Below are 72,089 nucleotides of genomic sequence, written 5' to 3'. Positions count from 1 at the left end.
ATCATCAGTGAGAGTGTGACTATGATCAAATCGTATGTCTTCATATCCACTCTGCTCACTGTTTACCAGCACTAACACCTGTACTGGATTCTCACACTGGACTGACTGACTGACTGACTGACTGACTGACTGACTGACTGAGTTTGTTGTGGTTTAAAATGAACTGGATTGGAGTTTGGATTTGCTTGCATTCACCAAATTAACTGAAAATAATTTACCATGATTTGCCTTTTTTCTTTGAGAAACCTAAAAGACAAAAAAAAGTTGGATATTTTTTTTTTCTATTGACTTTAGGACTGTGGTAATTGTTTTGCGAAGGTATTTAAATATGTGAATATGTTTTTGTAAACGTCTTTAAATAGGATATAGGATTATTTTGATTCAGATTGTTGTGCTTGTATGGTTCTTATTGGATTGGATGTGGTCATTCAGTGTGTAGAGTGTGCATTTTAACAGATGCATTATTTTGTAGGGTTTGATTTAAACATTTAAAATAAAACAACTATAAACAAAACAAACTGATCAATCTTACATGCCAAGAGAGAAACCTGACTGTCATCACAACCAAATAAGTAAAATAAAAGAGAACAGTTTAATGTTTTAAAACTCTCAAATAAATACATAAATAAAATAGCCGATCTACAAGCCCACAACGGGTCACGATGTGTCGTATTGTGAACTTGTAGATCAGCTATTTTTGCCGTGTTTGAAAATCAGGCTTAGGTTTTTCAGAAGCATGTTGTGACAGAAGTTAGTGTAATTGTCAAAATGAAATATTTACATTCAATGGGAATTATTATTATTATTATTAGAAATATTTAACAAAGATTTAGTAGGTACATGTACAAATATCTTTCATATTTATGATATAACAAAAAAATATTTTTCATCATCGTGAGTTGATCAAATTTAATTTGTAATATTCCTGGATTGTGTGGTTTTGTATATTATGTTTTTACATGTGGTATGTTTGTACAGTGGAGACTATTACGTTTTTTTTATTTGTTATCAGGCTTGGATTACATTAGTTTTTTACATTTACGACATCTTTGTGATTGAATAGACCACTTTGACAAAATAACTAAAATGAAATAAAGCCTGGCACACAAGGATAATATTATAGACGTCATTGATTCTCTGAATTGTTTCCACACAGTTCTATGTAACACCAGGCATATCAGTAGGTGGACATCTGTGATCATCTCTATGGTGAGGCTAATGACTTTATGGAGAATAACCACTTGAACTCTCAATTCTTAGTAAAACAAACCTGAGTTGCAACTGTACTTGGACCAACGCCAAATCTCTTCGCCCCAAAATAGCAGATCTGCAAGCTTCCAACGTGTTGGGAGCTTGTAGATCTGCTATTTTTGTCAAATACTCCAAGAATAGGCATGCTGGGTTTCGAGTCAGCATATTTATGTTTACGGTGGACTGGTACATCATTTGAACATATATTATGTACAGCTGAACATCTCTAGTGAGTCATCACTGCATCAAGTTTATAGAGTTTCAATACGGAATTAGATCCATACAACAATGATTTAATTATAATAGATCTGAGAGACAGTGCTGTTGCACACTGAGGTCCAGTGGTGGAAGTATCAATACCACAATGCAGAAATACTTTTACTTATGTTAAGTAAAAGTGAGGTATTTCGAATGTATTTCAAATGTATAAAAATCTTTTAAAAATGGCAGATCTATAAGCTCACAACGGGGCACATTGTGCGCGTTGTGAGCTTGTAGATCGGTTATTTTCAAATAGCCATAGTACGGGGCTGAAGTGGTTAATGCATTTTTTGTAATAATCAAAATATACAAGGTAGCTATAGTAACTAAAGTTTTCAAATTATTGTAGAGGAGTAAAAAGTACAATATTTGCTTCTGAAATGTAGTGGAAGTAAAAGTATTGAAAATAATAATATGTGTGATAATATGGTCGTATCTATCGTTTTATTTGTAAGGTTGTGCTGAGAAGAGTGAACTCTGATTGTGTACAGTATTGCACAAAGATGTGTTTGATTGTTACATTATTAAAGAATGGAATAAAGTTCAGTGGCCTTAATAAATCCAAACACACAACAATCACAGTGACTGTAACTCAATCAAAAGTCAGTGAAAATACCAATTAAGGATCTTTTTGTTGTCCACAAAGAAAGATGATCGTTTGATTCCTTTCTGTTGTTGGGTGGGAGATTACAGATACCAACATTGATAGCAGTACATTTACAGACCACAAGGAGGAGAAATGGCTCATGTGAATAAAGGAGTAAAGGCTGGTTCACACTCCCTGTAGGTTCTATAGAACTCTGTAGCTGCAAGTGATGAGGTCACACTGATAAGGTCACATCAACACTCACTGGAAACATGGAAAAGAACAGTAAGAGAAATATAAACATGCAACATGCACCACATGTAAGATATAGCCTGGAAACCAGACAGTCTGGCCATGCCAGGCTATGTAGATACACTATCAACTGTAATACAAACTCAACACCATGAAAAAGTACACACAAAGTAAATATACACATGATTCATATCCTCATCCAGGGAACAACCATTTTGCCTTAGCCTACCAGCCATTGTTGCTGGTATCTAAAAAAAAAAAAAAAAAAAAAGCTTTTTAGTATATTGTGATATGTTAATATTAGTATATAATACTCTCTATGTAATTTCCAATGATTATAATAAACAAGATAAGGAATTTCAGCAGAATTTTCCACTCTTCACACCACATGATGAATGTTCTGTAAGCATGCAGTGTTAGAAAAGTTACTCAAAACCAGTAATATGTTACTTACTACTATAGTTACTTGTTTGTGATGTGTCCGTGTTTGCACACTCTCATCAGGATCCTAGCAGTGCTGTTCTGGATATACTGGAGCTTTTGAAGGCTTTTGCTAGGGATCCCGAAGTTTTTCGGAATCTGCTAGTGTGGGGCGGAGTTTTGAAATGTTTCTGAGGTGTGTGTGTGCGTGTGTGTGTGTGTGTGTGTGTGTGTGTGTGTGTGTGTGTGTGTGTGTGTGTGTGTGTGTGTGTGTGTGTGTGTGTGTGTGTGTGTGTGTGTGTGTGTGTGTGTGAGAGAGAGAGGGAGAGCGGGGGAATTGGGAATACTGCAGCTCAGAGTGGGGGAGTCTGCAGAAGTAGGCCTACCACACCGTAGAGTGCAGTAGAATCTGTCCAGTGATCACCAGAGTATCGTGGAATACTCACTCTGTCTCTCTAGATCCTGCTGGGTTAGCTCGCCATCAATTGGAAAGGTCAACTGGAAAAAGTCCAATCCAACCAAAAAACCTGACCTGTCATCAGACAGGGTCAGAGAAATCCAATCAGTATCATAGTATCTAATGTCTGTTCTCTATTACGTTTTTTACCATGAAATATGCATTACATGAACCTTTTTTAATGAAAACAATAAATTAAATACTGTGTGCATATTTTTTTACAAACATGATGTATTTTACACATATTCACATGAATTCAACTCTTGTAAAGTGCAATGCCAAAATGGATTACATCTATTTAGTAATCAATACATGAAAACATAAACGCCATTTTAACTATTACACTAAGATTGACTCAAAGTGCAAAATGAAACAAAACAACATCCCTTAATTGAAAAGAATGAACAGTTACTGATTCTGTGTGAAACAAGCTGGGCACAAACAATGGCTTCTGCCCCAGACAATCCACAATATTGGTTTCTAGAAATCAAACAACACCACACATCAAAACCAACGCAATTTCCACTCATGTGTTACTCTTAAATGAAATGATAACAATGGGTGAGTTACTTTGCTTCTCTGTGGGTTGTACTCATAAGACAGACAGACAGACAGTGTGTGAGGACAGACAGAGATAACTAGTAAATGAACAAGTGAAAACAGCAGATCTACTACAAGCTCACAACGGGTTGTGAGCTTGTAGATCTGATGTTTTCACTAGGACAGACAGACAGGGAATGAGGAAGGACAGACGGAGAGTGTGTGAGGACAGACAGACAGACATACAGATCTAGTGAAAGAACGAGTGAAAACAGCAGATCTACAAGCGAGGCGTTGTGAGCTTGTAACAATCTGCCTTTATAACTGAAAGGATAATCACTACCAAAAAGGAAAAACAACGAGATCGGTGGGTGTTTTAACTGATAAGATTTTTTATATAATAGCCAGGAATTAATTGACAGGTCAAACGTATTTAAGTTAAATAATAACACTTCAAAATGACTTCTGTCCCTGTTGCTCTCCCTGATAAATAAAATAAACAAGCAAACAAACAAATAAATAAAAAACAAACAATAATCACTTTAACTGCCCCTCCCACCCAAACAAATCCCACTGTCCCTTGTAACCCGGCGGGTCACAATGTAAATACAAACAATAAACAAATGCACACGGCGTTTAAGAGTCTGTCATGCACGCACGCTGCTTAAATAAATAAATAAATAGTCCCGCCGGGACCGCTCTCTTCGATCGCGCTCCCGCGACGCAACAGTTCCTTTTAATCCTTTTACTCCAAATGAAAAGAAAGGTCTTCTCCGCCCGATGCGGCCCAAATAATAACTAGATAACGGGGTACCCTCTAATCTGTATTCCAAAACGAGCAGAACGCTCGGGTTGATCTCACCGGTTTCGGCTGTCGGCTCCAATCCCGACCGGCGTCACACCACCACGGCGCTCGGATCCCACGGCCCGACAGAAACGGCAGGTTCCTATCCGCTGGGCTCGAACGTCTTTTAACCTTGCCTGCAGCTTAATGTCACGTTACACTTAGTATCTTAACGGTATAAACTGGCGCTTCAAGGTCTGCTTTCCCCTCTGTTCAACCTGGCACAAACGGTTTGGTTCAACCTGGCTCCACGGTTTGGTTCAACCCCTCTGTTGTGCACCACACCCTGTATTAATAACCTCGGGTGGCACTAATGATTCAATTATCCCCCCCAATCAGACCCATTACAGCTCACGTGAATAGGACAAGTTCATATTTTCTCATGGCTTCAAACATGTTACATATAGTATATTTTACAAATATAATAACATGCACAGGTCGAGTGGAATACTAATAATAATAATGTGCAATTGTCACAGTCCCCCCCCCCAAGCTGGAAGCTAATTTTCAAGTCCTACCAAAGTAGGGTTTGAGGTTGACCACATTAAGCGTATCCACTTTGTCACTATCTTTCCATTTCACTCTGTAATTTATGGGGCCTGTCTGACTCGTCACTATAGCTGGACCTGACCATTTTGGCGCAAGCTTCGACGAGTATGCATCAGATGCTTTGGAGAGTGGATGTGTTCTCACCCAGACCAAATCGCTCGGCTGGAACTGTACATGTTTCCGCCGGGCATTATAATACTTGGCTTGTCTGGCTTGAGCGACACCCACCCTTCGTTTGACCTCTTTGACCATGGCCTGCTGTCTTTCTAGGAGATTGTAAGAGGGTTGTGAGGGCATTGGTGGAGATGCTAACATACGCTCCAAGGGTCCGTACAACCCACGGCCAATGGACATTTCAGCAGGTGTATGGCCAGTGGTCTCATGCATTGCAGTGTTGATGGCGTATCGGAACTCGGGCAACCATTGATCCCACTTGTTGTGCTGGTCTCCCACGAATGATGCGATCATAGTCTTGATGGTCCGGTTTGCCCTCTCCGTGAGGTTGGCCTGGGGGTGGTAGCTGGTGGTGAACTTGTGTACCACACCCCAGGTCTTGCAGAGATCGTCAAAGACATTTCCGGTTAGTTGTGGTCCGCGATCCGAGATCAGGTACTTAGGGACCCCCCATCGAGTGAATATTTCATCTTTAAGGATCGCACTAAGCCTCGGGGCTTTACCATCTCTCAGCGGAAACATTTCCACCCATTTGGTGTAGTAGTCGATGGTGACCAACAACATGGTGTTTCCCTTTTTGCTCCTCGGGAACGGCCCCATCAGGTCGATCCCGAGGGCCTCTCCTGGCTGGCTTATCTGGGTGGACTGCAACATACCGGATGGTTTTTGATTCTCTGGCTTGTACTGCTGGCAAACTTGACACTTCTTAACATAGTCCCACACCTCTCGGCGGACCGTCGGCCACCAGGCCACCTCGAGAACTCGAAGTAGGGTCTTTAGTCTTCCTAGATGCCCACTCATGGGGCGGTCATGGAAGTACTCCAGGAAACATTGGACAAGGCTCTCGGGCACCACCACCTGATACTTCAGTCCGATGTCCCTGGTTGGTTGCCTCCGATACAATATTCCCTGAATCTCCTCGAAGCCTATCCGATCGGTCCGCTGGTCCGACAGGTTGAGATTCTCCAGAAGATCTCTGACCTTAGGATCCGCGCTCTGTGCTTTGGCTAGATCATCTAGCGTTGTGGGTAGTTCCGAGTTGCCAGACACTGCCACTACTGCACACACTGCCTGCTGTTCAGTAGGAGTCACCGCCCGAGATAAGGCGTCGGGGACGATGTTCAGGTGACCCTTCCTGTAGTATATGTTGAATTGGAACTCTTGAAGGCGTATTGTCCAGCGAGTGAGTCTAGACGAGGACTTAGGGTTCTTGAATGCCCAAGTGAGGGCAGCATGGTCGGTGTACACGTCGAACTCCACTCCTTCAAGGAAGTGTTTCCACTTTTCCACCGCCCACACGACCGCAAGACACTCTCTCTCGGATGTAGAGTAGTTGCATTCGGCTCCTCTGAGTCCCCGAGAGGCATAAGCAATCACCTTCTCTAAGCCGCCCACCTGCTGGGTCAGTACGGCTCCCAACCCGACACTACTGGCGTCAGTATGCACCTGGAACGGTAGTGACAGATCGGGCTGGACCAACACAGGTGCCTCCATTAGAGTCTGCTTCAACTTTTCAAAGTTTGTCTGGCATTCCTCCGTCCAATTCCACTTCACTCCCTTCCGCTTCAAGTGATTTAACGGTGCGGCCAGGTCTGCGAAGTGAGGAATGAATTTGAAATACCAGCCCGCCATTCCGAGAAATCTCTGCAGTGACTTCAAGTCATGGGGAGCTGGATAGTTCATAACGGCAACGGTTTTATCTGGGTCCGTCTCAACCCCCTGGGCAGAGACGATATGTCCCAGAAACTTCAGCTGCTCTCGGTAGAAGTGACATTTCTCAAGATTCAGGGTGAGGTTAGCGACATGAAGCTTGGCGAACACGGCATCAAGATCTTTCATATGCTGCTCGGGACTTGGAGAGAAGACGATAATGTCGTCGATGTAGACGAAACAGCACCTTGCCTTGAGATCACCGAGCACTCTCTCCATCAATCTCTGGAAAGTAGCACCGGCATTTTTCAGTCCAAAGGGCATGGTTCTGAATTGATACAGTCCGATGGGTGTTATGACTGCGGTCTTGTGTTTGCTCTCCTTATCCATTGCAACCTGCCAGTATCCTGCCTTCAGATCCAGGGTGCTAAAATGGCATGCTCCATGCATTGATTCCAAGATGTCGTGTATCAGAGGCATGGGGTAGGCATCCAGATTAGTTTTGGAGTTGAGTCCTTTATAGTTCACACAGAACCGGTTACTCCCGTCCGGCTTCTTGACCAACACCACCGGTGCGGCCCAGGAAGAGTCAGAGGGTTCCAAGATCCCCTTGGTGAGCATCCCCTGTACCTCATCCACGATGATTTGGCGTTTGTACGGTGAGACTCGGTAGGCTCTACATCGCACCGGCATTTCATCCGTGGTGTGCACCTTATGGGTGGCAACATTGGTCTTACCTAGTTGTCCCGAGCACACCGACGGCCATCTCCGGAAGAGACATTCCACCTCGGGTGGAACGTTTCGGACACAGTGTAATGGCGGGACACCAACACTGCCCATCAATGGCGACACCGGCACAGCGAGATAGAGTTTTGCCGAGGACAGGGCGGGTGAGGCCTGTGAGGCAAAGGGATAGTGTGTGTAGCCCTCAGGACCCCACACTCCGTAAGTCTTTTCGCCAAAGTTGAGGACAGTTTTGGTCTTCAGGCAGAAGTCGAGGCCCAGCATCAAAGGGAAGGTGAGATTGTGGTCGTCTAGGACGAATGTTTCCACAGACCACATATGACCATGCCAGTCGTAGATCAAACCCACCTTCCCCACCGCTTGGTGCTCCTTTCCATCCGCCAGGATGAACTTCCGGTCATCACACTTCCTCAGATGTTCCCCGTACGGGCCACCACATGTAACAATCTGCCTTTATAACTGAAAGGATAATCACTACCAAAAAGGAAAAACAACGAGATCGGTGGGTGTTTTAACTGATAAGATTTTTTATATAATAGCCAGGAATTAATTGACAGGTCAAACGGTATTTAAGTTAAATAATAACACTTCAAAATGACTTCTGTCCCTGATAAATAAAATAAACAAGCAAACAAACAAATAAATCAAAAACAAACAATAATCACTTTAACTGCCCCTCCCACCCAAACAAATCCCACTGTCCCTTGTAACCCGGCGGGTCACAATGTAAATACAAACAATAAACAAATGCACACGGCGTTTAAGAGTCTGTCATGCACGCACGCTGCTTAAATAAATAAATAAATAGTCCCGCCGGGACCGCTCTCTTCGATCGCGCTCCCGCGACGCAACAGTTCCTTTTAATCCTTTTACTCCAAATGAAAAGAAAGGTCTTCTCCGCCCGATGCGGCCCAAATAATAACTAGATAACGGGGTACCCCTCTAATCTGTATTCCAAAACGAGCAGAACGCTCGGGTTGATCTCACCGGTTTCGGCTGTCGGCTCCAATCCCGACCGGCGTCACACCACCACGGCACTCGGATCCCACGGCCCGACAGAAACGGCAGGTTCCTATCCGCTGGGCTCGAACGTCTTTTAACCTTGGCTGCAGCTTAATGTCACGTTACACTTAGTATCTTAACGGTATAAACTGGCGCTTCAAGGTCTGCTTTCCCCTCTGTTCAACCTGGCACAAACGGTTTGGTTCAACCTGGCTCCACGGTTTGGTTCAACCCCTCTGTTGTGCACCACACCCTGTATTAATAACCTCGGGTGGCACTAATGATTCAATTATCCCCCCCAATCAGACCCATTACAGCTCACGTGAATAGGACAAGTTCATATTTTCTCATGGCTTCAAACATGTTACATATAGTATATTTTACAAATATAATAACATGCACAGGTCGAGTGGAATACTAATAATAATAATGTGCAATTGTCACAAGCTTGTAGATCCTGCAGTTTTCTCTTTCTAAAAGTCTAGTAGTTAAACGCATTGCATTGACTGCATAGCATTGATCAGATCTGTAGCGCACGCTCATGAAGATGAGGGAAAAGCAGCACTAATCGAGGTGCAGGCTCCATTCTCGGCCTCCGGCCCCAGTGAGCTTGTAGATCTCATAGCTGCACTGCCTCAAGGTGACGCAACCACCTTCACTTGGCAAGCTTTGTTCTCTGCAGTACTCTACAAACAGCTCACGCACGCACGCACGCACACACGCACGCACGCACGCACGCATGCGCGCACACACACACACACACACACACACACACACACACACACACACACACACACACACACACACACACACACACACACACACACACACACACACACTTAGCATTCCACAAGTTTAACAAATACGTACAGTACATTCAATTCTCATTTGAAAAGATTGACACAGTGAGGCTTGGAAAGGGAAAGCTACTGATTATTATGAAGTGATTCAGAGGTCTGAGAGTGTTTTTAATGAATAGTTCCTTGTTTTCCTTCCAGAATACAGTAGCCTATGCTTGCATAGTGCCTGTTGCTTTACTGTCAGAGAACATAGAGGTGTTGACCGTTCTGTTGTTGAACAGAGAGTTACCATGATTCCATTTCCTCCTTTAATGCTGACCTTTTCTTAATCATTAATGAATTTGAAATTAAAATACACTAGAAGGCAACAGACTGTACAATGAAAGATTATGGGCCTTTAAATTGGTCTTTACACCTAGGAAAGTAACTGCACGTTACAAAATACGTAGCCGATCTACAGTGACACTACTATATAATAAAAAATGCCTTATAAGATTAGTCATAAGACATAAGACTCCATGCAAAATAGGTACTATGTTTGATAAAGTTAGTGATACAGACAGTACAGCTGTAAACAAAAACAAAAACAAAAACATGAACAATAAAATAGTTGAATTTGACAATGCTGCTGGCATTTCTCTCACTTAATCTGTAGGAACTTAATTTTGTTTCCTGAAATAACACACAATGAATAATTCCATCAACACTTCAGGTGCAACTCCAGCTGTGAGCTACTTTATTACTGTCTATGGTTGTGAGAGGACAAGGAAACAATGCAGATGACAAGCAATAAGGCATCACTGAATTGGCCACCAGATGTCAACCTTGTATCATTTTCAGGTTTCCCCTTTATTATGATCAAGTTCACCTGTCTTGCCATGACATTTGTAATCCTAGAGAGTATTAGAGTGTTTCACTCTAATATATGAGCTCACTGGAGTCTGGAGGAAGTGGAGAGAATGTGGAACTAGTGAGAAAGTCGAGATATTATTTGACTAAGATACAAATTTTCTGCCATACTCTACCCCAAATAAATACCCCAGAATATCGTGCAACCTCGTGTCACCACCACCAGGCTTATCCACACAGAGGGTGTAGTGTGAGAGTCCAGCTGTACAACGTTCAACCACAAGCTGAACCTGTTTTTGCTACACAGTCACTGTCTCTTTAAAACCACTGCCTCCTGCAAACATACAGGAAGTCCCACCCTTTTCCTCTCCCACTTTTCTTCAGAAGAAACGAAACTCTGAGCTGTTGAGTCTTTTCTCTCCCAGTTTCTCTCTTCAGAGTATACTAAAGTGCTGTGTGTTTTCTCTCAGAGTGAGTGTAGTTGTCAGTCAAATGGCAGAACAGCAGCAACAACGGGGATGTGATCTGGACCAGGATCAGTTCTGCTATCCTGTCTGTCTGGACCTTCTAAAGGAACCAGTGGGTCTACAGTGTGGACACAGTTACTGTAGAAGCTGTATTGAGGGTTACTGGGACCAGTATGAGGAGACTGGAGTCTACAGCTGTCCCCAGTGCAGAGAGAGCTTCAGTCCCAGACCTGTTCTGAGGAAGAACACCTTGCTGGCTGAGGTGAGATGACCTTACAAGTTACAACCATACAACCACTATTTAGATAGCATGTTAGACCAGTGGTTCTCAAAGTGAGGTCTGGGGACCCCTACCCACAAAATATGTTAATAGAGCATCACAGTCTGTTTAACCACTGTAACCCTATACATCAGCTACTTGACAATTGCAGATCTACAAGCTCACAATGCATCACAACACAATTTTAACAACATCAATCTTGTATGGGAGTAGGCCTACATATTAATTACAGGTCCTTGACATGAAAAGGTTTGAGAACCACTGGTTCAAACAGATGCTTGATGTTTACCTGGTATCGCAGTTTATTTGCAGTCTACTTACCTTATGCTGTCATTTTGTTGACTAGGGTCATTTACTCTGATCTTTGACTGTGTTAGTCAATGGTTAACCATTAAACTCTAGCGTCACTATTCTTGCCATGTCATTCACTGTAGGCAAACATAATAGCAGATACATAGGGTTCTAGTGGTTAAGAGTGTCTGCTCAATGCTTGCATTGTACATTTTTAACAACATAAAGCAATCAGCTTTATTCAATGCAAAGTTCAGAACCACAGTGTTCAGATAATGTTACAATGATCTTACTAGATGAACTTACCTGTAATTTCTCACTGTGTTTATCACCATGAACCTCACAATGACTGTGTTGTATTTGTCATCAGTGAGTGACCTCCCCTCCTCTTCTCTTTACTTCCAGGTTGTGATGAAGCTGAGCAGTACAGGAGGTCATCAGTCTTCTGTCTCTGCTGCTCTGCTGTACGCCAGTCCAGCAGACGTGGCCTGTGATTTCTGCACTGGAGCCAGACGTTGCAAAGCTCTCATGTCTTGTCTGGTGTGTCTGGCCTTTTACTGTGAGACTCACCTCCAGCCTCACTACAATGTTCCTGTGTTGCAGAAGCACAAACTGATCCCAGCCACCAACAAACTGCAGGAGAAGATGTGCTCCAGTCATGACAAGCTGATGGAGGTGTTCTGTCGCACATACCGGCAGTGTATCTGCTATCAGTGCCTCATGGATGAACATAAGGGCCATGACACGGTGTCAGCTGTTGCAGAGAAGGCAGTGAAACAAGTAGGACCACGATCACTTGAAGACAAATCATAAGATAGATCATGTTTTAAAGATAGAAGCAGAACTAAATTACCATGTCAGAGACATTAAAAGCCCAAACCAGGGTGTTGTACAATAAAAAATATTAAACGATGAAGTACACTCATTTTGGACCCAATGAAAAACAGGCTATTGATAACTTTTCATGAATCATATTTCATGTTCATTAATCTTGCCCCTGTATTTTGGAGAAGTTACATCGTTCGTTTAACTAAACTGTCTCAAATCTCACTTGTTTTTGTCCTGCATTCTGTATGAGTTCTCTCTCTCCTGATTGAATAGAATTGGTATCCCAACCTAAATGTGCTTTGTTTACAAGCCAAACTGTCTCTTCCTGTTTCTTGTAGAAACAGCTCGTGACAATACAGCAGAAAGTCCAGCAGAAGATCCAGGAGAAAAAGAAGGAGCTGAAAGACCTGCGACAGGTCATGGAGGCCCTGAACGTGAGCTGATATTATGATACAGTAATAGTTCTTGTGTTTACTGTGATGCTATATGGATGAGACAGTGCCTTGTGTCATCAGAAGCACTAAAGCAGTGGTTCTAAAACCTTTTCAAGGACCCCCCAATTAATAGTATTTGGCTGCAGAACCACATTTGAAAGTATTTGTGTGCCAGCAACCCACATATAAGATTTGTGTTTTGCAAAATGTCTGTTCTCTCAAGATTTTTTTAAATGAGCAGATCTACAATCTCACAACATGTTGCGACGTGTTCGATGTGTTGTGAACTTGTAGAACAGCTATTTTCAAATAGCTGATGTATATAGGATAGGGTTGTAAGGTTGGTGAAACTGAATTTTATGCTATATTAACTAATTTAGCTGGGGACCCCTGGAACCCCCTGAAGGACCCTTGGGGAACCACTGCACTAAAGTACCCAGAATGACAGTAAAGAACAGTGACAGTAAAGAATCCATCATATCAAGGTTCCGGTTTGGCTGTTGACGAGAACGGTCATGCACATGTGAGCTCCGACGGTTTGCCTCACAGTTACTTCAAAATGTTATCATTTGTTTAAAAAACCTCAACTAACAGAACAATAGTTGGATTATTTCGTCGGTCGGTGCATGGAAACTTACAACCTCAGAAGCAAAAAGGCTACTTTGTCGGAGGATTCTAACGACGCCACATCGTGCCAAACAATGGCGGTCGGAGGTGGACCCCTAACGTTAGAGACGGTGTTGAAAGCGATACGTGAGTGCAAAGATGATTTGTCTAAACAGATTGATGCCAAAACATCCAACATTCAATCGGCTCTCAAGGCGATTGAGAACTCTCTATCAACTTTATCAGACCAAGTTGGAGCAATGGAAGTACGCGTGTCTGCTAATGAAGACAACATGGCGGACGTTCTTCTCCGACTCGAAAAGGCTGAGAAGCAGTTGGGAGACGCGGAAGGCAAATTGAATGATTATGAGGACAGGAGTAGACGAAATAACGTGGTTTTGTTTAATATACCAGAAAATGCTGAAGGTCGGGATGCTACTGCATTCCTAGAACGCATTATACCACAGGTCCTCAACCCTATCGTCTTTGAAACCCCGTTTATCGTTGAACGCTGCCATCGCCTCGGTAAACCCATTGAGAACAAGACCAGGCCACTGATAGCAAGAATCCTCAACTTCAAGCACAGAGAAAAGATGCTCCACCGATCCAGAGAGATGAAAGAAGTCTTCCTCGACAAAAGAAGAATATATCTCCACCCTGACTGCAGCGCCGAGACGCGACGCAAAAAGAATGCCTACAAAGCGGTAAAACAGCTGCTGTTGGATAAAAACATCACTGACTATCGCCTACATCATCCAGCAAAATTGCGTGTCGCCCACGGTGGAGCTGTGAAATGGTTCAACACACCAGAAGAAGTGGAGGACTTCTTGAAGACCTTGGATTAAAACTTTTTTTTTATTAGGATCATTTTTCAACAGGTTAAACCTAGCGGACATTATGGCAGGACAGCCACGGAACTATTCTTCCTGAAAAAGGAGTGGGTGTAAGTCATATAACTACCTTTACAATGTCTTTTCCCTGATATAGATATGTTTGACTTTTTTTAGTTGACTTACATTACACGTAGAGGGGGATCTCCCTTGTTACAATTGGATTTTACAAGGACTATTTTTTGTTTATATTTCGGATCACCACTTCTGCATTCTCTCCTTTTTTTTTTTTTTTTCATCTTTATATACTGGCTCTGCCTGATTTATTGTTTATTTTTTATTATTGCTCCACCGCTAGGTTATTTGTTTTGCCTTTTTTTTCTGTTACAAAAGCTCCCTAACATGGTGAATTTGATGTTTCTTTTATTGAACTCTGGCTCGAATTTAACTTTTCAAATATCAGATGTCTTCAAATGTTGATCTGTAGTTTTTGTTTTGTTGGGGAGGGGGGGAATAATTTTGACCGATGTTGTGATTTACTACGAATGACGTTATTAGTGATGATGCCTCCATCTACATCAAACCTGACATCCTTATAGGCACTCCAGTTATTGAATTAACATAGTAGAAACCCATTTGGACTACTTTTTCTTATAGTATAATATTTGATTTTAGAATTGATAAGTTTTTTAAAAAAATAACTGGGGTGTCTAGACTTATTATTTTGTTTAAATATGCTTGGCCTACCATCTTGCCCATACTCCTCACTCCTTTAATTTATATAATTGTATTTTGCTGTTGCACATAACGGTTAGGCTATAAAGTATATGCATACTTCTACATATTTTTTATTTTTGCTAAGTTAAATTATTTTGGGGACTATTTTGACTTCTGATTTGCTTTGTATAGATTTAGCAGGGAGCAGAGAGAGGGGGCGGGATTGGAATGCTAAGAATGTCTACAGGCTACACGGGGATGTTGCTAGACTGCAGTGTCAGAATTGACCTGTTTTTTTTTTTGTGGTTAATTGGCGCCATCGTCAGGCGAGGTGTGGATATGACTTTTTCAAAAAAAAACAAAATAATGGGATTTCTTTTCTTCTCTCAGAGCTGCAGGATGGAGGCTTCAATTCACTACTTTATTTCACTACTTTATTTCAAATCTTTTTATTTTTGTTCTGTATTGAGGTTGGTATTTAGAGAGATGAATAGTAACTGTGAGGGCAACCTTACACTAGGTAAGAGTAGCCCATCTAATGTTTGTTTTTCTGTTTTTCTGTTTTCTTGGGGATATTTCATGGGCTCCTGGGGATTTGAATGGTCACTACTTGGGCTCTCTATTGTATTTTAATAGCTACAGCTCCTTATTCATGACACAATACCTGACTCATAGCTCACTTTACATTATTGGAATCCTGTTGCGCTGTGCTCCTGGCTGGGAATTTATTATCATAATATGCTCCATACTAATTTAAATGACTAGTGAACTAAATTTTGTCTCCTGGAATGTAAAGGGAATTAACTCTCCAATCAAGAGGAAGAAAATAATTACTTATTTAAAGAAATTATCCACAGGTGTTGCCTTCATTCAGGAAACTCACCTTACTGATCTGGAGCATATGAAGCTAAGAAGGGACTGGATCGGCCACGTCTTTTTTTCCTCCTATACTACTAGTGCACGTGGAGTTGCCATACTGGTAAACAAAAACATAATGTTCAAATTGAACTCAGTAAAAAAGGATAGGAATGGCAGATTCTTGCTCTTAGATTGTGTTTTGAACTCAAACAGGGTAACATTAGTAAACATATATGGTCCCAATCATGATGATCCATCATTTTTTAGTGACCTTCTCTTGAAACTAGCAGCAGTCGAGGGCCAGTGCCTTGTCGGAGGTGACTTCAACCTGGTTTTATCCCCGACAGCTGACCGTTCTCAACCAAAGACACTTACACCATCCAGAGCAGCCTCGGTGTTGAACCATGGTATGAAGGACTTAGGACTGTGTGACATTTGGCGTACACTTAACCCCAATGGTAAGGACTTCAGCTTTTATTCCAATACACATAAATCCTATAGCAGAATTGACATGTTTTTAGCTCCACAAAATATAATTACAAGGGTAACGAGCTGTGCTTATTTACCAGCTGCACTATCTGATCATAACCCAGTAAAGCTGATTTGGAAAATGGAGTCTGTACGGCCCTCCTCGTTTCGATGGAGATTTAAATCATTCATGTTAAAAGATCCGGATTTTATCTCCTCTATGAACACTCAAATTGATCACTTTCTTGAGGCTAATTTGAACTCGGCTTCTCATGCCAATGTATGGGAATCGTTGAAGGCTTATATGAGGGGTTGTATTCTGTCTTACAGTGCTCATAAATCAAGGGAAAAGAGAGAAACCTTATTAAAATTGGACGTAGAAATTAAAATGCTGGAACAGCAACATTCTCAAACTAATAGAGTGGACGTTTTTAATACTTTGACCTCAAAGCGGATTCAATACAATAATTTGTGCACTAATAAGGCGGAGGCTGCTTTGGCTAGGACCAACTATCACTATTATGAATATGGAAATAAAACAAGTAAACTTCTAGCATGGCAAATTAAAAAGGAGGATGCAGACAGGATTATTCACTCCATTGTTAACGAAGAGGGCAGTGTTCTGACTGGTTCAACAGAGATTAATGCTGAATTTAAACTCTTTTACGAAACATTATATAAATCTGATCATGGCACCATTAATGCTGCTGCAGAGCGTTTCCTGGAGGGCGTACCTCTTCCTCAGATCAATCCTGAGGATAAAGAATGGCTAGATGCTGATGTAACTGAGGAGGAGGTTCTCCTGGCCATTAACTCTCTGCAAAATAATAAAGCCCCTGGACCAGACGGTTTTCCAATTGAATATTTTAAATCATTTTCAGATAAATTATTACCCCCATTGACAAATATGATTAAGGAAGCACTGGACAGTCAAGCCCTCCCACCAACTCTGGAATTGGCAACTATAACATTATTACCCAAACCTGACAAAGATAGACAAAAATGTGGCTCCTACAGACCCCTAAGTCTTTTAAATGCAGACTACAAGATAATCTCTAAAATGGTCGCAACCAGATTGGAACTGGTCTTGCCAAAAATAATCCATCCTGACCAAACAGGATTTGTCAAGGGGAGGCAAGGGTCAGATAATGTTCGCCGCTTGTTCCATATAATAGATGCTGCTCAAAGGACAAAGGAGCCCACATTAATAATATCAATGGATGCGGAAAAATGTTTTGATAGAATTGAACCTAGCTTCCTGTTTCAGACTCTTGAGGGAATGAACTTTGGAGAAAAAATGATAAAGTATATTAAGACCTTTTTCAATGCGCCAAGGGCTCAAATTCTTACCAATGGGCATCTGTCGGACCCCTTCTTGCTCTCTAGAGGAGTTAGACAGGGTTGCTGCGTCTCTCCCATGTTGTTTACGATCGCCATTGAACCGTTTGCCCTTGCAATTAGAGCCAATGAAGCTATTTCTGGTGTTAAATTTGGTACAACTGAACATAAACTGTCCATGTATGCTGATGATGTATTGATTTACTTGACTGATTTGGCCGATTCAGTCCCTCCATTGTTCCAGTGTTTACAGGAGTATAGCGCAGCTTCGGGTTATAAAATAAATCTAACTAAGAGTGAGGTTCTTCCTTTAAATGCACAGGATACAAATGTCAGAGAACTTATTGATCCACTTAAAACGTGTCCTAGTGGTTTCAAGTATCTGGGTATAAATATTAGAAAAGAGCGTGATAAGGTTTTTAAAGACAATTATTTAAGACTATTGGAGAGAGTTAAGATCGATGTTCAAAGATGGACTGATTTGCCTTTGTCCCTAATTGGTCGAGTGAATACGATTAAGATGAATGTGTTGCCAAAATTTATCTATCTGTTTCAGTGCATCCCATTGTCTGTTTCCAAAGGATTTTTTAGTGATCTCAACAAACCCATTTCCTCCTTTTTGTGGCAGAACAAAACTCCACGTGTCAAATTAAGCACACTCCAAGCCCCCTATAATAAGGGAGGCCTAAATCTCCCTAATTTTAGATGTTACTATTTGGCTTCGCAGTTCCGCCCTTTATGGACATGGTTACACCCTGAGGTTGGTGAGGTCAGGTGGCTGCATATAGAACAGGTAGAGCTTGGTCTAACCCCTCTGAAGATCGTTCCCTTTTTGGGCTCAAAGAAAACCCTCTCCAAAATTACAAAGAATCCTATAATATTGAGCGCTTTTGAAGCATGGCAGGAGTCCCATAAATTATTAGGAAAAGATACATCTCTGATGAGATTGACACCTTTATGGGAAAACCCTAATATTCCATACCCCATAGCTGATGGTACATTGAAGAGATGGGTCAATAATGGAATCAGAACTGTGGGGGATCTATACAAAAACGATATATTGTCAAACTTTCAACAATTGTCGTCCAAATTTAACCTGCCCAGACATGACCTATTTAAATATCTCCAAATTAGACATTGGATTCGAGAAAAATCTACAGACTTTCCAAATATCCCTAATAAATCTCCTTTGGAGGATCACATGGCTAGTACACTTGTTACCTCCACCAAAGGTCTAACATCCTCCATTTATAGTATTCTAAACAAAAATCTGCCAATTTATAATGCAATGACTTTTAAACATAAATGGGAGACAGACTTGGGATGCACTTATGATGATGTGGATTGGCAAAACATTTTAGAGAGGTCCCAGAGAGTGTTGATTTCAACAAAACATAGACAGATGCAATTTAACATTTTTCATAGAACTTACTTTACCCCACTCAGATTGCACAAGATGGATGGGAATATTTCCCCTCTGTGCCAAAGATGTAAAGTATCAGAAGGTAATTTGGTTCATATGTTGTGGAGCTGCCCACACTTAGATGATTATTGGAAGTTCATCTTGTCCAGTGTCTCGGAGATCGTGGAATCTGACATTCCACATGACCCAAGAATATGGTTACTGGGGGACGTCAATCCGCTCAATATAAATTTTAATAAAAAATATTTCGTGTCGCTCGCCAGTACAGCCGCGAAGAAAGTCATCCTAGTGAATTGGAAATCCGAAAATTCACCTTCACAGAGACACTGGTTAAATGAACTCTCATCCTATTGCACACCAGAAAAGATATTGTATAATGTAAGAAGAAAACCTGCAATATATCAGAAAATCTGGGGTAATTTCTTTGAAGTTCTTCCATCACTATCTCCTAACAGCTGATTTTTCTATCTCCTCTGGTTTTTATTATTATTTTTTGTTTGCTTTATGATATTTGATACTGTCTGAAAGGTGTTGTGAAAAGGAAAAAAAAAAGGAAAATAAGAGAATGTTGAGTGTTGAGTAGTGTACCATTCTGGGAAAGGGGTGGGGGGAGGGCATGGGAGGACTGTTTTTGTATTTTTGTCTTATTTCTGTTTTGTTTTTGTGTATTGTGTCTTTTTCTTTATTTTTTGTATTTTTTATTATGTCTTGTTTACAAAAAAAAAAAAAGAAGAAGAAATGTGATAATGATGTGTACGTTGTACATTGTCAATAAATAAATCATTATAAAAAAAAAAGAGAATCCATCATATCTGGAACTTCTGGAATGGCCAACAATACTTCTGTTGTGACTGAATTTATTCACAGCAAAGTTATACAGAAACAATGCAACGAATAACCAAGAGTTTCTTCCTGTGTGTGTGTGTGTGTGTGTGTGTGTGTGTGTGTGTGTGTGTGTGTGTGTGTGTGTGTGTGTGTGTGTGTGTGTGTGTGTGTGTGTGTGTGTGTGTGTGTGTGTGTGTGTGTGTGTGTGTGTGTGTGTGTGTGTGTGCATGCATGCGTTAAGTAACTGGTTGAACAACAGGGACATAAGCTCAACTCCACAATTGTGATCAATGTACTAATCTATTGATGTCTTCTTGCTACAGTATAATGTTCTTCCATCCCTGTCTATACTGGTTTACTTGTCTCTCTCCAGAGTTTCCAGTCTCTCTCCAGTTCCAGTGGATCTCCAGTAGGCCTGACCTCGACTAAGTCGACTAGTCGACTGGTTATTTATTTATTTATTTATTTATTTTTTAATGGCCAAAAATGTTTTAAATTGTTTTTTGGCCAAGTCTACACCTGCAACCACACGTAACTTCCACTTTATTCTTCTTATTCCTCGTCTTTGTATTGGTAATGTTTGTGTTGGAGCGCCTCAGTGCGGCTGCAGAGTTCATGTGCAACCTCTTCCAGAGAGAGATAGAGAGTCCTTGACATGAAAAGGTTTGAGAACCACTGGTTCAAACAGATGCTTGATGTTTACCTGGTATCGCAGTTTATTTGCAGTCTACTTACCTTATGCTGTCATTTTGTTGACTAGGGTCATTTACTCTGATCTTTGACTGTGTTAGTCAATGGTTAACCATTAAACTCTAGCGTCACTATTCTTGCCATGTCATTCACTGTAGGCAAACATAATAGCAGATACATAGGGTTCTAGTGGTTAAGAGTGTCTGCTCAATGCTTGCATTGTACATTTTTAACAACATAAAGCAATCAGCTTTATTCAATGCAAAGTTCAGAACCACAGTGTTCAGATAATGTTACAATGATCTTACTAGATGAACTTACCTGTAATTTCTCACTGTGTTTATCACCATGAACCTCACAATGACTGTGTTGTATTTGTCATCAGTGAGTGACCTCCCCTCCTCTTCTCTTTACTTCCAGGTTGTGATGAAGCTGAGCAGTACAGGAGGTCATCAGTCTTCTGTCTCTGCTGCTCTGCTGTACGCCAGTCCAGCAGACGTGGCCTGTGATTTCTGCACTGGAGCCAGACGTTGCAAAGCTCTCATGTCTTGTCTGGTGTGTCTGGCCTTTTACTGTGAGACTCACCTCCAGCCTCACTACAATGTTCCTGTGTTGCAGAAGCACAAACTGATCCCAGCCACCAACAAACTGCAGGAGAAGATGTGCTCCAGTCATGACAAGCTGATGGAGGTGTTCTGTCGCACATACCGGCAGTGTATCTGCTATCAGTGCCTCATGGATGAACATAAGGGCCATGACACGGTGTCAGCTGTTGCAGAGAAGGCAGTGAAACAAGTAGGACCACGATCACTTGAAGACAAATCATAAGATAGATCATGTTTTAAAGATAGAAGCAGAACTAAATTACCATGTCAGAGACATTAAAAGCCCAAACCAGGGTGTTGTACAATAAAAAATATTAAACGATGAAGTACACTCATTTTGGACCCAATGAAAAACAGGCTATTGATAACTTTTCATGAATCATATTTCATGTTCATTAATCTTGCCCCTGTATTTTGGAGAAGTTACATCGTTCGTTTAACTAAACTGTCTCAAATCTCACTTGTTTTTGTCCTGCATTCTGTATGAGTTCTCTCTCTCCTGATTGAATAGAATTGGTATCCCAACCTAAATGTGCTTTGTTTACAAGCCAAACTGTCTCTTCCTGTTTCTTGTAGAAACAGCTCGTGACAATACAGCAGAAAGTCCAGCAGAAGATCCAGGAGAAAAAGAAGGAGCTGAAAGACCTGCGACAGGTCATGGAGGCCCTGAACGTGAGCTGATATTATGATACAGTAATAGTTCTTGTGTTTACTGTGATGCTATATGGATGAGACAGTGCCTTGTGTCATCAGAAGCACTAAAGCAGTGGTTCTAAAACCTTTTCAAGGACCCCCCAATTAATAGTATTTGGCTGCAGAACCACATTTGAAAGTATTTGTGTGCCAGCAACCCACATATAAGATTTGTGTTTTGCAAAATGTCTGTTCTCTCAAGATTTTTTTAAATGAGCAGATCTACAATCTCACAACATGTTGCGACGTGTTCGATGTGTTGTGAACTTGTAGAACAGCTATTTTCAAATAGCTGATGTATATAGGATAGGGTTGTAAGGTTGGTGAAACTGAATTTTATGCTATATTAACTAATTTAGCTGGGGACCCCTGGAACCCCCTGAAGGACCCTTGGGGAACCACTGCACTAAAGTACCCAGAATGACAGTAAAGAACAGTGACAGTAAAGAATCCATCATATCTGGAACTTCTGGAATGGCCAACAATACTTCTGTTGTGACTGAATTTATTCACAGCAAAGTTATACAGAAACAATGCAACGAATAACCAAGAGTTTCTTCCTCTGTGTGTGTGTGTGTGTGTGTGTGTGTGTGTGTGTGTGTGTGTGTGTGTGTGTGTGTGTGTGTGTGTGTGTGTGTGTGTGTGTGTGTGTGTGTGTGTGTGTGTGCATGCATGCGTTAAGTAACTGGTTGAACAACAGGGACATAAGCTCAACTCCACAATTGTGATCAATGTACTAATCTATTGATGTCTTCTTGCTACAGTATAATGTTCTTCCATCCCTGTCTATACTGGTTTACTTGTCTCTCCAGAGTTTCCAGTCTCTCTCCAGTTCCAGTGGATCTCCAGTAGGCCTGACCTCGACTAAGTCGACTAGTCGACTGGTTATTTTATTTTTATTTTTTTATTTTTTTAATGGCCAAAAATGTTTTAAATAGTTTTTTGGCCAAGTCTACACCTGCAACCACACGTAACTTCCACTTTATTCTTCTTATTCCTCGTCTTTGTATTGGTATTGTTTGTGTTGGAGCGCCTCAGTGCGGCTGCAGAGTTCATGTGCAACCTCTTCCAGAGAGAGATAGAGACACTAGAAACTCTGCTGGAGACACAAAACAAACTGTGTAGACTTGGCCCTTTGAAATAAAATGTATTTTGGCCCTAAAAATATAAAAAATAAAACTTAAAAAAAAAATAAAAATGTATTATTAGTCGACTGCCAGTCGACTAATGGCAATTAGTCGCCAATTAGATTCGACTAAACAAATCCTTAGTCGGGGACAGGCCTAATCTCCAGTCTCACCCAGTGAGGTCATTTGTCCTCTGAGGTCCTTCACAGATGTGATTGATGCCGTGCCTGGTCTGAGAGACCAACTAGACAACATCCTGAAGACAACTTGGCCAGAGATATCAAAGAGAGGTGAGATTTAAATGTGTTTCTTGTTTTTTTGATGAAGTCAGAAGGCAGAAAGCAGACTGATGGTACACAGGTTGGCTGTCTGTCAGATTGGATGGTAAAATGTAAGAATTTAAGCAAGAATATTCCTAAGTGTTGAAACAGTTTGTACAGGTGGAAGTATGTCTGGGAAGTGGGAAGGCTACTCAAGCCTGTAGTATGGGGGCAGTAAATTAGTGTGACCTGTGTTTCATGTCACCCGCTACAGTATATAAATGCACCAGAGCTGGAGAGACGGGGAGACAGCTGTTACAAACACTATATAATAGCAATGATTACTACCAAGCTATAAAAGCTTGAACTTTTTGACAAAACCCTTGGAACTTCAGTTTAATCCATTCTTCAGTATGATGTCTGTTAAGAGAGCTACGTTACGACACTGCCGTAAAGGTCTGTTGTTGTCTTTTACGTCATTCGTATGTTGTGACCTCCTGTCGGCTCACGCTGTATGTTTTACATGCCCGAAGTCAGCAGTAAAGTCTATTGGATTTTACCTTTGTGTGGACACTGGACATTGAAATCCTTTACAATGTCATGATGTCTTTCCAGTTGATGTTTTACATCCAGTGGAGCCTCAGACCAGAAAGGACTTTTTACAATGTGAGTTCATGTTGTTGCAGGTTCTGAACGTTGAAGTTTCAATCTGATATGTTGTTATTTAAAGCTCTAATGAGTTTGATCCGAGAGACTAACTCTAAACACAATAAGGTTCATGAGGTTTGATTTTTCTGTTGTTGTTTGTTCTCACAGATTCCTCTCCTCTGTCTCTGGACATGAACACAATAAACAACAATCTATCCCTGTCAAAGAAGAAGAGGAAGGTGACTTTAACACAACAACAACAACAACCTTACCCTGATCATGCAGAGAGATTTACTCAGTATAACTATCAGGTGTTGTGTACTGAAGGGTCTGTCTGAACGTTGTTACTGGGAAGTAGAGTGGAGTGGAGGGGTTTATATTTCAGTCTGTTATAAAGACATCAACAGACAAACGTTATTTGGAAACCATGATAAATCCTGGTGTTTACAGTGCTATGGTAAAGACTACTGGTTCAAACACAACAATGTTGACACTAAAGTGTCAGGGCCTCTCTCCTCCAGAGTGGGGGTGTACCTGGATCACAAGGCAGGTACTCTGTCCTTCTACTGTGTTTCTGACCCAATGGCCCTCCTACACACAGTTCAAGCCACGTTCACACAACTTCTCTATCCAGGGATAAGGCTTTGGAGGAACTATGGAGATACAGCAGACATGGTAGACATGTTAAGAATACTGATGATGATATTCAGTTGATAATAGATTTTCCCTTCTAGATAAAGCATGTGTAAGAATGATGTGTACAGTATACTACACCATCATGATCAATCAATCCATTGTGTTCCGCTCATTGCATTTCTTTAATAAGCCTGCTGCAGACGATCATTATACAGTATGCCCTGTTATCTTGCTGATATTACTACAGAGCCCTCTGTCAGTCTGTGTAGATTGGTTATACTGTATTTAGTGGTTCTCAAACTGTGGGTCTGGACCCCCAGGGGGTCCCCAAATGATGATATTTTGCTTAATGTTTAACATTGTTCTCTGTTTCCTCACTCAACAGTAAACAAACCAACATACAGTATGTTTAGTATATACAGGGTATCTGCACATTTCTAAAGTGACAATTTAAGGACTTTTAAGACCTGTTGAATACCTCTAAAACAAAAAATAAAACATGGCATTACTGTGTCAAAAGTAATCAACAAACTATACTATAAAAAATGGTCAAACATTGGTAAAATATTACCTTACAAAGAGACAGAACATGTGAAAATACCAGATTTACAAGCTCACAACGCGTTGCAACGCGAGGCGTTGTGAGCTTGTGGATCTGCTATTTTCACAATATTAGTGAAGTCAAACTAAATGTAATGCCTCAACTCCTGCAATTCCAAGTGCATGTCAGGGTGGGTGGTCCCCAGTTTAAATATGAATAGTTTTAGTGGGTCCCCAGTTCAAATATGATTCTTTTTAGGGGGTCCCCAGTTCAAATATTATTTTGGGGGGTCCCCAGTTCAAATATGATTATTTCGGGGGGTCGCGGCCTGAAAAGTTTGAGAACCACTGGTCCTCAATGTGTCAATAGCGTATTGGGTGTCAACAGTTAATCGATTTAATCGCTTATGAAAATATATTTTAATGTGACGAACATTTTTTTTTTCCGTTTACACCCCCTTTTTTTTATCTCCCATTTTGTATATCTCTGCTGTTCGGCCGGAACCAGCTAAATCCAAAATGGTAATTGTTCAGGAAATGAAAAACAAAATATCAATTTTTCAGAAAATGAAGAAAACCTTATATTTTTAAAACAAAGCAATACTGCCTCATCATACTTGGTATTGTGACTTTATATATTATCAGATACTTGCATGTGTCATTATATTATCACCACTTTACCCAAATCCAGTGCAAGTGGAGTTAGGAGGTTTTGTCCATCATTGATAAGAACAGCTGGCAATGGATCTCAAAGCTCACAACACATCACAACGCATTGTGAACTTGGAGATCAGCTATTTATGGTGAGCGCCATCCTCATATACTATATATCAAGCTGAATTCTGTACTTAAACAACTTTTATTTTAGCATGCATTGTAAACAACAAGGATCTAACTGTTACCACTGTTGTTCTTCTACAGTTGAGTGCAACAAACAATTCCGCCTCAATACTCAATCATGTATTTAACAAAAGCGATCATGGCACACCAACAATAAATAAATGGCATATAAATACAAAATACATTCATGAAAAATAGAATCTTTAGCCTATCAAATCTGTAGCCTACTGCACTAACAATAACAACCACAGTTGAATTTACCTATCATATACCTATCAACATTTTATTATCACACTGTTGTGTGTTGCGTGTGTGTGGTGGGTGTTTCTTAGTGCTTTAGATTGTCATAAAAGCTGTGAAAGTCTTTTGGCATGATCTCCTTGAGCTCTTGGAGATGTTTGAAACAAACTCCTGCACACACTCATTCTCTGTCCATTAACATTTAAAAAGAAAACACGAGCAGATGACCTTTGTGAAGACACCCTTCTCCTCTTTACTGGGGTGACATCTATCAAACCTTGCACATACATTCTCTTCTCTTCCCAGTTTATGTTCTCCCAAAAGCATTGAAAAATCTTCTCCCTGTCTGCCTCATACAGAGCAGAGCTTCTCGAGAGCCTGAGAGGAGGGGGGAGTTGTTTGTTTTTGATGGACAGTTTGAGGGTCCAATGGAGTTAGGAGTTTTCGTCAGAGGCGCTTTTTAATACTTTTCATATGTTATTATTAAAAAAAAAATTACACAGATGTTCAATAGCGTTGATTTATGAAAAAAAAAGAAGTTTTTAGCTGGTCCCGGCTGGACACCGACGATATAAAGTAGGAACCTTGGAATCATTCAAACAGTTACACACTTAAAACCTGCCATGTTAAAAACAAGAAGGAAAAAGCTTCTGTAATTTATTTTAATATCCGATATAAAAGCTCACAACTTATCTGGCAAAATGAACAAAATGTTTCAAATCATATAAAGGTGTTTGATCATATCATAATCATATATTTTTTTCATCAACTTTACTTCATTTACACTGACTTGTTTTTTCAAAATAAATGTGAGCACTGTGGCTGCAATATCTACAGAGTGTTTTAGTCTTATTGTTTTGCTGTGTGTGTGTGTGTGTGTGTGTGTGTGTGTGTGTGTGTGTGTGTGTGTGTGTGTGTGTGTGTGTGTGTGTGTGTGTGTGTGTGTGTGTGTGTGTGTGTGTGTGTGTGTGTGTGTGTGTGTGTGTGTGTGTGTGTGTGTGAGATAGCGCCACCAGATTTTATCCAAACGTCACGCAAATCGGTACACAGTACCTCTAGTCATTAAACCAAAGGGGTCTTTCAGAAGTTTTTCACGCAAATCGGTACACATGATCTCTATAGTCATGTGATCAAGACGGATCTGTTTAATTTTTCATATTTCATCCTGATTGGCTAAGATTGACATCTTAAGTTTGCAGGAGTGGCCCAACAAAATGCCGCAAATCATGAACGTAGCATCTGATTGCGGTGAAACTTTGCACGCACATTTGCACAACGTTGAGGAACAAATGCCACCCTTTCTACATTGCCCTATTATAGCTTGCATTGTAGCGATTTTTGCAAAACATTTATTTTCATATTACTCCTACAAATGTTGTCCAAACATCATGCAAATCGGTACATAATTATCTCTTAAGTCAAGTGATCCGTCCTATTTTTCACATTCCAGCCTGATTGGCAAATTCCGAACATTGCTGGCCCACACTAACCCTGACCTGGCGGAGACCTGTGCTCCGAGTAGCACTTTTTCTAGTTTTCTATGTTTCCAGTGAGTGTTGATGTGACCTTATCAGTGTGACCTCATCACTACAGCAGCGAGTTCTGTAGAAGCTAGAGGGAGTGTGAACCAGCCTTTACTCAGCCAAGAGATGAAGTAATATAAAGGCCCAAGTCTACTGTTAACCCACACACACTGCATGCATGACACGATGCATGCGAATGGAGACAGACGGTAGATGAACTTAAAAACATAGAATGAGGTTGAATAAATGGGGTTCTACAGAACTTTAATATGATATCATATGAGAGGTCAGCCAGCCAGTCAGTCAGCCAGCCAGTCAGTCAGTCAGTCAGTCAGTCAGCGTCTCTCTGAAGACAATGACTATATAGCAAGAGATAACAGCCAAACCTACATTTCATATTCTATACGTGAGCTATTTCTCCCCCTTGTGGTAAGTTTACTGCAATCAATGTTGGAATCTGAATGACCTTAAGGGTTTTCCTTTTTTGTTTTCTCCATGTAATTAAACATGATTCATGTAATAAGCAATTGGATTTTAAATAAGAATGTGCACTTATTTACAGTATGTAATATTTATCATATCTAATGATATTAGTTAATAAACTATATTGCAATTCGAACATTCTTATCCAAATACTAAAACACCCTGACCCGTATGGCTACATTAAAAATAGGAATGGAAAATATTTTCATTATCCAGCTGACGGAATGTACACTTTAATTGTAAGATGTAAAAAAAAAAAAATGTTTTTAATCTCCATACAGTTTTACATTCTATATTGTTACAATTTATGCATAAAAGGAGGTGTATAGTGGATAGGAAACAAGACAAGCTACATCAGGTAGATATTCCTGAATGTATACATGAAACACTATGTACATTTAACCACTTTGAACCAGTTTGTCAGTGGGGTCAGTTACATAAACAACAAATTCAATCGTTTTATTTAGCATAATGAAAGACCAAGAACCATCAACAGTATATTATGTTTCACTCATTAAGTGCAGAATTCAATGCAGAAACCATTATGAGCATTTTCAGAGTAGATTCCCTGCAGTTTCCCCCCTTCTTCCATTTCCAATGTAGCCTGTGGCATAACAAAAGATAAATAAACAAAAACATATCCATGATTTTGGATACATTGTTTGCACTGCCGTTTTCTGCAGGCACTACATAATATAATGTAACAAAATATATATTATATTATTAGCTAATGCAAATAAAGGTTTAAATGAGACACAAGCACCATCTGGTGTCAGAGTAACATATCTGCAAATCTTTTGCAAAGCCAACACATTTCTTCATTTCTCTTCTAATGGTATATTTAGCATATTAAACACCAATCCGTATTTACACCAAAACACCAAATATATTTGTTTGTGAGAATGCCACATTAGAAAGTACTGTTTTTACATTATTTGATATTCCCTGCGTTTAGAATCATCTGTTGCCCTGTCATTAAGACAGTGGAAGATGCTGTCATCATGGACATGCTAGGACTTATGTCCAAGATCAATGTTTGGGCCACTAGGTGGCACCATACATCCATGACTATATTGAAACAGTGAACGTGGTAGCTTGGAGCAGGAGATTTGACAGTCACTGTGGGAGGCATGTCTTATAGTGGGTTAAAACAACATACATGACCTGTCAGCAACTTGTTTTAATGTGTAACCACCACTAGCTATTAGTACAGGTAGGCTACAGGTAAAGATAGGTCGCTATTTCTATGGGTGGTTTTCAATGAGCTGGAAACCACCCACTTACCATCATTCAACATGTTTTCACTTAAGTGTGTCCATTTAATGAGTATCATATATTTTCTGTATTCTATCTGTGACCTTATAGTTTTGTATGTATTTTGTGCTTTGATGCATACCACATTAACTGTTTGAGACAGTCTTATATTAAACTTTGACTCAATGTTTAAAGCCAGTTGCCTACTGTAACATAGGCCTACCTAAGAGTTTCTCTTCAAGCATGGAGAAGCCTCCATATTAAGGTCTTGATATTCGAAGGTAAAAAAAGAAAAGGAAAATAAAGGGAGAAAAGAAAGCCAGCTCAGGACTCGGTCAGCTGTTTTCAACTCACCTGATGTGGGCTCCCAAACATCCCAAATCTTGATAACCATGCTGAGGGTTAAATAAGGGTTCTGGTTATGGGTAATGAAGCAGGTTAGTTAGAGCTATAGGGTTATGTTTGGGGTCAGACAGTGTCATGGTTCTGGGGCTAAGCAAGAGTTTGCAAGACAAAGAAGAGAATTCTTGTTAAAATGTAGTGTAGCCACACTACAGTATATAAAATGTGTTTACTTATGTTACTGTTGGTCACATTTCACTTCATCACACTTGGCACAATAGTTTGTGCTGAGAAAACAATCCATGATTAATACAATGTCACCATGTGAGAACTCTCACTTCATACCTCTTTGTTGTGCCGATGTATTTCTGCTCTTTGAGCTGCTGCAAGACCAATACGACTCAACTGAACTGCATTTCAATTCAGGTGAATATTCCATTCATCCCACAGTTTAGGTGCCCTTAGGCAAGACATTTAGCTCACAACCACTTTGGTGGATACATTCCTGGCTGGTAGTGAATGGGAGTCACAAATGGTAGCCTATGAACTCTGTAGTGATTGGAGGATTCAGCGGTATCCAAAGCTTAAATGTTAATGGTCGGGATATAATGTGTTTTTGTGGAATAAATGAGAGTTTAATACATCCTGTGGGTTGCTGTTTGATGAAGAGGGTGGTTGAAACATTACATATCACTGATGTAATAAATCTTACATATCACTCTATATAAATATATATCTGACACCAGAGAGCAGCTGGCAGACCCTTTTGTTATTTTATTTTTTTGTCCAGCACCTGCCATTTAACTTTTGCATGCAGTGGAACTAGTTTCAGAAGCCTACTTGAATGAGTTGCTGGCATCAGCCTACAGAGCATTTAGATACTTCAGTCACACACACACACACACACACACTACACGTCCAAAATGTCAGTCAAGAAACAACATTATGACTAATATGATGCTCCATCGTACGATGGTGTCTCACCATCACATTTAGCCAAATCTACAAGAACTTGGAGATCACTTCTATTTGGCTATGGCAACACTGTTATACCACAGGGTATAGGCAGTTTGATTGATTGATTGACATTTTTATTAGGCAAAAGAATGTAAAACAGCACAGTTATATTTATAATACTTTTGTCTAAAAGGTCCGACCAAAAAAGTCCTTGCGGACTTGTTTCCGTTGGGGTCCTTGAATTAATTTCATAGACATATATACTGTAGTAGCAACCAAACAGTTCAAATCAACATAAGAAACAGAGAAAAAAATACCACTATGTACAAAAAAAGCATCATGAAAAAAATAAATAAAAGTATATACAAAAAAAAGGGGGAGGGGGGTCATCTGTCTACAGGGAAACTGGTACTACCTCCTCTTATGGCCTCCAGAAAGATGAGTTTTTATGGCTGTTTTGAATGAGCCCAACGAACTGCATTTTTTGAGGGATGGGGTTAGGCTATTCCATACCTCGGTGGCCGTGGTGTAGAAGGAGAATTTGCCCATGTTTGTTTTATGGGTGGGTGGTACCAGATTGTTGTTTACGCTCCCTCTAGTTTCGTGACTGTGGGTGTCACTAACTTTTTGGAGGTATTTTTTACAGATAAGCGGGTATAGGGGGCATTTCGGGCAAATCTGCATTTACAATTTTGAAGACCAGTCCCATTTTTTGTTGTTTAACCCTGTCTTCCACCCTGAGCCAGCCTAGGCTGGTAAAGTGAGTGGGAGTGAGGTGGGTCATGGGCCCCAGTCCGAGAAGTAGTCGAATCAGTTTGTTTTGGGAGGTTTGAAGCTTAGTCTTCAGTGACACTGAGGTGTTGGAGTACCAAGAGGAGCAAGCATAGTCAAAAAGGGGCTGAATCAGGGCCCCTGAGAGGGTCCTGAGGGCCTGAGGGTTGACAAAAGGGGAAACTCTGCCCATAAATCTGGTTCTCTGGTTTACTCCTTTGACCACCTTTGTTGCCATGCTTTCTCCTGTGAGGTATTTGTCAAGAATACATCCCAAATAGGTAATCTCTTCTTTGCTAGAGATGATTGTGTCATCGAAATACTCTGTTAGAAGAAAAAAGTACCAGTAAAAGTACAAAAGTATCAGCATCATGTACTTAAAGTAAAAGTACTCATTGTGCAGAATGTCCCAGTTCAAAATGTATACAAAAATATTTTTAAAATTGCCGATCTACAAGCTCACAATTTTGAGCTTATAGATCTGCTATTTTCAAATAGCCAAAGTATATATAGGGTTGAAGTGGTTAATGTACGTTTTGTAACAATAATCAAAATCTTGAAAGGAACTAGTAACTAAAGTTTTCAAATTATTGTAGTGGAGTTATAAAGTACAATATTTGCCTCTGAGATGTATTGGAGTAGAAGTACAAGTATTGAAAATTGGAAATACGCCAGAAAAGCTAAAAAATACATACAAATGGAACATAAGTACAGTACTTGAGTTAGTACATGTACTCAACTTGAGTACATGTACTTAGTTACTTTACACCACTGATAATCAATAGCATGTTTCTTCTTGACATTAAACCATCTGTAGGAGAGAACGGGTAAGATGAACCTCTGGGTAAGTTGAACCACCCCCTGTATCTTTAAAACTATACACATGAGTTGCCATGTGACCTTAAAATCAGGACACACCCATCATTTCCACCTGGCTGTGAAGTTGAGAGACACATGGGCAAAGTGATAAGCATATTTCTACACAAAAAAGTGTTTTTTGCTGGTCAAAGTTAATTTTTTACTTTTCTGGTATAATGATTTTTATTTTAAAGCAAATGTACCCAGGTCGAAACCTTTATATCATGCATGTTGGTGATATTGCAATGTATAAAACCATGTGAATCATTTAGCTAAAGATTAGCCAGAAGCATTAAGCTAGCCAGGTTAGGTCAAAATGGTGGCCATGGGGCAAGATGAACCAAATGCCTTGGGGTAAATTGAGCCAATTATCCTAATATGAATCACTATTCATATTTTTTATTGTCTTTGCTTCTCAAATTATGCTGTATGACCTTTCATTTGGATGAATACACTAATTTAAGAGAAGTTTTCAATATTGGATTAACAATTGCAAATATTCAAAGGTTCTGAATAACAAACTTTATTTAATTGGTTTTATATTGTTTAAATACCATTAAGAAAATAAATAAGACTATTTGCGAAAGGGAAATGTGTTATTAAATTATTGTTGATGCGTGAATACATTATTTGTTCAAGTTTAAACTTGAAAATGCAAAATATCATATGGGTAAATTTACCCCTCGACTAGGATCAACTTACCCCTTAACTGGGGCAAGTTGAACCACATGACCACTTTTTTTTTAGAACCCATATTTTTACAACCATTTGTCATAGATGCACACTCATTATTTCAATTGATAGAAGACATCTTGAAGTTTTAGATGTTTAGATTTTACTTCCATCTAATTTTTCCTTGCCTAGAGGTCAACATAAGTAAAAAGTGGTTAATCTTACCCCGTTCTCCCCTATGTCCGGCTGTTCCAACTGTCATTTGTCTCCAGATGGTTTTAGTGACTTCAGTGTCTAGCACGACTGTCTATTATAATAGAAAGAGACATATGGATCTAATTGCATATTGAAAGTCTAGGTCTTACAACTTTAATACAGGGACACTACAGATTCACCGGTACCGGGGGTCCCCAGTTAAATTAGTTAACATAGCGTCACAATCATTTTAACCACTTAGCTTTGGCTATTCAAAAATAGCAAATATACAAGCTCATATGAGCTTGTAGATCTGCTATTTTTGAAAACTCTTGAAAATGTGTGCATATCTTTGACTATATATATATTTTAAAGCGAATTTTTTTTTTTTTTTTTTAATTTTTATCCCGCAATTTTTGTAACCCATTTTTTTTCACCCGGTGCCAATTTCCTAAGTGATCCTGGGCACTACACCAGCCCTACACCAGTATTACACCTGTCACCCCACAGTAGGGAGGCCAGGGCCGAGCTCATGCTTCCTTCAGGCATGAGAGCCAACTGACCTTCTTGTCACCCGACAGGGGGGAGTTTCCCTGGTTGGACGTAGCGCGTGGAAGGAACACGTTATTCCAACCAGTTCCCTTCCCCTCCATCAGGCGCCCCGGCTGTCATGGGGGAGGCGGTATAGTGACCAGGATTACTACATGTTTTTGTGAGGGTATTAACTACCCTAGGAGACACGGGGAGAACATGCAAACTCCACACAGAGTAGGCCCTTTCGCCAACCCCACCTAGGGTATGGGCGCTGATGACGCGGAGGAGAAGACACGCCCCCAGTGCCCACAGCGTCCCCGGCGGGAATCGAACCCAGGACCTTCTAGCTGTGAGGCGACAGCGCTACCGACTGCGCCACCGTGCCCCTGAAAGCGAATATTTTTAACTCAAATCTTTGCTTCTGGGGGTCCCTGGCACAAAACATTTTCAGATGGGGGTCCACGGCCAAATGTATATCAATTTAGGGGTCCTTGGCATGAAAAAGGTTGAAAACCCTAGTAGATGTAGATATCTGTTTATCTGGCTACACGAGGCTATACATTAATGTACCTCAACATAGAGATGAATTGACATTCCGTGATTGTACTGCAAAAAAACGTTACCCGTTTTTCAAAGAAGATGGATAGAAATGTCATCCAGGGTCCCCACACATTTTTAGCAATGAATTTCCAAAACTTTTCCAAAACTTTTCCAGAATATTTAGCCCAATTTCCAGGCCTATATAACAATCATTCAGCGCAATAATGTGTCTCTTACTCCTATGTAGAATGCCCAAAGATAGGCAGTGTAGCAAAAATAAAGCATAGAATATAGAATAGTACAATTTCATTCAAAATTTCGTGCAAAATTAGGGCATAGCTCACTGGAAGACTCATTATGGCATCCGTATGACTTATTTTATTTAAATAATATATGCCATCACACAGCCCGTTCGGCGAAAAACTACTTATGTTACATATTTCGTGTAATGTTATACATGTTTATGAAAATGTTTTGTATTAACAAAATCAATAGCCAAAAACAATGCATAGCCAAATATTTTTCCAGGACCCTTGATAAATTCCAGGACCTTTGATCAATTCCCAAACTTTTCCAGTACTGGAAAAAAAAAAATCAATTTCAAAATATTTCCAGGAATTTCATGACCGTGGGGACCCTGGTCATCTATCAAATGTCATCTATCAAAAGCACAGTGATCGAAACATCCATCCTCTACTAACCACATGAACGCTAGCATCCCTTTTCTGGGCATGTTATAAGATTCAAACATTCAGTGAAAATAGCTAATGTACAAGCTCACAACACCGCACCTCGCAGCGCTTTATGAGCTTGTATTTCAGGCCAGGAATTTAGCTGTAAGTTTAGCTGGTTAAGTGGCTAAATCACAGTGATCTAAACATCCACTAAAATCAGTGATTTTTACAGTGAACGTTGAGTGGAGTTTATTTTTATATGACCCATCTATAGGCAGACTTTACCAAACAGAAAACCGTGAGAAATCTTGATACCTTCTCACAACTAAAACGTGTAATTGCAGAGGGCTGGGGTGAAATAAAAAAGCACACAGGAGGCCACAGTGTTTCACTATATTTATATTATATCATTATCATTAAATTCAATGTAGTACCTGAAACTAACCACACAGGGTGGGGCACAACATGGCCCACCCTCAACACACGGTCCCAGCAAAGAGAGAAAAGAGAGAGAGAAAGGCACAAAGAGTTTTAAAACTGAGAGAAGGACACAGATCATGATTGGGGATGATGTTGATGAAGATGATGATGATGATGGGAAAGGTGCATATACAGGCAAATACATGACACATGATGGCACAAAGAGAACAAAAAAAAAAAAAAAAAAGAGAGAAAGACGTAACAATGATGAAAATGGGAGAGAAGGGTGCGGGGTGACAGAATGTGAAGTCGAACGGCTGCGTCGGCCGATGGGGAAAAATAATTCAGTCGTTTTTGGTGGCGGACGCGGCCGTTCGACAAATCTTAAGAAGTTATACTCCATCGTATGGCAGCATCGCACGCCTAACATCTACAAGCCCCCCGGCTTGTTGTGAGCTTGTGGATCGGCTATTTTCGGCGAAGAGATTTGGCGTGGTGGGGAGAAAGAAAGGAGGAGGCCAAGTACAGACCCCTGGGAGGGACCCCGGTTAGGAGGGTACACCTCAATACCTAGTGTGTCCAACGGGACATTTGTTTGGAGCTTGTAGATCGGCTATTTTCGCCGTACGACGGAGCATAACTCAGGCTTAAATGAACAGGAAAGCACTGAACTGAATGGCAAAAGGAAAGACAGAGTGACATGAAGACCAATGAGCAGAGTAGACAACAACACACAGAAAGGCACAAGTAGAAAAAGTAGGGATTTCTTTTCTTCTTTTTTTGTTTTGTTGGTTTCTTTTTGTCTGGCTATTTCTGTGTTTTTTTCTTCTTCTTTTTTTAAATGAATGGAGGAAGGGGCTGATGAGAGGACAGCGAGAGAGAGAGAGAGAGAGAGAGAGAGAGAGAGAGAGAGAGAGAGAGAGAGAGAGAGAGAGAGAGAGAGAGAGAGAGAGAGAGAGAGAGAGAGAGAGAGAGAGAGAGAGAGACAGACAGAGGGAGAGAGAGAAGGCGAGGAATAGACTAGAGAATGAGGCATAATAGCGTTTTTTTTTCCTTTTGTTGTATTCTTTAAAATAACAAAACAAAAAATGAAAAGGCACAAAGAAATGTCAACTGAAACAGGATGGATGGATGGGCACGGAAACAAAGTGTTTACACATTATCGGAGTACAAGCATACAAAATAAAAAAGGGATCTTTAAAAACAAAAATAAAATTAATACTATTATTCCGACCATCATCATTATAATTATTATTATTGTTATTATTATTTTTTCCATCATCATTATTGTTATTGGTACCATCAATAATAATTTCTTTTTGAAAGAAAAATTGTAAAAGAAAATCTCTCCCAGTTTCGGCGTTCGCTTCGTTTTTTCCCACCCTGTCATAAAGTATAGCAAGAAATGAGCGGAGAGAGAGAAAGAGAGGGAGGAAAGAGAGTGATGCTGTTGACAGTGACTGAGGTAAAAATGTTCTCCTGCCTGCTTCTAGTCTAGTCTATTTTGCCACTGGTATGGTCGGCTTTCTAGCTAGCTCGTGTGTGTGTGTGTGTGTGTGTGTGTGTGTGTGTGTGTGTGTGTGTGTGTGTGTGTGTGTGTGTGTGTGTGTGTGTGTGTGTGTGTGTGTGTGTGTGTGTGTGTGTGTGTGTGTGTGTGTGTGGACCACTGTGAGGTACTGGGGACTGCTGCTGGCTTCACAGGGTTTTCTTTTATAAGCTCGCAAACCGAGGCCTGATTCGTACCTAGCTGTGCGTCCATTTCGTGCGCCGGGAAATATCCGATCTCCAAGATGACGACGTGTCTCTTATGTGCGACGCGTTGCGAGTTTGCAGATCGGCTTTTTTTTCTTTTTGGGGGGGGGGGGGGGGGGCACGACACCGGCACGCAACCGAGTATAAATTAAGCGTTAACTGTCATCTGTGCACACCATGGCCTTGCTTGTGAGGCGTACCGGTAAAACAAAAAAAGCGCTCGTCTTAAAAAAGAAATAAAATAATAAAATTAGTGTACCGTTATTTTAGTGTTCTAAAGTTGCCTTCACCGTTCTGTGCGCTAGCTTTTAGTACCCTCCCCTTCTCTCTGTCTGTCTGTCAGTCAGTCACTGTCTGTCTGTCTGTCTTTCTAGCTTGCTCGCCAGAAAATCTCACGTGACACTTTGTGTGTGTGTTTTTTTTCTTTTTTTAAGTTTAATAGTGTTAGTACTTCCTGTCTCCTCCGCTTCCTACGCCCCACCCCTTTTTTTCCCACTGTAGCTCAACCTCCCGTCCTGCTAACAAAATAAAATACTGGTTATGAATGGCTATGATATACGCCGCCTCCAACCGCTCTCCCTTTTGCGCATACGTACGTACGTACGTGCGTACGTACGTTCGTGCACGCAACACAATCTCTTCCTCTTCCCCTCCTCCTGGCTCAGAAGAAGGAGTACTGGTTATCGATGGCGCGCGCCCCGCCCGCCTTCCCTGTCCTCGCCGTCCGTGGCTGCCACCGCCTCCAGCTGGCGGAGCGGTGCGTCCCTCTCCCGCTGCTCCTCCCAGTCCTCTGCTCCCGCTCCTCCACCACCTCCTCCTCCTCCTCCACCAGCTCCTCCCCCTGCGCCTCCGACGACACTGCCGCTGCCTCCGACTCCTCCCACTCCTGCGGTGGCGGTGGTCGTTCCTCCTCCTCCTCCTCCTCCTCCTCCTACTCCGGCCGGCTCCGTGTCGTTGGCGGGCCGCTCCTGCGGCGGGGTGGGGGGCGGCGGCCGGCCGGGGGGCAGGGGGGGAGGAGGGGGCTGGGGGGGGCTACGGGGTCTGCTGGTCAAGTCTGTGACGGGGGGGAGAGAGAGAGAGTGTGAAAGAGAATGAGAGAAAGAGATGAGAGTGTGAGAGAATAAGAAAGTGAAAGAAAGAGTGAGAGAATAAGAAGGCGAAAGAAAGAGTTAAAGAGAGAAGGATAAGGAGAAAGAGAGAGAACGTGCAAAAGAGAGAAGAGAGAGAGACAATGAGAGAGAGAGAGAGAGAGAGATATGGGGTGTTAGCAAAACAAAGTGTAAATAAAGGAGAGGTATGGGGGAGGGAGGGGGTGTGAGGTGAAGGGATTGAAGGAGAGAGAGAACATGAGAGTGAGTGCAGTGCATGTCGGTCGTCATGGGTCCATATGGCACAGTCATGGAGAACAGTCCCACACAAGTGCACACGCACGCCCACAAACAAACAAACAAACAAACAAACAAGTCACACTGCCAAGGACTCTGATCTGGTAGCTGCCGTGTGGTGCAAGGATACACTTTCCAACTCTGAGGCTGTTTCTCCGCCAGAGACTTCCAAGTTCGGAGGCGAAAGCTCGACCGCCGCTACAGGTGGAGTCGATGTGAAAGAGCCGTCAGCCGTTACATTAGGTCTCTGGGAGCCTTGCGCGGTTAACTTTTCCCATTTGTCACAAATGTCAGAGTTGCCTGGAAGTGTGCGGAGTACTATCGCTTTCCGGTGTTATTCTGACATCACTAACAAATTACATTTAAAGCAGGGTTGTGCAACTTTGATGATGGAGAGGGCCACTATTATTTCCACACTCACTCCAGAGTGCCACATTGCATATACTGTCGGGCAAACACCTCTTAACTCCGTATTTTAACTTTTTAAAATGCCATTCTATGTCACACAAAAGTAGCAAAAATAGCCGATCTACAAGGTGAAAACGCATCGCACTAGGCAGCGACGCGTTTTGAGCTAGGCAGCGGTTCCGGTAGGAGACGCAACGGAGACTCTTTGTGTCTCCTACCGGAACCGCTGCCGGTCATCAGATTATTGGCTTAGGAATGAGACAAAAAAAAAACAATATCCATGAATTGAAGTCTCCATGGGGTGACTAATCGATATGGGGTCATCCCTATGTTCCCCACTAAGGTTAGGGTTAGGAAAAAAGGTCATTTTGGGGGTGAACTATCCCTTTAATGTGATTGGTGCCTCTCATATCTGAACAATGTTTCTCCTGCTTAGCTAAAGACAATGCTTGTCATGCATATGCAGGTTGCTGTGCACCCGGTCACGTGTATTCGTTTACACCACCGTTAATGAATGATTACAGTAATTACGTGTCAATCCAGTAATGCGTGTGATTTACTTCTAATTATTGAGTGGAAGCGCACGTTATAAAGCACTAGGTGCTCGACAGAAAAAACACTAAGAAAGGAAAGATGTTACTTGGCGGTTCGGGCATCCACTCGTCAACAGAGTGCTTTGGTCCGATTAAGATCAGGTGCGCCAAACTTCACGTGGTGGTAATAGGTCGATCACTAAGGGAGCATTTCCAGTGTGCGTGGACTTTAATTCTTTAGTTTACTTCTAAACGTGACAATTCAGCGATCCAAATATGCGTCAGCGAGTATTTCGCACCAAAACTATTCATATGCAGTAGACGCCTTATTCGTTGATGCTTTTATTCACTGTGAAAAGTCGTCGATGTATACTCACGACTCAAAATATATTGTCAGGTTAATTAATCGCACGGAAAACACACCTGTTGTTTAACAACCCATTTAGACCTGCATGTGGATTGTCACATGTAAAGTTTTTTGCCTAATGACTACCTTCTTATGTGGACCTGCTGTTGTGCTGCCACTTTTTGCGTCTTATGTCTAACCTCATGTACATACCTGCTGCTATGTGGACCTACCTTATGTCTAACCTCATGTACATACTGCTGCTAATACTATGTGGACCTACCTTATGTCTAACCTCATGTACATACCTGCTGCTATGTGGACCTACCTTATGTCTAACCTCATGTACATACTGCTGCTAATACTATGTGGACCTACCTTATGTCTAACCTCATGTATATACTGTACCTGCTGCTATGTGGACCTACCTTTAAACCTTGATGGCAATTCCGGTAAAACTGCTTTTTTTCGTTCCGTTGTAGAACAGTGTTGCGTGCCGGACATAGCTGATCTACATCTAAAACCTCACAACCCGGGTTGTGAGCCTGTAGATCAGCTATATTCAGAGTATAACCGGCTATATTCGGAGTAGAAGTCAGGTTCGGCTCATTGCAAATCTTTGGTCCGAACTAGGCTTACAAAAAAAGTCGCACATAAACACGCACGGACACACACACACACACACACACACACACACACACACACACACACACGGGTACACACTAACACACAGGTACTCTCTCAGCTGGGTCAGGTCTCACTTACACACAGTCAGAGATGGGGGTTGATGGGGAGTCGGGATGGCGCGTGGTGATGACATCACAGACTGTGGGCCTGCTGCCTGCCCTGTCGCGGCCTGCAAAAAGGGATGATCCCAAGGGATGTGACAAGACGACAACAACAACATAAACAACAACAACAGAGACAAGCTGGTCAGAGCAGTGATGGGTGCAGTGATGATGGGTGGCCAGCAGTGGGGGAGAACGGTGGGTGTCGGGGGTAACGGGTTAGTTATACGCTATCGTAGAGACTTTTGCCTCGATTAGAATTAATGCATGACTTTAAGAGAAAATAACAGATCTACAAGCTCACAACACGTCGTAATGCACGCATTGTGAGCTTGCAGATCGGCTATTTTCACCCACAAAGTATGATACAGGGTTACGTGGTTAATCAGACCCATCGATTTAATTGATTATAAAAAAGTCTAGTAGAAGCTTTTCATGTTGATCCATTGATATATAAGAAATCCAAAATATATATCGATCGATTAACCTACATGAGCAACATTAAGTCGGTTATTGGTTCTAAATATCGGTTTCGAAATATGTTCGGTTAATTGCCCATGGCCTACCTACCCCGTCGTACAATGGGAGGCTTTATCATGCGACAATTCTTATTATCAATGCTGTCCTGATTTATCACGTTCTTCTAATTTTATTATCTTCAGCGGTTTCGAATTTCAACCTCAAGCTACTTTTGCAGCAGTGTAACAAGTTGTCAATCTTTGATGTGGTCTTCAATAATAAAAAACAACAACTATTTGATTAAATGAAAAACAGATGCCTTCTAAAAATGGTTTGAACTTAAAATGTCTGAACCGATTATGCACATTTTCAACACCCCACCAAAGGACAGGACTAAAAAGTATAAAATGGAGGAGTAAAGGTCCATAAGGGTCAGTTTTTACACACTATTTGTTAGTTGATAAGGCATTCTTTATGCTAATTGTCCATGCAGAATGAAAGATTTCTTGAAAAGTTGGGAGCACATGTCTTGTAAACCGCAGATATAACTATTTCATTCTGCCAGAGTGTATAACTTTCAACAGCCAGCAGCCGTTGTGAAATCAACATTAGAATGTTCAGTTCTCAACATCACAACCTGAAAAGGGTGCTCTCTGCATTACAAATACGATTTTGCACATTTATTGATTGATAAAAATAACTAATGGATTTGTCTGCAAGTTCCCATGACTATAGGCTCTGTGCATAACTGGAATGCCTGGACTCCAGAAGGTGACATACCAGTTCCTGTTCACGTTCCTATGGCTTCATTGAATTGGCTTAGCAGCAGATTTGAACAGGAAACACACATACAGGTGTCATCTGTGTTTCCCGCTCAAATCTGCTGCCGAGCCAATCAAAGAAAGCTATGGGACACTGAACCGGAACAGTAAACAGGTAGCCCACCTTCTGGAAACCTAGGACTAACAGTTATGCACAGATCCGATTAGTAGAATACGAGGCTGTTTAGTCGAGGGCCGCTGTGGGATGTTAGTGTCAAACTACAAAAGAAGGGAAAGAAAAGGAATGCAGTGGAGATGGTACCATAAACATGTATGGTGGATCAGATGACTGGACACACTGCACAGACACAATAAGTGTGTGTTAATATGTTTCTCATATTAATTCATGTTTGTCTGCACAGGTGGGTGGGAAGTGTTGTCATGCTTTTACAGACAGTGTGGGTAACTTTGTGGTATGTTCACAGTGTCACACAGAAACAATGCACATGTACAAGCACATGTCCATGTACACAATACAAAAGTGTCAAGTGTGCCTTGCTCGTTGAAATACACACGACGCACATGAATACACACACCTTCATTCTCACAGTGTTGGCACCTTGCTCTACTTATTAACCCCTTTCAACCCAGCGTCCCTATTTTGGGGCGTGTCATTATAAGCGAACATCTTTAAAAACATTGTTCATTTAATTTAACCCATTAAAACCAGGAACGCATCTGTGTAAGCACTTTAAAACATTATTTTATACTTTGGCTATTCAAAAATAGCAGATATACAAGCTCATAGCGCTGGACCGAGTGCCACACTATGAGCTTAATGTATATCTGCTATTTTTGAAAAATCGTGAACATTTTGCAAATCTTTGAATATATTTTTAAAGCAAACATTTGTAACTCAAATCTTTGCTTCTGGGGGGTCCCTGGAACAGAAATATTTTGAGATGGGGGTCCGCGGCCAAACACATATCATTTTGGGGGTCCTTGACATGAAAATGTTTGAGAACCATCAGTAGGGGAGGAACCGGAATGAGTTCCATCACACACCGTCAGAGCTGGTATGTGGACTTCAGTCTGCTATACAATTACAATACCGGTGGTTCTCAAACTTTTACCGTTTCAAGGACCCCCATAACTGAGAGTGTACAAATGGAACCTAATGGTCACTTCCGGGTCCATTTGGTTCCATTTGTAAACTCTCAAAGAGTTACAGAACTGTAAGGGTCCACTTGGAACCATCTCAAGTAACCCCGATGGTCCCTGGACCTCACTTTGAGAACCACTACAATAATATCTATGCAATAATGTATGACTGAACTTGTTTTAATCCCAAAAACATTTAACACATTGCTTTCCAAGAACGCATATATGCGTTCTTTAAAAAAAAAATCATGTTTTCAGTGATTTCGCTAGAGGGCGCTCTTCGACAACCTATGAATGATCCCTTGACTGCGAGAGAATGATAGAAGCAGAAATTACTTCATCCCCCCACAAAAAAAGACTGTTGACTCCCATGTTATGAGATTTAGAAAAACACATCTAGCTCGGATTTATTCTTTTTTGGGTGAAAACGAGCCATATTCAACTGCCGCTAACAACAGAACGGGCGATCGGCCGATCGCGGTTAAAATGTTTTTGTTCCGGTGGATAGATGAGACCCTCCCCCTCCCCCCAGACAGCTTTGTTTACATCCGTGTCCACATCGTGGCTTCCGTGGCTCTCCGTGGATCATCAAAATAAGGTAAAAACGCTGGCAAGGATGATGAATGAACTAATTAATTTGTGGCAGTCAATGTGTTAATTATTTATATTTGACTTAAGTAAAAGTAGCAATACCACAATATAAAAATACTCTGTTACAACTAAAAGGCCTGTGTTCAAAATGTTACTTGAGCAAAAGTACAAAAGTATTGGCATCAAAATATACTTTAAGTACCAAAAGTAAAAGTACTAAAATATTTGAAAATAGCAGATCTATAAGCTTACAACACGACGCGTTGTGAGCTTATAGATCGGCTATTATCAAATAGCCTAGGTATAAAATAGTGCTAAAGTGGTTAGTCTGTTTTATAATATAATAATTTATATCCGCAAAGTAATAAGCAACTAAAGTTTTCAAATAATTGCAGTGGAGTAAAAGCACACTATTTGCCTCTGAGATGTAGTGGAGTAGAAGTAAAAGTATTGAAAATCGGAAATACTCCTGTAAAGTCAAAAACACCTAAAAATCAGGTACAGTACTTGAGTAAATGTACTTTAGTTACTTTACACCATTGCTCCTCCCCCGGTATCAGAAAGGCAGAGGCTGGGTTTACCTGGCTGCCGAACGGCGGTGGCGCCCACGAAGCTGATGAGCGTGACGTCGGAGGCTCCGCCAGACTCCAGCGGAATGGGGTGCACGCGGAAGTGCTCCAGCATGTCGAAGATGGACTGGAACCAGAGGTGCTGCACGCGACACTGGCCGTCCTCGTTCAGGGACAGACGCAAGTGCTGGGCGGGGGAGGGGAGGGGAGGGAGGGTTTAATGACATAGTCATAGAATTAAGGAAAACAATAAAATCAAATGACTTCAACCACTTTTGTCCCAATCTGTGATTTGCTCCGTTATCAAAAAAAAAAAAAAAGTGTAACCCATTCAATCCGGGAACGCGTCTCTTATCATTTTAGATTTCTTTGGGCTACTTGAAAATAGCAGATATACAAGCTGTGCCGCACTATGGGCTTGTAGATCTGCCATTTTTTTTAAATCGTGAAAATCTTTCATTATATATTTTTTTAAAGCAAACATTTGTGACTCAAATCTTTGCTTCAGGTGGTCCCTGGAACAACATATTTTACAAATGTTTGCTTTCAAAAATATATATTCAAAGATTTGCAATTTTTTTCAAGATTTTTCTAAAATAGCAGATCTACAGGCTAATTTGAGCTTGTATATCTGCTATCTTTGAATGGCCAAAGAAATATAAAATGACACAGATACTTTCCCGGTCTAAATGGGTTAAAGGGCCATTCACACTGAGCACTATCACTATAACTATGAAAATATAGTTTCATAGTTTAGGTATTAGAAGACATGCTGACTTCTATGGCCTCCAAATGAAATCAGTCGTGACGACTGAGAACTTGAATCCATGCATAGGTAGTAGGGATGAGATAGAAGTTTGTGACACAAAGTTTGCATGCACACAAACATATTATGCATACTGAAAGCAACTACAAAGCTATACACATGTAAAAGGGTAATATTAGTATATAGAAATGCATCCACGCATGGATCATATTTAGAAGTAGGAATCATGCACACAGCACACTCAAACCACCTCAGTGTGATATGACTAATGTATATACCTTGCTATGTCTCTAGTATTGTTTTTTTGTTTTGTTTCTTTGTTATTGTTGCTACAATGTTGAGGAACCAAAACAAAATAACTTTACTTGCATACTCGTATATAAATTCACTGTGGAGTTTAACTGCTTTAAACGTGGTGTTCTAGTCTTTCTTTTTAAGACTCTTTTAACCTCTTTGCGAGGTGTTTTAATTGTGGTGTACATTTATGTATTGTCTTGTCTTGAACGTATGCATTGACCTGAGCAAAACAATTTTCCCTTGTGGATAATAAAGACATTAACACATTATATATATATATATATTTATTTTTTTTCAGGACGTTTTTAAACGTCTTTGGCAGGCAATAGCTGAATCCCCAAAGACGTTTATAAACGTCTTTGAGGATTCAGCTATTGCCTGCCAAAGACGTTTAAAAACGTCCTGGAAAAAAAAAAAAAAAATTCTAAAAAGATTTTCTAATTATTTATAATTGACACTCTTTCGATATTCCAAACGAATAAGGAGATAACAATTTCCAAAGATTTGCTGCTCCATCCCAATGTTAAAATTGAAACGGACAAACAATTCAGAATGTTTTTTGGTTTGAAACTACTGGTTTTGAGCTATTTTCAAACATCAAACAACACATGACAACAAGGTCAAATTGACCTCGTTGACATTTGTGAAACCACACCTGAATCTCATCTGTGATTAGAAGTTTTCTGGGGATCAATCATACTAGAGAAAAATATTCTGTGGCTATGCGAAAAGGTACCAAAATCGTTCAAAACCCTGGCAGAGGCTACAGACTGTTCTGAAAAAACTCTGGCAGTCAATGTGTTAATCTAATTAATCTAATCTATTCTGGGCATGTCATTACAGTCGGAGATTTTTCAAACCTGTAAATAGGCGATCTTCAAGCTCACAGAGTGTCACATGCACACAAACAAACACAGACAAAACAAGCGGCCGCGTCCATGCGGTTCATCCATGCGAGTCATGTAAACAAGTCTCACCTTGGCTTTGCCCTGGAAGTTGAAAGTTAGGACGTACTCTCCGCGCCTCGTCTCGCTCTGGCGAACCAGGAAGACGCCGTGGCTGGCCGTGCCTCCCGCCAGCACCAGCTGGGCGGCCTTGAGGCGCGACAGCGTGCCGTGGAACCATTGGCATTCGCTGAGCGGGTGCTCCACCGCCTCCCCTGTGCTCACCTCTGAGAACAAGAAGGAACCTGGAGAGGAAGCAACGTTGAATGGCGGTCAAAACCTGAGTGTGGTTTTAACCCATGGGAGAATTCTCCCTATTGCAAATCCACCTTTTCACCGCCAATAGGGAGAATTCTCCCTTTTTTATTATTTATTTTTATTTTGTTTTTTAATTTCTAAAATGTTTCTCTAATTTTTGAGTATTACATTTTTTTCGTTATTCACAACGAGATATATAAAAAAATAAAAATTTTAAATGTTAGAAAATAAACGGACTAATAATTCATAGTTTCTATAAAAAATCATTAAAATGGCTGGCAGTGGGTGAGTACATTATGAACTAGAAAAAGTGCTCCTCGGAGCACAGGTCTCCGCCAGGTCAGGTAGGTTATTGTGGCCTCCTGGTGGCGCTATAATAGGCCAATGTTTAAAGGGTGCCATTTGTTCTTGGGCCTTGCATGGCAATCGGACACTGCATTCATGATTTGAGGCATTAGTTCCCAACATAGTGTGAATGTGTGTGCAAAGTTTGACCGCAATCGGACGGTGCGTTCATGATTTGCGGAATTTTGTTCAAAACAAGCCACTACAGCAAACTTTAGATGTCAATCTTAGCCAATGAGGATGGAATATGAAAAATCAAACACATCCGTCTTGATCACATGACTATAGAGATCATGTGTACCGAATTGCGTGAAATTTGGATAAAATTGGGAGTAATATAAAAAAAAATGTTTTACATAAGTCGGCCTCCTGGTGGCGCTATAAAAGGCAGATGTGAAAAATGCAGGGCAAAGGTTTTTCCTTTACCTCTAGGGAGTGCGCATACAAAGTTTTACACAGATCGGTGCAGTTATAGGTAAAAACATGAATCGGCCTGTTATAGCGCCACCATGAGGCTGATTTGAAAATGTTCAAGTGGCATTTATTCCTCGGCATAGTGGGAATGCCCGTGCAAAGTTTCACGGAAATTGCATGCTGTGTTCATGATTTGAGGCATTTTGTTGAAAACGGAGCACTCCTGCAAACTTTGGAAGCCATTTTGAGCCAATCAAGATGGAATATGAAAAATCTGCGAGATTTTTGGACAAAATCTGTAGGAGTACTATCAAAAAATATGTTTTGCACAAATCGGCCACCTGGTGGCGCTATAAATGGCCCATGTAAAAAATTTGGGGCAGAAGTTCGGAATTGGCATCCAGGGAGTGTGTGTGCACAGTTTCGCTGCGATCAAGCCAACGGTGGCGGAGATTAGCTGCTCACAGACGGACACACACACACACACACACACACACACACACGGACGGACGGACAGACAAACGGACGGAGGGTAAAACATACTCTCTCGCCATGCCTTTCGGCCTGGCGGAGACAATAAACTCTGGCAGTCAATGTGTTAAGACCGGGAACGCATCTGTGTTATTTTATTTAAAAAATAGCAGATATACAAGCTCATAGCGCGGCACCGAGTGCCGCGCTATGAGCTTGTAGATCTGCTATTTTCAACTGGATGTCAATTCACAAGCATGACTCACGACATGTGTAATGATGACAACGTTTTGAAGTAGACTACAGCGGTCAGAATATGAACAGTTTTACACAAATAAATGGCCAGTTGTGTGTAAGATATTAGTACAGTGTTCTCTACCTGTGGCATCCGGTGTCTCGGCAAAAGGTGTACCCAGACTAGCCCCGCCTCCTCCCAGAACTCTGCCATCCGGTTCGTCGAGAGGGGCTCGAGGTGGCAACTCTGGTGGGAGGGGCTCCATTAGAGGGGAGGAGCCTCCAATACCCCCATAACACACTGAAACACATGGCAAGACATTATGACTATGGCTAAGTATATAGTGTCGCTGTCGGGCAGAAACCAGCTATCTCCAGGTTTTTTTTTTTTTATATATAAATCAGTGCTATTGAACACCCGTTACGTCTTTGTGTGGGTTTTACAAATATTGAATCAATCAAAAGTATTAAAAAGCGTTTCTGACTAAACCTCCTAAGTGCTAACTCCATTGGATCCTCAAACTGTTGGTCAAACCGCCGAACTCCAATCTTGGAGATAGTTGTTTTTTTCATCATTGATTAGAATGACTAAGTCAGACGCATTATACTGTGTGCATCAATTACCTCAATGCTGATCACATGACTCAGGCCAAGTGCTATCACCCATCCCACAGCCATGGCCTCTCAGCTATAAAAGGTTGATTTGAGTGAAGGCAAAAAAGCTAAAGCGATGATCCATACTGCACATGATCAGTTAGACCCTCTCTCCACCTGGAAGATGGACAGCACATTTAACATGTGCTGCTGTATTTATTGAGAAAACTGTGTTTTGGAGGTATGTACCTTTTTGTCTTCTAATTTTTGTCACGCTACCTTGATCTTCTCTATTAATTAATCTGTTGACATCTAAGTAACACGGTTAGCATGTCAATCTAAGATGATTGTGCAAGCTTGACACATGACTGCAACAACAGAGAGAAATGCATGTGTTACAACCATCTACAGTATCTCATTAAATATTTGCACTGCAGGTATTAGTGCAACAGTGTATATGTACAGAAGCTAGTCTGATATTCTTTTGATTTCAATGTATTGTAATTGCAGTTATTACATCAGCAGGTGTTAGCAGAGTATTTAAATAATTATATTGTATGTGTAGTATTGATGGTATTTTGTTATGGGTGGTGTCTCCCTTGCTTTTTTCAGATATTTAATAGAGCAAAATGAGCAAGATTCCCCAGCTTAGTCAACTTGGAGCAGAGAGACAGGGTCAGGAAACAATTAACTGGAGGCTGTGCATACTCTGTCAATCTGATGACCAAAGTAAAGGACACTTAGACTGATCTAGTTTGTGTTTGTGTAAATAAATGACGCAACCTTGTGTCAATGAGAGAAATCATCTGTCTCTGTCTCTTCAGATAATCATATATTACAATTCTAGATTGTTACGTAAATACGTGCTATTGATCACTGATTTTAATTAGCACCATTGGATTTCATGAAAAATTTAGATTTAACCACTTGAATCATGATCCTATGTAATCTAGAAGTCAAAATAGTGGAAAAACGAATATTACATTTTTAATTTTTTCCCCCAAAATCAAGGATTATGACCCAAATCTGTGCCATTGATCATTTGTAAATATTTTTAATTAGCACCATTGGATTTCCTGACCCTAAACATGTAGATTTAGCCACTAGAATCCAGATCCTACGTAATCTAGAAGTCGAGATATTGAAAAACGAATATTCAAAGGTCGCCATTTTGCAATATCCAAGATGGCCACCATATTGGCTTCCGCGCAAATGGAATCATGGATTTTCTGATTTGTTATACTCTGAAGTTTCCAAAAATGTATAGTTTTCCTAATCCCCCGAAAATTTGAACGAAATTACATATAGAACTGGACTAACTTAGAATATTTTGTTATCGTTGGATAATATTGTGTCCACAATTCCATGCTGTGTTGATGTTCGTACCATAGGAGAGACAATAACAGGCAAACGTTGATCAAAATAACAATTAGTTATTACAAAATAATAATTAGTAATGCAGATGTTTAACAATAATGCTTAACAATAATGCTTAATAATAATGTAACAAAATGGACCCCTACGGGTCCATTTGGTTTCATTTTACGCTCTCAAGAGTTAAAGATCTATAAGGGTCCATTTGGTTACCCCCTCAAGGACCACTGGTGGTCCCCGGACCACTGTTTGAAAACCACTGGGCTAAACTGTCCTTTGATGAACGTTTGGTGATGTTGGCAGAGTTGGTGGATGTCACCAGGAACAATAAGGGTGTGAAATGGTTTTATGTGGTCAACACTGATGATTTATAGCTGCAAAACTCTCGCACCTTGTGAAAGACGGTCAACAAACTCAGGTGTCCCACTAATATCCAACGGCCCACCGCACACACCCTCGATGTCTTCCTGTTCACTGTAGGAGAACATAAAGGAGATGAAAAATTACATATGATCTGTCCCAATTCTACACTCTTATGTTTGTTGCTTAATATTCAAACCCTGAAGAAGACTTTGTCGAAACGCTGGTTTCTTTCAAAATAGTTTCGCATCATGGCTACGAGCTGTGCGATCAGTTGTTGACAGCGTTTTATTTCACTTTATTGTGCTAATACAAAATTGACAACTGATCTTTGAATGTGGAAAGCATGATGTGTGAACTGAAATGATAAAACAATGAAAAACTGCAGAGAATGTGTGTGGATAGTACTTTATCAGTTCTCTGGTTACCTCTATACTAAGTACTGTAATATGTCAGTACTCTGGTACCTCAGACAGATATAAAGTAGTGTAATACCTCAGACAGATTCCGTTGCGGATGTCGCTCAGCCAGGCTCTCATTTGAACAGCGTCACGTGTTTCAATCACATACTGCACCGAACCCTCCAACTGAGACAAATACAAAAGGTAAGAGGTAGAAAGAAGAACAAATTATTATTGTTTATAACATATTCCTAATGAGTTCTACAGTGTTTTATTAATGTAACATTTGTTATTAAATCAAAACACATGTATCATGTTACAAGTCAGCTCCACTCTTATACTGAAGTCCACCAACTGGAAGTCAAGCGCTTACTCTTAAAGTGCTTGAGGAACGTGCTGAGTGACCTATGCAATTTGCACAGAAAATCACTCGTTTGACGTCAAACAAACTTCATTACAGCTGTAAACAACAGTAAAGCTTTTCATACAAAAGGCTTTGGAAAGGCTGCTTGCTACCTTGGTCTTTTCAAACAGGGAGCAATTGATGCTTCTGTAGTAATAGGCTCTATGCACAGCAGCCACATTGGAACGAAATTGGGCCTCTTCCTTACTACCTTCACAGGTGTTACCAATGATACAAATGAAGACTCTGTTCCATTTAGAGTAGCACATTGGTTCTCAAACCTTAATTTCAAGGACCCCCCCATAACTCTGAGAGTGTACGAATGGAAACACTCTCTGAGTTAACACACCTGTAAGGGGCCATTTGGAACCCCCTCAAAGAACCATGAGGACCACAATTTGAGACTCACTGGTGTAGCAGAGTGTTTCACTTTCCAGTGAGCCAGCATGCAGAATATACGCACCCTGACTCTGTTTGACCAGAATGGAACAGAGACAATCGTATAGCAATTTCTTTCCAGTGTGGCTGCTGTGCATAGAGCCTATTCATTTTCAATGAGAGTGAATGGGCAGGTAGGCATGGGCAACCTTACAGGCGAACAGGTGCAAACCCGTGGAACGGTCATGGTACACGCCCCGCCTGTATCAGAGTTGAATTGCCTTTTTTTTCCTACGCAGGGGAAGACGCGATGAATGGGCTGAGCTTGAAACAATGTAGCATTATCAGGGTATAAATACTGTAGGATGCACTCTCCTCGTTGACAGCCATCGGTGTATCTGCGAGTAAGATGACATTCACAGATGCCAGAGGCCGATGTCTATCCATTTCATAAATCTATACGACTGAATATGTGCTCATTAAAGAGGTAGGGTAAGTGATTTTCTTTGGTTAAAATAATTGTTAAATAGCAATTATATTCCTGCCTATATTCTGATAGTACTAGCTATAGAGTGTTTGTTCAGTAACAGGAGTCTCCATGTCTTTCCAGCTCTTTAGAAAACAGAAAATGCATTTTCAGGTCGGGATACCAATTGTATCCAATCAGGATAGAGAACTCATACAGGAAAGGATACAGATTAAACAAGTGAAATTGGAAGTGATGACACGAAGAAGAATTTTGAACTGGAACACTACACAAATGAAGCTGATAAATGGGTACTCTCTGCTGATAGGCTGACATTTTGTCACCTACCTGTAAATGTATGTTCTGTTTATTAAAGATCTGGGATACCCCTGTTACTGAACAAACACTCTATAGCAATGATTACTATCTGAATATAGTGCTTTAACCTTTTAACAAAACCCTTTTTGTTTTAACAAAAATATATCACTTACCATACCTTTGACATATAGTGTGATGAGGGGCTCAGTGACTTTAAAACAGTTTCTTTATAATGAAGATGTATTTGTTTTCCTGGCATAAAAAGGGGAATGAATAACAACAAAAAAACTAACAAACACAAAACATTGGTTTCTGCATCGACAATCACCCCATCCTGACTGGCAGCGAGCGAGCGATCTGGCTATGGAATCATGCGACAAACTGTCCTGATATGTACAGTAGTGTTGCGATATAGCCTGAACTAGTCAAATTATAACTAATGAGAGGAAAGGAAATGTCTCCACTTCATGAAGCTACAACATGGCACGTGCACACACGGGCACACAACGGTGTTTATTCCATATGCATGCATGCACAAACACAGTATGCACAAACAAGTCTCTGTCAAATATGAGACCTCGTCCCTTCCTTCAGTAAAAACAACCACTTTAGATGAGGGTCTCACTATAATGTTGGGACTGTTTGAACCATCCTGAAATATAAATATGAAGTAACGAGGGTCTCACTATATCGCTTGATGAGGGTTTGAACTATAACTAAATAGGCTATAAATATGAAACAACGAGGGACTCACTATACCATTTGATGACCGGTGACTATACAGAAGTAGGCTATAAATATGCAGTAAGGGTCTCACCATACCGTGAACAATCCTCAAATATAAATATGAATTGAGTCAGGAGCAATGTGAGCTAAAGAAGCTGTTGCTGTGAAGCTACTGTAACATTTGAACATCCAATTTCCTTCTCTCTTAATAAAACGTCTGACTCCAGAAACCAGGTGCAATGCAACGTGCACATCTCAACTAATAAAATTTGTTTGGTGTGGGGACGCGGCCGCGAAACCTCGCTAAAATAGCGACAGTCTGGCTTGAAACACATCCGGGAACGCATCTCTGTAATTTGTAATCTGAACGCATCTCTGTAATTTCTTGATTTCTTTGGGCTATTCAAAAATAGCAGATATACAAGCTCAGTGACGCACTATGAGCGTGTAGATCTGCTATTGCTGGGTGAAATCGTGGGTCTTTGAATATATATATTTTTAAAGCGAACATTTGTAACTCAAATCTTTGCTTCTGGGGATTCTACAAATGTCTTCTAAATCCTAACAGTTTTTGGAAAAAACGTATGTTGCTATAATATCAGTGGTTATCAAAAAGTATATGTATTTGGCCGTGATCCCCCATCTCAAAATATTTTGTTCCAGGTACCCGCAGAAGTTGTAGCAGAGTTACAAATGTTCGCTTTAAAAAATATATATTCAAAGATATGCTTATCTTTTCACATTTTTTTTCAAAAATAGCAGATCTACAAGATCATACCACCACACTATGAGCTTGTATATCTGCTATTTTTGAATAGCCAAAGAAATCTTAAAATGACACACAGATGTGTTCCTGGTCTAAAAGGGTTAAACATTTCCCAATCGGCGCATCCTTAGATGTAATATTGATATATGGTCCAAGCCTCTCTCTCTCTCTCTCTCTCTGTCTCGGAGAGACAGAGAGAGAGACAGAGACAGAGACAGAGAGAGAGACAGAGACAGAGACAGAGACAGAGACAGAGGGTTGAAGGAGATCAGAGGAGAGGTTACCTGTAAGAGGAAGGTGTTCTCCTTGTCGGGGACCTCCAGCGCTGTGGTGCTCCTCACGTCTACAATGGAGCAGCACGGGACTGTCAGCCTGGGCTTGGACGACTGACATGGAACAAAATTAGCAAAACAAAAAGCCATCAATGCACTGTGTAACGGACTCATGTTGAATCACTTAAAAACTTGTTGACCAGGATCCCCCGGGGGTCTGTACTTGGTCCCCTCCTTTTTACAGAAAATACCAGCCGGTCTACAGGATCACAACGCAACACAATTTAACGCGTATTGGGCTTTTAGATCGGCTATGTTCACCGAACGTTGGCCTATTATGATGACAGGCCCAGAATAGGGACACTCGGGTTCATGTGGTTAATCTTCCTATAGTTGTAACAATAAGAGAGGTACGTTCTCAAATGAAAATGTCATTGCAATGTTCGCCCAGCCTGTGTGTGTTTCTGTGTGCGTGTGTGCGCACAAAAATGCGTCACAGGTTCTAAGTTGAAGTTAAACCCTCAGTAGACGACTACCAAAGTTAAACATTTTGTGTTACAAATCGCCGCAAGGTGCATGGTGGCTCAACCAGTTAATGCTCCTAGAGAGCGTGAGGTCCGACCTCAGTATTGTCTTGCGTGTCTCTCCTCTCTCTGCCCTTGGTTTTCTGTCTATCTAAACTCTCCTTCCCGAAACGAAGCATAAAAATGACACACACACGCAAATGGAGAAGGACTGCCACCCGTTAGCCGAATGGTTAGGGTGCATACCACATGGGAACAAAATGTCTTTATACAGCATGTCCCCCGTTCCACACCCGGCTGGCTGGACTGTTTGCTGTGTGTCACCCCCCTGTTCTTTGCGTCTCTCTCTCTTCCTCTCTCACTCCCCTGTTCTTTGCGTCTCTCTCTCTTCCTATCTCACTCCACTGTTCTTTGCATCTCTCTCTCTTCCTCTCTCACTCCCATTCTTAATATCTCTCTCACTCCCCTGTTCTTTGCATATCTCTCCCTCTCTCTCTCTCTCTCTCACTGACGCTACGAAATACAGCAGAAATGCTGGAAAAAATCCTCTTTTATTAATTTTTTTTAAATAAAAAGAAATTGACTGCCACTGTAGGTAGCTTCTAATGTGTATCTAGGGTTTCTCAAAGCAATAAGCCACAAGAGGCAGCAGTTTACCTTGTATTTTATAATGGATGAGAGGCGTATGTTTGTACCATATTGGGATCAGCGGCTAGAATAATAAGAAGAATATGGCATATTTCTTCTTCACAAATGGTTTTGAAATGCGTTGCAAAATATTTTGAGTCGTCTCAAAATAGATCATTATTACATAGTTGATAAAATGTGTTTCACATGTATTTTAAATGCATAAAAAACAACATTTCAAGCACTACTCTAACTAGTCAGTGCTTAGAGAGAGAGAGAACTGATTCATATCAGAACTGATTCATACCACTGAGAATTGGTTCATATCAGCCTCAATCAACCCTCTTGTTCTCCAAAATCTGAAAAATCCATGTAAGAAACAGCCTCTAATACTGGACAGTACATTGGTGGTTACTAAGGTGTAGCAACAATCTATTATTGATTGATTGATTGATTGACAGCCAATAAATAAACCACAAAGATAACAATACAGTAACTGCCATGCAATCACACCAATGCACCACAGACATGCCAAAACTGTGATTGCCATTGCCATGCAATCACATTAAAGCTGCACTATGTAACTTTCCTCTTCTACCCCGGATTAGAACCTGGTTTCCTGCACAAGTGCTGCATTTTTGGGCGGTGAAACCGCCCCTTTAAGTGAGGTTTGGGAATTTGTACAATTATCCTGCGCTGTGAAACCGCCCCTATAAGTGAGGTTTGGAAATTTGTACAATTATCCTGCACCGTGATTGGCCAATCACAATCTATTCAGGACTGTAGCCCTATATAAGAAACCATAACTTGAAAAAAAACATAAATTGGTTTTTTTCAAGTTATGGTTTCGTCCATCATAAAGAGTGTTTCAATAAATGTATTTATCTTTTGTACATGATTGGTTGACTCCATTCAGTATTGTGATTAGCTAGCAAGACACCGCCCACTTCACACAGGGTGTGATTTTTTTTACCATTGAGCTAATAGAGCCTGTCTGCTTGCTCAGGGGATAAATTGAATCTAGACCATCAGGTCAAAATTCCTGTCAGATCCTGTGTCTACGTGAGACAAGACCTTTGACACAATCTTGAATGTCTCAATAGAAGCACAGGGAGACAAAATACAACCACCTCAATTGTATAAGTCATGTTGTATTAACATACTCTACCATAAAGATTGGACAACATTACATTTTATTCATATTAAAAAAAGGTTGCATAGTGCCGCTTTAAGTGGAGAGGAAAACGCACTGTGTGTGATAGCAAATGTGCAGGGGTGCACATAACTGGTGCGCAGGTGCGCATGCGCACCCAAAATAAATAATGCGTGGCACATCAGACGACGCGAGGCGCTTTTGCGTACCAACAGCTGGGACAGGAATTTCCAAGCTTTTATTTTTTAGCTAAACTAAAAAATAAAAGCCTGGAGATCGAGGCTAGGAATTTACTTCCTGAAGCCACTCGCATCTCAGCCACTCGTGTCTCGCATCGCCTCGCATTGCCTCGCTGCGTGCACGCAGCCAGCAGCGGCTGTTAGAGGCACTCGTCACCGATGATGAACGCACCGTAATGGTGCAAAAATATGCCGTGAACGTCCCAATCTGACGGATAAAAACAGCGCAGCACAGGGCACCAACCTTGGGGGCTTCACCAAACGGCGTGAGAGAAAAAGAAACGGGGAAAATCGGCGGAATTTGGAAGCAGAGCGTCCTTTTCTCTCGTGCAGCAGCCCCCCCCCCCCCCCCCGTTGACAAAACTGTGGGCCGGTGGGCACCGTGCAGAATTCCCCCCCCCACCCCCACCCCCGACAAAATGGCACGGGACCATTTATTTTGTGTGCACCAAGTCACATCTCCAGGTGCTCTTCTGAGTACTAGACCTAAAAAGTTATGTGCACCCCTGCAAATGTGGCCACTTCATCCTGCCTCTGTGCATCTATGTGAGTGGACTGTGACACAACGTTTGTTAATACAGCTGCTGGGAGAGTTCTCTCACTCACTGTCCCTTAAACCAGTGGTTTTCAACCTTTTTCATGCCAAGGACCCCTAAATTGATATACATTAGGCCGCAGACCACCATCTGAAAATGTTTTGTGCCAGGGACCCCCAGAAACAAAGATATCAGTTAATTTTCGCTTTAAAAAATATAAATATATGGTTTAGCGCGGCACTCGGTGCCGCGCTAAACCATTTGAGCTATGAGCTTGTATATCTGCTATTTTTGAATAGCCAAAGCTAAGTGGTTAAAAATGATTGTGACGCTATGTTAACTAATTTTGCTGGGGACCCCCTGGTACTCCCTCAAGGACCACTGGTGGTCCCCGGACCACTGGTTGAGAACCACTGTCTTAAACTGGTGCCTTGCTCTGTATTGCAACTGACTGTTGCTTCATTCTCCATTCATTGTCTATAGGAAAACAAGCCGTCTTCAAACTGCTCTCGGTCACGGTCATGCAAATGAAACTGACAAGCGTGTACAATAGTGATACAACACGTCTATGTGGAGCTGAAACTGTAGGAATGACAGCAGTTAACCACTTTCAAACTGTCGTCCCTATTTTAGGCCTTTAAAATGTTTCAAAAACGTCAAAACATTTTAGAAAGCAGCAGCATCTACAAGCTCACGACACGTTGCACCGCGACACGGTGTGAATTTGGAGATCAGCTATTTTCGATTTATAAAATACATTTTCATAACACCAGCTGCCACATTGAGCTCAACATTAGAGCTGTCACGATCATGAAATTACTAAACTGATGAGATTAACGTATTTAAAAAAGTATAAAATAATTCAAAAGGTGTACAGCTGGTGTTGCTAGTGGTTCATGGAAGTAGTAGGATAAACAGACACAAAACTAACTCCAAGCAATAATAAAAGCCATTCAAATTATATGACAAAATAACACTAAATAAACATTATGCAAGAGCTAGTAGTTTAAAGATGATGTAAATGACTGCTAGTTATTCAGATGCTATGTAATGTTTTTTTTTGCAGACATATGCCAAGTGTGTTATTTAGATAGATAACAGGTTTGATGTCTGTCTACTTGTTATCCTAGCTACCTAACCTGTCATGTCTTAATTCCTTAAAAAAGTTTGTGTCACTTACTCTGACCTTGCACTCTATAAGTCAGTGAGTTTGCCTAATAAATGTAAAAATAATTCAACAAGTTTAGCCTAATCCAAATTGACATTTAATTTGTATTTTGTCTGTGCCATTGTCACAGCCATCAGACCGGTCACAGGAATACCATCTTCTTGAATCGTCTTGCCATATGACAAATGTATCATTCAGCTAAAACACAAAGCAGCCAGTCTGCATCAAGTCACATTGAGCAGTTACCCCAAAACCCAACAACATGTTCAATCTGGACCCTAACCCTGAGATTCATTCGGTAAAATATCAGCTCTGCAACTTCACAATGCATCGCTAAGCGACGCATTGTGAGCTTGTAGATCAGCTATTTTCACCACGCGTTGTATGACAAAGTATAGGAGTTAGGTCAGGGGTCTCAGCTGAGCTGAAAGAGAGATGAAGCAGGGACCCCCACTACATACTGTATAAAATTGTATTTTCATAGATTTCATAGACAAAAATAGCCGATCTACAAGCTCACAACGCCTCGCAGCGTGAGGCGTTGTGAGCTTGTAGATTGGCTATTTTTGGCTTAAGTTCTCTTCAGAATAGGGATAATAGGGTTAAAGTGGTTAAAAAAATTATAATAATCCAATCACACAAAGATTTGGCGGCCCCCCTGTAGTAACTCTGAGGACCCCTAGGGGTCCGGGACCCACTGTTGAAGACCCCTGAGTTAGGTGGTTATTAACATTTTGCTATTGTGTACGCTTTCTTTCTTTTTGTAAGTTGCGGTAAGTGGTCGATGGACGACTTTACCTTGGGTGGGATGAAGAACTCCAAGTAGTACTCCTCTCCTCGCTCGCCCCCTTCCTTGTCCCTCTCCCTCAGGACCAGGCGACATTTGTGCCAGCGTCCTCCCCTCCAGGGCACGTTGCCCCCGCTGGCCAGGGGCTGCACGGGTCCCGTCTGTGCCACGCCGCCGGAGCCCGCCGAAATGTTGTTGTTGTCCGTGCCGCCGTGGTGCAGCAGGCCGAAGGAGAACCCGGAGAAGCCGTGGCTCCCCGCGAACTCGTCGCTGGACGAGCTGATGCTCACCCCGCCCTCCCGCACCAAGCGGCCCGTCTTCCTGGAGGGCGCCATGGCGGCCGCCGCCGCGCTGCTGGGGGGCAGCGTGGAGGCGACGTGAGGACCCAGCGCCGACGAGGAGGAGAGGACGGGGGGCGGCGAGCGCGACAGCCGGAGCTTCTCCAGCCGCTGGCTCCACTTCTCCTTCTCGCCGCCCTCGCCGTTGCTCCGCCGGCGGTCGCGGGCCGCCTCCGAGAGCGAGAGGGAGGTGGCGCTGCTCGACGACGAGGGGGGGAGGGAGGAGGAGGACGAGTGGGGTAGGGAGAGAGGCAGGGACAGCGAGACGGGCATGGAGGAGGCGGGCGCGGCGGGCTGCGTGCCCGAGTTCCTCTTGCCGGAGGCGGCGTCCTGGACGCCCATGGTGTAGCTGTAGCTGGAGGGCAGCTGGCTCTGGCCCTGCGCCGAGTCGCTGGAGGAGCTCCGCCAGTGCAGGATACCGCGGACGCTGCCCCGCACGCTGCGGCCCACGTTCCTCAGCGAGAAGCGCTTCTTCAGTTTGTTTTTGGAGGAGTTGGACACGTTGTTGTTGTTGCCTTTGGAGCCCAGGGACGGCGGAGGAGTGACAGAGGTCGGCGGGATATGGGGAGCGTGGGAGGAGTCCGCATTGTCCAGGCAAACCTCGTTGGGCTCTCCTTCCCTCTCCTCCGCCTCGGCGTCTTCCCCTGCGTGGTGCGCCACCCCGAGCCAGCTGTCCTCCTCCTCCTCTTCCTCCACCGGCGCCTCTCCGTTCCCGGGCGCCGCCAGGGCCGCCCTCTCCTCGCCGCGCCGTCCGTTGTTGCCTCCCACCGAGGACGAGCACGAGGAGGAGGAGGAGGGCGGCAGGATTTGCGTGTGAGCGTAGGAGTCCTGAAACCTCTCGCTGCTGCGGTTCTCCAACACCAGCCGGGTGGGCGTGGGTTTGCCCGTGGCTCGTGTCAGGTTGGTCGGCACGCACTGGGGCTCTGCTCCCGCGGAGGTGGTTAAGGGCGAGACGGCCTCTTCTTCCAGGGAGGTGGCGTCCGACTGGGGAGCCCAGCTCCCGGCCTCCTCCTCCTCCTCCCTCCCGGTGGCACAGCTTGGCGGCGGCGCGCCCTCCAGCTCGCTCTGGAAGTGGCGAACGAAGCGGTCGGTGAAGCGGCGGCAGAAGGCGGACGCCGAATCCGGGGAGTAGTGCGGGTTCTCCAGGAGGAAGGCCCGGAAGTGCCGCGCAAAGTCGCCCGCCGCCACGCGGGCGTGCAGCTCACAGAACTCGGTCCAGCTCAGACACGGGGAAGGGGAGGGCGTGGGCGTGTCGGACAGAGAGGACAGGTGAGCCTGAGGAGGCGGGGGGCTCACCAGGAGGGGCAGGGGGGGAGGCCTGGGGGACAGGGGCAGTAAGGAGGGAGACGGGGGCGACGGGGAGGGGGATGGCGACGGAGGCAAAGGGGAGGAGTTTGCCGCCCGGGGGCTGGGTGGGGTTAAAAGAGAGCCGTTCATTCTCCTGAGAGGCCAGGGGGCTCAAGACAAATCAAATCACTTCAAAATGACCCACAGAAACCTGAAGTGATTGCACAGCTGGTCTAATTGACTTGGGGTAAACACGGCACATTGGTCTAATAATTTACAAGAGGGTGTGACCTTATGCCTTGCGCTCAGCTCCATCTAAAAACAATGCACCCGACCAATATGATGTTAAAACATCTAAAAAGGCTGTGCACTTCGCTACATACTTAAATTAAATAATTTGGTCATTATTTTAAAAAAAAGAGAAGAAAATAACAGGTTTTGAGGGGGAGTTAGGGGGTGGGGAGAGGGGGTGGGGGGTAGTTAGGGGGTGTAGATGAGTCAGTTTCCCAAAGTTTACCCCTTCTTCTCCTTCACCGTCTATTATAAGGCCGAAGGGACACGACCACAGCCTGCGAAGGTAAACACAGGACAAATTGTACACATGTGCACACGTTACATCACATTTCCAGAGTACACAACAGCACTTTCACGCTTTAATGGGATTATTACACACACAACCCATCACCTGTTTAACCAAAACATCTGGGTGTCATATGAAGACAAAACTACAAAATAACATAAAATTATAACTTTTGTCTTTGCTTTGTTTCTATTCGTACGACTACTTACCATATTGGCTCAGGGCGTGGGAAATCTATTAAATGAAAAAACAAACCAAAAAAAAAGCAAAACGGTGCTAACGTTAGTCTTGTATTATAGCTACCGTTATTACACATCAATAGAAACCAAAGCAGGGCAACAACAGTGACATATCAGAACATCACATAGACATTAAGTTAAGCCTGGTGTATAATTAGCTTGCAGATCAGCACTTGTCAGCAAGCGACACATTATTATATGTTCATAATATATAAATTAAGCTTTATAAATCAGCTATAACTGGGCTATTAGCAAAGATAGCTAGCTAGCTAGCCAACCCAGTGAGTCCTGCTACTCACTGAGCTCTTTAAAAGCAGCCAGGAGGCTAAGCGAGCAGTGTTGCCAGATTTTGAGAGAGAAATAAGCAACCAGGTCTAGGAAAACAAGCCCAAAAGAGGCAACCAACTATAGGGCACTTATAGGCCATTATGAGTACTTTGAACTGCATATATATATATATATATATATATATATATATATATATATATTTGCTGCATATATTGAAAATAGAAAGTAATTAGAATGTTTCAAAAATATTTGTGTGTTTCAAAAATCGCGTTCTAACAAACATTCTAACAATACAAATCTAATACGGGGCTCCCTGGCACAAAAAAAAATCAGATGGGGGTTAAGGGACAAATACACTTTAATTTGGGTCCATGACATGAAACATATTTGAGAACCACTGGTTAAAATTATTTAAAAAATTGTTAAGCAAGCCCAAATAAGCAACTACACTTTAGAAACAAGGCCAAATAAGCAACTACACTTTAAACAAGCCACCAATATTTACAAGCAAATAAGCCCAAAGTCGCTTATAACAAGCGGACATGGCAACACTGCTAGCGAGCAGCTATAACCACACTCTATGGCTATAACCCGCACGCAAAAGCAGACAGCTTCAGTGTTGCCAGGTCTGCTTATTATAAGCTACTTTAAGCTTGTTTTTCTGTAACGTTGCTTGTAAATATTGGTAATTGCGGGTTGCAGTTTATTGGGCTTGTTTCTAAAGTGTAGTTGCTTATTTAAGCTTGTTTCCAAAAAATTATAATTATTATTTAAACCAGTGGTTCTCAAATATTTTAATACATGTTTTGTGCCAGGGAGCAATTGTGTTGTTAGAATGTTAGAATGTATGTCAAAAATATTCCAAATATTCCACATTTTATTCCAAGCGTTTTTGAAAATAGCATATCTACAAGCTCACGAGCTTGTAGATTGCATATGTTTAAAGTGCTCATGTGGCCTTAAGTTACTTCTTTTGGGCTTGTTTTCTTAGACCCGGTTGGTTGCTTGTTTCTCTCTCAGAACCTGGCAACGCTGGCTTTGATAACAACGTTAGCATTAGCTTGGTTTATTATGTGGCAGATGGCGTTGCTGTCTAGTCTGTAACATGAAACACATTGAATCACTGGGAGGCTAGGCTAACCGTTAGCCTAGCCTGGCTATTAATAAACCTCCACCAGCTAGAAAGCAGCAGCAGCAATAATATTGCTTCAGTTTCAAAACACACAATGTTTTTAATGCTGTTATACGTGGGTTTCTGTCAGTGTTGCCAGATTCTGCGAGAGAAATGAGCAACGACGGTCTAGGAAAACAAGCCCCAAAGAAGCGACTATTATTATTATTATTAAAAGGCCACATGAGCAATCGGATATTTGAAAATAGCAGATCTACAAACTCACAACGCGACACATTGTAGATCTGCTATTTTCGTTTGTAGATCTGCTATTTTCAATAACCAAACATCTTGAAAAGAAAGTGAAACATTTTAACACCTATCTGGCACAGGGGTCACAAAATATTTTGAGATGGTGGTCCGTGTGGACAAATAGATATTAATTTGGGGGATTTCCATGACATGAAAATATTTTAGAACCACTGGGTTTACAACTGTAGAAACAAGCTAAAAAAAAGAGCCCAAATGATATATTTAAAATAATATATACTTATATATAATATTATTATAATAAAATATATATTTAAAAATATCTCAGAACCACTGGGTTTAAACAACACTTTAGAAACAAGCCTAAAAAAACGCAACCCACCAATTTTACAAGCAACTTTACAGGGGGGAAAGCCCAAAGTCGCTTATAATAAGCGGACATGGCAACACTGGTTTCTGTTACCTGTGTTTTTCTTATGCTCCCGCGTTGCGTTGCGTGTCTTTCTTCTGCGTCCGTGGAGAACGTTATTTACGTTCTCAATTGTAACGTAAGTAACGTTATCATCATGTTGCTGTTGCTGTTTTATGATGCTTCTTGTTGTTGTTGTTGTTGTTGCTGCTAAATATGAATATTGCTGTGTTGCTGCCTTCTTGCTGCCCTGGACCACCACACTCTTCTTCTTCTCGCGATGCTATGTGGCATGTTTCTCGCGAGATCACTGTTGCCAGGTTTTGAGAGAGAGAGACAAGCAACCTGGGTCTATGAAAACAAGCTCAAAATAAGCGACATATGAGCACTTAAAGGCTAACTAGGTAACTTTGAGCCTAACATCAATTTCCCCCTCTATCAGCCACTATATAATTATGCTGGGGTGTTTCCCTGCAGAAAGACACATCCCTCTGGCAGTGCAACGCACTGCATTGAGAGCTGGTAGATCTGCTATTTAAAAAATAAAATCTTGGATGAAAATATTTTTAAAAAATGAATATTTTAACAACACAAATCGTGTATGTGGGTCCCTGGCACAAAACGTTTTCAGATGGGGGTCCGCAGACAAATACATATTATTTTGTCCTTGAATATGAAAATGTTTGAGAACCACCACTGGTTTAAATAATAATGAATAAAACATTTGGAAACAAGCTCAAATAAGCAACTACGCTTTAGAAACAAGTCCAAAAAACCGCAACCCGCAAACTACCAATATTTACAAGCGACTTTACAGAAAAACAAGCCCAAAGTCGCTTGTAATGAGTGGACATGGCAACAGCACTGGTTTCTCGCGATGAATAGATGGAGCCGAGGGGACGTGCGTTTGCCGCTCCTATGCGTCGTCGTACGGCGGTGTCGCGTGCCAAAAAAAATAAGAGTAAAATAAGAAATTACGACAAAGGCATAAAATAGGGATTTAGTGATTCATAAAAACATGAAGTTATACTTATAATACAAGGGTATTATACTTGTTTATGTGTATTTATTTTTAATAATTCATATAGGATTTCAGGCATTTTACGTGAGTGCAGGGTCGTGAGTAGCATACACACAGTAAATAGACCCGCTTCGTAGGTTGCAGATCCGGTCTAGAGCGGATATGGAAACGGTTCGTGTGTGTTACATGTATTGTGTTTCTAAAATGACCGGATAAAGTAGGCGGGCTCTAGACCGGATCTGAGCACTGATTAGTAAACGGAAACCATGCTTTTAATTTAGAATTCAAACTCCCAATACATTTGACAAACTTATGACTTAAGGAGCATTCTACAACTCCCAAAATATTTGACAAACATATGACTTAAGCATACTACAACAAACATTCTATTGGCTCCGGTGATATTATATCTTACACGAACAATAGACAATTGTCCTGTTGCTAGTTATTTTATTTCACATGTGCTTTTTTTTTACCCGCCCCTATAGTTGCCAAACTTATCTGAATAATCGAGTCAATGTTGGCCAAATGCAGTTAATATGTCATGGACGTTTTGTGTGTACATTTGTCTTTCACAACAATAACATAATTGACACATTTTGTATAGTAACTACTACTACTACTACTACTACTACTAATAATAATAATAATAATAATAATAATAATAATAATAATAATAATACATCACACTTATATAGCGCTTTTCATAGTACCCGAAGTCGCTTCACAAAACAAATGAAAAATAACAACTTTATTTAAGAGAGAAGTATTAAAGTAGTACAATTGAGCAAGGGGAAAAACATAAGCTAAGACTAAAAGGCAGAAAGGGGGATTTGTTAGGGCTGTTGTTAAGGCAGCTTTCCACCGAACCGATTTTGGGCCAACTCGGCGTCGGAAAGCAAGTTGGAGAAAGCGAGTCTGAAAAGGTTTATTTGAGGGAGGCTTTGAACACAGCAAGGGTGGGGGCCAGGGCTGTATTAGCCATTGGGCCGCCGGGGCCATGGCCCAGGGGCCCTTGGCTCTCAGGGGCGCTTCGGGGGAACTGGGCCGCGCGGCCATCGACAATTTACTAAAATGAAATGTATAGGTTAATCAAATATCAAATGTGTGGTCCCCTCCTCTGTATTTACAGCAGATCTTCTCGCTGGGTTTGAGGCCCCGACAAGGGCTCCTGGGGCCCTTCAAGGGCTCCTGGGCTCCAAGGGCTCCTGCGGGTCCTTCCATATATGATGGAATATGATTAAGGATTATATATCATAGACACCATATCTGTAACTTTCACTAGCCCCCCCCCCCCCCCAAAAAAAGTTTTTGCAACATAAAAGAAATCCCAATAATTTTTTTTCCCTAAAGAATTGGCGGCCCAGGGGCCCATGCGGGGGTTAATCCGTCCCTGGTGGGGGCGGCTTTGATGTGAGGTGGGAGTGGGTTCCAAAGGGAGGGGGCTGCAGATGAAAAAGCCCTGTCACTCCAGGTGTGTTTTTTTTCGGGGGGGGGGGGGGGGGGGGGGGGGAGTCCAGAAGGTGCGCATCACCAGACCTGAGGGAGGGGGAGGGGACGTGGCGTTGAAGTTGGTCAGAGAGGTAGCGGGGAGCCTGGTTGTTAAGGGCCTTGTAGGTGGTGATCAGTATTTTGAAATCGATTCTGTGTTTTACTGGTAGCCAGTGAAGGTCATGGTCATGGAGGACTATAATGTGGTCTCCTGATCGGGTTCTGGTGAGGAGGCGGGCAACCGAGTTTTGCACATATTGGTGGCACCGTAAAGGAGGCTATTGCACTAGTCGAGTCTGGATGTGATGAAGGCATGGATGAGTGTCTCTGCAGCAGTTTGGGATAGTGTGGGATGGAGGCGGGCAATGTTTCGGAGGTGGATAAGGCTGATTTGGTAATCTGGTTGACGTGGGACTGGAAGGAAAGGGTGGGATCCAAGATGACACCAAGGTTGCAGACTTTGGTGGAGGGGGTGATAATGGACCCATCAATGTTTAGGGAGAAGTTATGGGTGGAGCGGGTGAGCGCATCTGGACCAATAATGAGGATTTCGGATTTATTGCAGTTGAGTTTCAGGAAGTTTGTTTGCATCCAGGTTTTAATGTCAGTCAGGCAGGTGATGAGGGTGGAGTGGGTGGTAGCAGTAATGGTTTCGGAGGGGAGGTAGCAGTGAAAATGGAGGCCATGGCAGCGAAGGATCTACCCAAGGGGGGCAGATCATTGTCTTCATGTCATCTTCATGTTACAGGCTATAACAATTATATCCATCAAACTAGATTCAAAGAATCTGAACAGAAAGGAATCTTAATTCATCTAATCAACTTGTTCTCTTATAGGCTAGTTCTATGACGCTACCCTGAATGTTTACAAAAATTGCAGATCTACAAGCTCACAACGTGTTGCACTGTGAGCTTGTAGATCGGCTATATTGAAAATAATTTTGTAAATGTTTGAGGTTAAGATGTAAGTGGTTTAATGGTGGTTAAAATCATCAGAAACCGTTCGAATGATAATATAGCCCACAAATATTTTGCTGCATGAGGACACTGACCGATGAAAAATAATTATGCCAAGGGACATTTGAAAGTCTCATTTGTCTGTAACAATTGTAGATTGTATTAACCACATGAATAGCGTCCCTATTCTGGGGGTGAACATCAGCCAAAAATACATTTGAGATTTGGTGTGGAAGGGAGAAAAAGGAGCGGACCTTGTAGCCTATAGAGTCCATGGGGGTCCAGGGACCCCTAAGTATATCGGATTTAAGTGGTTTAACCCCTGTGACCTGGAAGCTCTTTCACTAAAGTAGTACATGGAATGACTTATTTTTCTTCTTCATCATCAGTTTTCATCCGGTTCTGTTTTCTGCGTCTTGCTCTGTGACTCCTGCCACCTGCCAGTGGTGGAAAAAGTACTGAAATGTTTTACTTAAGTAAAGGTATCAATACTGCAATGTAGAAGTACAAATCTGGAATTTACTTGAGTAAAAGTACAAAAGTATTGGCATCAAAATGTACTTAAAGTACCAAAAGTAAAAGTAGTCATTATACAGTATGTCCCATTTCAAGTTTTCAAATGTATAAACATAATTTGAAAATAGCAGATCTACAAGCTCACAATGCGTTGCATCGCGACACATTGTGATCTTGTAGATCGGCTATTTTCAAATGGCCTAAATGTATATAAGGCTGAAGTGGTTAATGTATGTTTTGTAATAATAATAAAAATCTACACCGTAACTAGTAACTAAAGTTTTTAAATAATTGTAGTGGAGTAAAAGTACAATATTTGTCTGTAGTGGAGTAGAAGTAAAAGTATTGGAAATTGGAAATACTCAAGTAAAGTACAAATACCTCAAAATTGTACTTAAGCACAGTACTTGAGTACATGTACTTAGTTACTTTACACCACTGGCTCCTTTACATGGAATTTGTTTTGAGAACTAAAATTAATTAGTGCAGGACATTGAACCGCCACTAGATGCCGCAATGACACCGTCTGTGACCTTTGTTCAGTTCACTCACAGTGTAGTTTGATTGATTGATGTACTTTTATTTAGTAAGACATGAGAATCACAGTACATGGAAGTACAAATTCACAATACAAGGTCTACTAAACTGGAAGACTCATTAAGCACGCAGCTTGTTTAAGATGAGAACCCCATGCACACAAATCATGATGACATATAAGAGACAGACAGATATACACACTACTATACAGAATGTCATACAATCAGCTTTCAGGTTACTGGTATGAAGAGAGAAAAAATATATATACAAAAGAGGAAAATGAAAGAGGGGGGGGGGGTAGGTTAAGACTTAGACAGGGGCCATTTTCGAATTGCAGCCTCCTGAAGGTGTATCTTTAGGGCAGTTTTGAAAGTGAGTAGGGTTTTACACTCCTTTACTCCTTTTGGTAGGGCATTCCACATTTTTGATGAATAGCATGAGAACGAGTTCATTCCCTTAGTTGAGCCAAATCTGGGTTGAACATGATTTGTGGAGCTGCCTCTGGTGTTATGATCATGGACTTCATTAACATTTTGGAAGTATTTTGACAAATACAGGGGGATCCCAATGTTGTGGTGTATCTTGAAGACCAGGCCCATAGCAAGTTGCTGTTCTCTGTCCTCAACCCTAAGCCATCCAATCCTAGCAAAATGAGCAGGGGTTAGATGGGTTTTGTGATTGAGGCCAAGAAGTAGCCTTACAAGTTTGTTTTGGGATGTTTGGAGCCTTGTTTTTAAGGCCTTGGAGGTGTTGTGATACCATGAAGTGCATGCATAATCATAATGACCTTGAATGAGGGCCCCTGCAAGAATCTTCAGAGTATTCTTACTGACTAGACGATCAATCCTCCACAAATAGCGTGTTGTTTGGTTGACATTTTTGATCACTTTTTCGGCGTTTTTGTTACCAGAGAGGTTTGCCTCCAAGATGGAGCCCAGGTAGGTAATTTCATCCTTTCTTTTGATGACATCATCACCCACTTTGATCGTGAAACTCTCTGCCTTGCTAAGGTTAGGACTGGACCAAAAGAGGATGGATTTAGTTTTACCCAGGTGTAATGAAAGTTTGTTGTCAGAGAGCCAGATGCAGATCTTGTTGAGTTCAGAGCTGAGAGTTTTCTCAACCTGCAGCCTGTCCCTGTCCGAGACTAGCAGGGCCGAGTCATCTGCGAACAGGAACAGTTTGCAGTCGCAGGCTGATGACATATCATTCACATATATATATATATATGTATGTATCAGGAACAGTAAAGGTCCTAGTATACTTCCTTGAGGAACACCACAAGTCACAGGAAGGGGGGGGGGACTGGGTGCCGTTTACTTCCACCACTTGCTCCCTCCCTTCCAGGTAGGATCTCATCCAGTTCACTGACGTATCATCAAAACCTATTGCTTTGAGCTTATTGATCATAATTGGGTGATTAACGGTGTCAAAGGCCTTCTGGAGGTCCAGCATGACCATGCCGCAACATTTGCCCTTGTCGACATCTTGTTTGATAGAGTCGTTCAAATAGAGAAGGCATGTGTCAGTGGAGTGGTTTGTTCTGAAACCAGATTGGAATTTGTAGATTAGATTCTTCTCGGCAAGATACTTATCGACCTGTTCATAGACTATTTTTTCCATGACTTTCGAGATGGAGCTAAGAATAGAAATAGGGCGGTAGTTGCCAGGGTCTAATTTGTTTCCTTTTTTGTACAGAGGGGTCACCCTTGCTTTTTTTAAATCTTTAGGGACCCGTCCCTGTATGATGGCGAGGTTTATTATGTGGGTAATGATTGGAGCAATGGAGGCGGCTGAGTCTTTTAGAAATTTGGCGGGATATTGTCGAGGCCTGTGGCTCTGTGTTGATGAAGAGCACTCAATTTTTTAGAATCAGAATCAGTTTTATTGTCACATCACAGGTTTACAAGGTAAAAAAGTGGGTGAAATTCTTTTTTGTACATCGTTCCCATCGCAACGTTAGTTTCCATAGAAAGAAGAGGGGGGGGGGGGAGAAGAAGAGGGTGGGGGGCAAGTGGGAAGGAGATCAAAACAAGAGAGCAACAGAAGGCCAGACAAGTTATCTACATATTTACAAATTACCTGAGATAATAAAAAAAACTAAGAAAAAACTAAACTAAGGTGCCTGAGCATAGCAGCAATGTATTGTATACTGTGCATGTTATACTTATACTGTGCATGATAGACAATGGACGTTAAGGTGCTTAGAGGAAAAGGAGCACAATAAAAAAAGTCAGTGCGTTATGCAAGGGATTAAGGTGCAAAAGGTCAGTGCGTGTCCACCTAGAGTGGACTGACCCTAGTATAATCCGCAAGTAGCTCCATGAGGGAGTGCAACAAAAAGTCATTTGTACCTGGTGTAGTCCACAGGTGTGTCTGAGGGGGGGCTAAAGTCCAAGTCATTGTCCCTGGTATAATCCACAGGTGTGTTCAGGAAGAGCCAGAAAAGTCTGCGCCGCCTGTTGTCAGGCTGCTGAACAAGGCCTATGCCTCATTCAGGCTTATGCCCCGTTCAGCATTCTGACAGCAGCCGGATTGAAACTACACCAGAACCTGGTGGTGGAACTCTTGATACTGCGGTAGAGCCCCTTGCCCGGTCGCGGTCGTTGTAGGGGGTTGAACAGTCTGTGACTTGGGTGGTGCTTGTCCTTGATGATGCGCTTGGCTTTGACCACGCACCGCTTTTTGTACAGTTCCTGGAGCGCTGGGAGCTCGATTCCCATTATCCGCTCTGCCGATCGCACTACTCGTTGTAGGCTGATCTTTTCTCGTGCAGTGCAGTTCCCGTACCAGGCCGTGACACAGCCTATTAGGATGCCTTCAACAGAACTGTTGTAGTACAGCCTGAGGATGCGACGTCCTACTCCGAGCTTCTTCAGGCGGCGGAGCCAGTACAGTCGCTGCTGAGCCTTTTTCCTCACGTGTGTGGAGTGCGTCTCCCATTTGAGGTCCTCCTCGATGTGTACTCCGAGGAACTTGAACTCGCTGACCCTTTCCACTGCAGCACCGTCGATGAGGATGGGCGCATGGTCTCTCCGCGGCCTCCTGAAGTCCACGATCAGTTCTTTGGTCTTGTCGACGTTAAGAGAGAGGTTGTTCTCCCGGCACCAGCGTGCCAGTGACTTGATCTCCTCTCTGTAGTCAGACTCGTCGTTGTTGACGATTCGGCCTATCACTGTCGTGTCGTCCGCGTACTTTATGATGGTGTTGGAGACATGTGTGGCTATGCAGTCATACGTGTACAGGGAGTAGAGGAGAGGGCTCAGCACGCATCCCTGGGGTGCTCCGGGTCAGGGGGTCGGATGTGATGCTGCCCATTCTCACCACCTGATGTCGGTTGGACAAGAAGTCCTGTATCCAGTCGCACATGCTTGGGTGTAGCCCTAGGTCTCTGAGCTTTTTGTCAAGTATTGCTGGGACAATGGTGTTGAATGCTGAGCTGTAGTCCACGAACAGCATACGTACATATTTGTCCTTCAGCAGCTTGTTGTCCATGTGCGAGAGGACGGTGTGGAGAGCCATGGCAATAGCGTCGTCGGTGGATCTGTTTTTGCGGTATGCATACTGCCACGGATCCAGCGAGGCAGGTAGCGTGGAGCTGATGTATTCCCTCACCAGTTTCTCGAAACACTTGCTGACGATCGGGGTGAGAGCAACAGGTCTCCAGTCGTTCAGGCATGTCACTTTGGCCTTTTTGGGAATGGGCACAGTGGTTGACATTTTGAACCCTGCAGGGACCACAGCCAGGGAGAGGGAGAGGTTAAAGATGTCAGCGAAGACACCCGCCAGCTGGTCTGCACATGTCTTAAGGACCCGGCCTGGAATCCCATCAGGTCCGGCTGCCTTGTGGATGTTGACCCGTGTGAAGGCTGTACGCACTTCTCTCTCCGAGATGGTTAGAGGGTTCTCCTCTGCTGGTGCTGCTGATGGCCCCGCTTGGCTGCCGCGGTTGGAGCTGATCTCAAACCGGCCGTAGAAAGTGTTCAGTTCGTTGGGGAGGGAGGCAGGCGGGTTCACCTCGCTTCTGGTTCTTGTTTTGCAGTCTGTCAAGGTGTGTACCGCCTGCCATGTGCTCCTGATGTCGCCATTGCTGAGTTTGTCTTGCATCTTTTTTGTGTAGGCCTTTTTCGCCTTCCTGATGGCGCTGTTTAGGGCCGCGCGCGTCGTGTTGCGCGTTTCCACGTCGCCAGATTTGAAACCAGCATCCCGTTCATGCAGATGTGCAC

The 72,089-nt window shown here is 41.9% G+C and overlaps 1 protein-coding gene and 1 long non-coding RNA gene across 2 annotated transcripts; one reads left to right on the top strand and one right to left on the bottom strand.

Moving 5' to 3' along the window:
- Positions 1-23,022: 23,022 nt before the first annotated feature.
- Positions 23,023-24,051, top strand: LOC308098257. The gene is made up of 3 exons (XR_013934282.1): positions 23,023-23,149; positions 23,735-23,785; positions 23,936-24,051. It is a non-coding gene; the product is annotated as an uncharacterized lncRNA (long non-coding RNA).
- A 13,831-nt stretch (positions 24,052-37,882) lies between these two features.
- On the bottom strand, positions 37,883-63,600 carry sh2b1 (SH2B adaptor protein 1). The gene is made up of 11 exons (XM_080446456.1): positions 63,397-63,600; positions 61,235-61,259; positions 58,832-61,014; positions 53,799-53,900; positions 50,552-50,643; positions 50,088-50,170; positions 47,874-48,029; positions 46,040-46,251; positions 44,012-44,186; positions 40,436-40,526; positions 37,883-38,052 (listed from the first exon to the last, which is right to left on the bottom strand). Exons 3-11 carry the CDS (start codon positions 60,593-60,595, stop codon positions 38,031-38,033), a joined length of 2,697 nt encoding a protein of 898 aa, XP_080302582.1. The 5' UTR covers positions 60,596-61,014; positions 61,235-61,259; positions 63,397-63,600; the 3' UTR covers positions 37,883-38,030.
- Positions 63,601-72,089: the final 8,489 nt, after the last annotated feature.

The sequence above is a fragment of the Gymnoscopelus braueri genome (assembly GCF_963280865.1).
Source record: "Gymnoscopelus braueri genome assembly, chromosome: 13".
NCBI lineage: Eukaryota > Metazoa > Chordata > Actinopteri > Myctophiformes > Myctophidae > Gymnoscopelus > Gymnoscopelus braueri.
This window is presented reverse-complemented; position numbering and strand designations above follow the sequence as displayed.

Coding starts and splice junctions, on each gene's coding strand:
- sh2b1 (XM_080446456.1), bottom strand. CDS start 60,595: ATGAACGGCTCTCTTTTAACCCCACCCAGCCCCCGGGCGGCAAACTCC. Junction 48,030..50,087: donor TGTTGACCGTCTTTCACAAG/GTGCGAGAGTTT, acceptor CATGTGTTTCAG/TGTGTTATGGGGGTATTGGA. Junction 44,187..46,039: donor ACTTCCAGGGCAAAGCCAAG/GTGAGACTTGTT, acceptor TCCCCCGCCCAG/CACTTGCGTCTGTCCCTGAA.